The sequence below is a fragment of the Nelumbo nucifera genome, chromosome 2 (genome assembly GCF_055504915.1).
Source record: "Nelumbo nucifera cultivar China Antique chromosome 2, China Antique-T2T, whole genome shotgun sequence".
Classification (NCBI taxonomy): Eukaryota; Viridiplantae; Streptophyta; class Magnoliopsida; order Proteales; family Nelumbonaceae; genus Nelumbo; species Nelumbo nucifera.
Genome location: NC_142650.1, coordinates 39,592,979 through 39,653,926, shown reverse-complemented (window position 1 = coordinate 39,653,926; position 60,948 = coordinate 39,592,979). Strand labels below are relative to the sequence as shown.

The 60,948-nt window shown below is 37.8% G+C and overlaps 2 protein-coding genes across 8 annotated transcripts in view; one reads left to right on the top strand and one right to left on the bottom strand.

Annotated features, from left to right (window-relative positions):
* Positions 1–939: 939 nt before the first annotated feature.
* On the bottom strand, positions 940–46,038 carry LOC104599170 (uncharacterized). The gene is made up of 5 exons (XM_010261590.2): positions 45,869–46,038; positions 44,025–44,279; positions 21,065–21,216; positions 9,420–9,556; positions 940–1,600 (listed from the first exon to the last, which is right to left on the bottom strand). Exons 2-5 carry the CDS (start codon positions 44,270–44,272, stop codon positions 1,433–1,435), a joined length of 705 nt encoding a protein of 234 aa, XP_010259892.1. The 5' UTR covers positions 44,273–44,279; positions 45,869–46,038; the 3' UTR covers positions 940–1,432.
* A 13,703-nt stretch (positions 46,039–59,741) lies between these two features.
* Positions 59,742–60,948, top strand: part of LOC104599168 (golgin family A protein) — a 21,594-nt gene continuing 20,387 nt past the window's right edge. For 2 of the 7 annotated variants that reach the window (XM_088898870.1, XM_088898871.1), the window contains exon 1: positions 59,755–59,900. The gene's annotated coding sequence lies outside the window, so the exon portion shown is untranslated. Of the gene's footprint in view, positions 59,901–60,434; positions 60,585–60,948 lie in introns of all 7 variants that reach the window. The other 5 variants (XM_010261584.3, XM_019198056.2, XM_088898872.1 and 2 more) reach the window with 4 other exon arrangements.

The following is a 60,948-nucleotide window of genomic DNA, read 5'->3' as shown; positions in this document are numbered from 1 at the left end:
GTGTTTTAAGAATGAAATTAAAAAATTCAACTGCCTGACAAGGAGCTTAACAATGAGAATGGGAGATCTACAAACTCTATGGCTGATGGCCTTGCAAAGCAAGGGGTAAACAGTGAACGTTTATATTGGGTTCAATTGTAGATTGAATCTGCTTCCTGTTTTCTGTTATCTGTTTTCCTTTGTCTTTCTTCCTGCTATTAGGAGAGGACGCAACTCGTGCCTCTCCATGGGAAGCTTGTAATTGCATTAATTCTCTATTAATGAATCTTTTCTCTTTACTCGTCAAAAAAAAAATCCATCCTCTTACAAAAAGACTAATGGATTTAAGCATTAATAATTTAACAATGGATATGACACTAAATGGAACAGAATGGCAAACAAGCTTAGAAGATGTTGATGATCCATGCATTTAAGCTGTTTTTAAACTTCAAATCCTTTTACTTCAAGCAAGCAGTTCATTTATCAAATACAACCAATGACATTGACTAAACTGTGACTGGCCTTCTTACATGCATAGGCATCATGTACATAGTTCTTCTTACCTATAATCTGCCTAAAACAGATCTTTTGAATCGAAGGAAAATAATAAAGAATAAACTGGAAATCAGAATAGGAAGAGAGAAGATGAGGCAAAGAAAGAGAGAATAGAGCCTGGAGCGGTAGGAGTGGAGATCTAATCGTACTCTCCTAACTGCGGCCCTGATATTTGTTGTGTCGAGACATTTTATCTCTTGCAGGGTCCAATCATGTTAGTTTCTCTTTTTTTTAGGTCTCTGAATTGTCTTGCGCATACGATGGCGCAAAGGGGTCTAGCATAGTCCGGGCACTTCTTCCCCAGCTTTCCTAGGTGGCTAGAACTAGAAGTCCAGTCTCAAAGGAACTAAGACTCATTAATCCTTGCTTTCTGTGTGTTGTTTCTCTGTGTTTATGTAATTCAAGTTTTTACTGAAAAAAGGTCCAACTTTATTAATAAGATAAAGGAATGTGCATTTACAACCTTACCCCTACTTAAACAATGTAAAAATAAACAATGACATCTTTGTCCTGCCACGTATATGTAACTTCTACCCAACTTCAGTTTTCCATGTAAAAAAAGAAAGGAACTTAACTATATCTTTCATAAACTAATACAATACTGGTTTTCACACGTCTATTTAATGAGAAAAATTCTTTATTGGAATTTACTTGGGAACAAAATTCTCAACGCATATATGCAAATTGTAAAGCATGACCGATACTGGGCCTGAGACCGCATAACCTGCAAACACTTTAAAATATCAACCTTACAATATAAATATATACAATGATTGTCAAGGTACAGGTTTTGAACCCATGTTACTCCTAGTTGAAGGCTTTTCCAGACCTTGCAGTGAAGCTTTATCTAAATATACAGCTCAGGTACATGACTCATGACCTAAGATAACTGAGTTGGTTAGTGTCCTAACCAAGCAGAAGGTATTGGCTGGAACTTGTGTTTGGCGCATGCTAATACGTCATAGTAGTCTACACAATTGAAACAGTCACGGAAATCAGTGAAAAGCTTTTCGAACACCCTCCATTGGACTTTGTATGATCTTGAATATGGATATGGAAGGAAAACCTGCAGAAAATAGACATGGAGTTAAAAGGCAAATTTTATTGTTCTTGCAGGAGAAAAGGTAAGGGAAAAATGATGTTGGCAAGGGCAGTCTGGCCAAATTGAGGAATTTCAAAAGTCAGAACTCAGAAATAAGGTGAACAAACTCGAAACTGGGGATTTGTGTGCAACACATGTCTATAATTATAACTATTTGAGTGCCTCTATCCATATCTCAAGAAAAAAGAAGACAGAAGAATAAAAACATGAAAAAAAAAACGCAGCTTAATCAAAGCCAACTAGATTTGTTTCAATATAAAATTAAAATAAATGAAAGAAAAGAGAAGCAACCAATGATATCATTCCAGCCAACCATATGGCAAAATAAGATATATCTAGAATTAGGATAACTGGATCTTTAGCTAAACAAAAGTATTTCATTTTTTCAATTGGTAACTGAGACTTTCTTTATTACTTGATTGTTAATATAACAATCAAGTAAATTGTATTCAATTATATCATCCCTACCTGTAGTAAGTGTAAAATGGGGAAAAAGATTGATATTGGGGCTTACTATTTGCTGAAAGCAACTGAAAGTGGTGAAACTGACAATGTGAGTTTTGAAGGAACGTAATGCCATCGCAGATGAATCAGAGCTGTTTGGTGCAGATGAATCACTAGCAAGAGTTGCAGAGACGAATGGCGGTGGAGGAAAGTTTTAGGCTGGCGGGGAGGTGGAGAAAAGATCTGAGCATTGAAATGAAGAGATTCATCTTCGAGCAGGGACGAGCAAGGGGTAAAGAGTACTTGAAAGTCGGGGAAGGTAGCAGGGCTACGATCCTTTTACCAAAGGAAGCCTGTTTCTGGCTGAAAGGCTTCGTAGATGGAACAGTTAACTCCATCAAGGCAGAAGGGTGGAAAAATTCTTTCGGCCACTCCGGAAAAAGATACGAAGCGGTTCTGAAGAGGAACGAGAGAGGCTGGTTTTTCACAGTTTCAGAACACTTTGGCATTAATAAAAAGCAGATGATTTGCATGCCTGAAGGTCTGAGGAAACAAGGGTGGGCCTCCTTTGCTGGCAGTCTTCAATCTTTCCTCTTGAAAGTTGAGAATGAGGCAGCAGAAGAATCACAGAAGGGAAGTAACTCCTCCTCCCAGTGGTTACCTAATACCAACCTGGACCAGACCCCTGTCTGTCAAGAAGTAACGGTAGCAAGCTCAACCGTACGTCGGAGATTAACAGTTGAAGAAGGGAGGAAAAATTGGGAGCATAGAATGGTTCTAACGGTTGAAAGGGAAGTAAAGGACTGGACAAAAATCCAAGATGCAGTGGCACAAAAGTTAAAGCTGGAAGGTGATGCTATACTACTGCCTTTCTCTGAGAAGAAAGCTATCCTGGAAGTTGATGTTCAGAAGTGGAGCTTCAACACGATACAGATCGATGGTGGATTGGTACAGATACAAAAATGGGTCCCAATCTGTAATGAAATCGAACCAGAAGAAGGTAGCTTTCGGATTAAGTTGCTAGGACTTCCTTTTCACCTCTGGAACGAAACAACTTTTGAAAAAAATAGCAAAAACCTTGGGTGGAGTAGTGTTGGAGATAAACTAGAGGAGCTTGCGAGCAGTGGAACTTAGAGTTGCAGGATTGAAACCAGAACAAGTGCCCTGTTCAATTTAGATATGCTCGGATGATGCCTGGTACAAAGTTTGGATTGCCTCAGAAGCTGAGGCGTCGCTTTGGGGAAGACGAACAGCTGTAAAGGGAGATGCTGAGGTGGCCAGTTGGAGTACACGTGGCTTTCAGGGGCTGAAGAAGAAGACTGGTACAATGAAAACAGAAGGGGAACAGTCACAGGAGGTTAAACGGTTCCAAAGCACTCCATTTAAAGCAATTAATTCAAATTTGTTTGAACTAAAGACTTTTGGCTATGGTCGACAGTCCTATGCTGATGTGGCAAGAAGGGGTTTGGGTTTGGATGGTAATAACCAGGGCGCACACTCTGAGCCGGTTCGAAGATTGGGTGAGCCGGAGAGCATAAACATTCTTAGAGGCCCACGTGACACTTTAAGTTGTCATGTGGGTCAGGAAAGAAAGAGGGAGATGATAGATGAAAAATCCCATCTATCATCTTCCAAAACAGCGCTGGCCGAACTGAAGCAAAAGGAAAAATGCCGAACAGAGAAAGAAACTCGATCTCTGTGCTGGGTCCCTCGACTGGGTGTTGAGGAACGGGAAAGTAGGGCAGCAGATCGCCCTAATCCGCGCTATTTGAGGGATAAGAAAGAAGAGAGGGATGTAGAAGACCAAGGGTGGAGAAGCTGTGGTTCAGACAGTGACTTTGAGGAGGAGAGTTCAGACGACATTTCAAGTTTTGGAAGCTTAAAAGATGAAGGATCTCAAGAGGATCATAACAGGGAGTCCCTAAACTTGGACTGCCTATTCCATGGAGATTTGGTGGGAGAACAAGAAGGGAACGAGGAGGCAGAGATGCACAACACAGAGGCTGAAAACAAAGAGCTCACAATCAAAGAGGTGGGGGGCAATTCTGGTGCCCAGAACTGGAAAAGCCTCTCTCAAGCGCTATGCTGTACGGAAAACTGAGGTGTTAGCTTACGTTAATCCAGAACTGAGCAAGAATACATCACATAATGGTAAACAATCGGGTAAGGTAGCAGTCGTTGTGAAAACAGAATGACGGGGAATATTTCCCTCCAAAACGAGGAGACAGAAAACTCCCAATTTGACACACAGGGCTTGAAAACCATCTGTCCGCCTACAATCCCAATTCCCTTTGCCCAGCCGAACCCAGGTAACCCTGCTAACCCTGTTCATTTAGCTTTTGCTACTGATGCGGCTTCTGCTTCTCTTGTTCCAGATTCCATTCTCAGTCTAGTCTCAGAAGCCCATGAGAAGGAGACCACACTGAGTCCTCAAGGAAAGAAGGGGGGAGAGGTGAGGATGGAGGGAACTTTAAGGGAAGAAAGAATATGGGGAATCATTGAGAGCATAGTGGGTGAAATTGAGGAAAATGAGCTATAAAGGAGAGTTACAAATGGGTCTGAGCTGGTGTGCAATGAGGAGGAGGCTAGAATGGAGGAGATGACTAGTTATGAAGAGAACAGAAATGAAAGAGCGAAGGAGACTAGGAAGGATGATTTGATAGCTGAATTTGTTGGAAAGCTGGGGTGTAAGTTGAAGAATCTAAATGATCTAAAAGCTTCCCTAATAAAAAGAAAGGAGAACAATATTAAGAAAAGAAAATTGAGTAAAGTGGAGAGATTAAAGAGAGATATCGAGGGGGATAAAAAGTTTGGGGTGAGAGGGGATAGAAGGAAAGGATTCAAATAGATATTTGGTGTTTTTTTAGGGTTAAATTCTAAAGTTGAGATGAGAATTCTAAACTGGAATGTGAGAGGATTGGGTAATGCAAGGAAGAGAGCAACTATCAAAGAAGTAATTAGGAAGTTCAATCTGGATGTGGTGTTAATCCAGGAGTCCAAGAGAATGGACTTCGATAGTAGATGGGCAAGAAGTGTCTGGAGTTCTAAAGGGATAAAGTGGGTGGCTACTCCATCTTGGGGAGCCTCGGGTGGGATCATAACATTGTGGAAGGAAGATGTGGTGGTAGGTTTGGAAGAAATGATAGGGGATCATTCAATTTCTATGAAATTCAGGCAGGTGGAAGATGGTTTTGAATGGATACTAACAAATGTATATGGCCCCAATGACTATAGGAAGAGGAAGAGGTTATGGGAAGAATTGAGTGATATTAGGGACCTATGGGAAGGACCTTGGTGTGTGGGGAGGGACTTTAATGTAGTAAGATTCACAGAGGAAACCAACAATCCCAAACAGAGTGACAACTAGCATGAGAAATTTCAATCAGTTTGTGGATACTTTTGAGCTTAAGGAATTCCCGATCCAAAGCAATATCTACACTTGGTCCAACCTTCAATCTAACTCAATCTACTTTAAGTTAGATAAATTCTTGTTCTCAACAGATTGGGAGGAGCATTGGGGGAACCTAAATTATAGAGCACTCCCTAGACTCACTTCAGGCCATTGGCCTATAGTGTTGTGTAAGGAGGACTTAAGAGGAGGTGGACTTACTCCCTTTAGGTTTGAGAATATGCGGTTGATCCATCCGGGATTCATAGAGAAGATCAAAGAATTGTGGGAACAACACAATCCGTTAGTTGAATGGGAGGGGATGAGATTCCACAAAAAGATTCAATTCCTAAAATCTCAAATAAAGGAGTGGAACTGTCTGGAATTTGGAAGAGTGGAGGGAAGAAAGAAGATTTTAATGGAGCAAATTGAGGAACTGGACTTGAAGGAGGAAAGGGGTTCTTTTGGAGAAGAAGACAGAGAATTGAGATGGAGTGTTGGAAAGCACTTGGAGGATCTCTTATTGCAAGAAGAGATAAGTTGGAGACAAAAGTCTAGATGTAATGGTTAAAGGAGGGAGACAGAAACACTAGATTTTTTCACTCAGTGGCAAACACTAGAAGAAGGAAGAATATCATTTCTAAGCTAGAAGTTGATGGAGTTGTTCTTTCCCAACCAGCAGAAATAGCAGAGGCTTTTGTAACCCATTTTAAATCAATTTTTGGAAGGCCTCTAAATGAGAGGATTTGGGTGGAGGGGCTGGAATGGCCAACTCTTAGTTTAGAAACCAGAGTGGGGTTAGAGAAAAACTTTGACTTAGAGGAGATAAAGGAAGCAGTATTTTCAATGGATAGAACGAAAGCTCCAGGCCCAGATGGATTTATAATGGCATTTTATCAGTATTGTTGGGATATTGTGAAGAAGGACCTAGTGTTGGTTTTTGAGGAGTTCCACAGGAGGGGAATCATTAATCCAGGGTTAAACTCCACATTCATTGCATTGGTCCCTAAGAAGAAAGAGGCATCACATCTAAGGGATTTCAGGCCGATTAGTTTGGTGAATAGTCTGTAGAAGATAATTGCAAAAGTCTTGTCTCTAAGAATTAAGAAAGTTCTTCCAGCCATTATCTCACCCAATCAAGGAGCTTTTGTGAAGGGAAGGTAGATCACTGGTCAAATTTTGATTGCAAATGAGAGCTTAGAGAATTTTAGGAAATCCAAGAAAAAGGGAGTGGTTTGCAAACTAGACTTAGAGAAGGCTTATGACCTAGTTGACTGGTCCTTCTTGGTGGAGGTAATGAAAAGTTTTGGTTTTGGAGACAGATGGTGTAGATGGATCTAGGGTTGTATCAGGAGTTGCCATTACTCAATATTGGTGAATGGAATTGTGGTGGAATTCTTTCCGGCCATGAGAGGAATAAGATAAGGTGATCCGCTCTCCCCCTTTCTCTTTACTCTGATTGCAGATGTCCTGGGGAGACTGATACATAGAGCCGACTCTAGAGACTTAATAAGAGGTTGGAGAGTCGGAGGGGGGAAGTACCACTTACACACTTGCAGTTTGCAAATGACACAATCCTATTTTGTGAGGGTGGGGATATAAGATGGATCAAAAACCTAAAACTGACAATACAACTCTTTGAGCAGATGTCTAATCTTAAAGTGAACTTCGATAAGAGTTGTATGGTGGGTGTGTATTTGGAGGAAAGGGAAGTAAGTGATTGTGCAGGTGTGTTAGGGTGCGCTATCTCGGAGTGTCCTATCACTTATTTGGGCCTCCCCCTAGGAGATAGCCCTAAGAATGAAAGCTTTTGGAAGCCGGTAGTAGAGAGATTTGAGAAAAGACTTGCTTCTTGGAGGAAAAATTATCTTTCTCTTGGGGGGAGAATCACCTTGATTAGGTCTACCTTTTCCAACCTTCCTATTTACTTCATGTTAGTGTTTAAGATTCCTACAAAGGTCTCCAATAGGATAGAAAAATTAATGAGAGATTTTTTATGGGAACCAGGAGTGGAGAAAGACCATAGGGTGAGGTGGGAAGTGGTAAATAGGAGCAAGGAGCTAGGGGGCTTGGGATTGGGAATATTAGGAAAAGGAACATGGCATTATTGGGGAAATGGTTGTGGAGATTCCCGCTGGAAAGGGACAAATTGTGGACGAAGGTTGTGGCTAGCATACATGGGCTGGATGAGAATGACTGGGATCCTGGAATTTTGGCAAGGACTACTGCCGCATCCCCGTGGAAAGCCATTCATGATCTGCTTCCAGTTTTCTCCCCTTGGATCAGGTACGATTTGAACTCCGAAAACCAAATAAAATTATGGGAGCAAATTTGGGTTGGGGACCTACCCCTGAAAGACCAATTTCCATCATTGTTTGCTTTGTCAGATTTGAAAAATGAACCCATTTCCTCCTCCTTGGTTCCTTCTAATTCTTTTTCTGGGTTTGGGTGGAATCTAGGGTTGAGAAGGGCAATAAGGGATACAGATTTGGGGTGTATGCCATCTTTGCTAACCATCCTTGAAAATGTTTTCTTGAACCCTAGTAAGGGAGACACCAGAATCTGGACCCCTTCTTCATCCGACTCTTTCTCTTGTGCTTCGTTTTTTGAGACATTAGTCCAACCTACTACTCCGCTTGGGCTATCATTCCCGGTTAATGATATTTGGAGCAAACCCATTCCTCCTCGGGTTGGTAGTTTTTGTTGGAAAATTTTCCTGGAAAGAGTTAACACAAATGACTTGCTTCAAAGAAAGAGGCCCAACTGCTGTTTACTTCCCAATAGGTGTATTCTTTGCAAAGCTGATGGGGAAACGGGTTATCATATTATGGTTACTTGTCCAGTTACAAAGATTGTTTGGGAGTGGGTGTTTTCCCTTTTTGGGTATACTTGGAATCCCCCCGTGAGTGTGCAATGCTTGTTCTCTCATTTCTTTAGTTGGCCTGAAAGAAAGGGGAAGATTATGTGGAGAAGCATTAGGGCTGCAGTGTGCTGGTCAATATGGGAAGAAAGAAATTCACGAATTTTTTCAGATAAGGAAAGAACCACAGAAAACCTAACAGATTTGATACTTTCAAGGGTTGCTCATTGGCTGAAATCAATGGAGATATTCTCTGAATTCTCTATGGCAGACATGCTGAGAAAGTGGAAAGAGGTTGCTACTGCTATTATGTATAAAAGGAACTGTAGTCCCACTTGGACCCCCCCTTCTGCTGGATTCATAAAACTGAATTTTTATAGATGTAGCTTAAGGAATCCAGGGCCCTCTGGGATAGGGGGTGTTTTCAGGAATGAGGAGGGGTATATTACTGCCATGTTCTCTGGACCAATTGAAGAGGGTGACTCTCTTAGGGCCGAAATTCTAGCAGTTCTTGAAGGAATCCAAAGAGCAAGAGAATTAAGCATTAGATGCTTAGTGATTGAGGGGGACTCGAAGGTGGTGATCAGGTGGCTGAAAGGAGATATCAGTGGCTTATGGAGCTACAGAAATGAGAAGAAAGAATTTAATTGGCTGTGTAAGGACTTAGAGGTGCAATACAGCTGGGTGAAGAGAAGTGCTAACTCAATGGCTGATGGGTTAGCTAAGCAAGGGGTGGCTAAGGACTCTTTGTTTTGGGCACATTTTTAGTATTTTGTTGCCATTTTGATGTTGGGAAGTTAAGATAGTTTACCTCCCCATTTTCTGTAATTAATTTTCGCAAGTATTATTCATTAATAAAGATTTCTGTCATCGATAAAATATATATATATATATAACAATCAAGTAATAAAAATGATGAAGTCAATTGCAACACTGCTGATGGCTATTCCATATCAGACTTATGGGCTCCCAAAATTAACACCAAATATACACTTGTGGTGCTAGAATTTCACACTTATTAGTAACAAAAGTCATCTAGATCCAATAATGAAAACAAAGGCAAGAGCAATCACTTATAAATAGCTTCTTACATCTCCTTCTAATGCGAGACGTTTAAATAACTGAAATGTCTGCTCATTTTCCTCCAAATTGTTGATAACAGCCAACCAAATTTGTGAAGCAAGTTCATAGGCCTTGTCCCGTGATTTGCCACAGGCAATAAACTGATCTGATTAACATTAATAGAATAATAAGTGATCTACCATTACAAATGTTAAAATCTTTTTCATTCTTCCATGAAATAGAATAGTAAGTGATCTACCACTAATGGAAAAGGATTACACAGCTATTTGAAGTTTCAATCAGATAATCATGAGTTTTAAGTCTCATGCATGCAAGGATGGTAGATGCAGTTCCTAAATACCCATTCCTGCAAATCGAATAAAATGGAACTTAGATCTTTTTCATCAGAATGATGATGTTGCAATATACTTTTATCATTCTTCATGAATTTAATACTTATTATTAACAACTAGAAGTTTGGTGTGTTAGAGATATCATTAACATAGCACTATTGACCTTTTTTTAAAAGAATCCTTTTTGTGGTTTCTGCATATGGAAATGAGATATAAAATAGAAAAGGTTTTTCTTCAGTTTTCATTTACTAGTTGCTTCACCTTCAAGCAATTGAACATATATGGATGGTTTCTCTTAAAAAGATTCTCATCTCCTATAGTAGGAAGTTTCACAAACATAATAGACGTATCATGTGCAAGGATGCTGAAGAAGCACCAAAGTTTTCCTCCAGGACATCTAATTAAGGAAATTAGAATTTCGTGTCCTATCTAGGGAGAGAATTATATCCTTTTGCAGATCTTTCCTTGATCTTTCTTGTAAGACAACTTTTTATTGAAAAGAAAGTCCAGAGTGAAGCAAGATTTATAGAGGGAAAATTTTCCCTTTTAAACTTAAAATGATTAAACACCTAGTCAATTAACAGAATATGTGAAGAAAACAGAAAAGAAAGAGAAAGACAAAAGAAGAGAGAAGATCAAAATGAGAAAAAATAGAGTTGACCTCATCGTCAGCCCACCCTCCCCTATTTATGCTTATGGATGGTCTGTCCCTGTCTAGTAATAACAAAAGACAAAAAATAAAAAATAAAAAACAGACATAAAGGTCTAACTTGCTTCACTTGCTTAAAAATAAAAAACAAACATATAGTCACCCTCAAGTGGAGCATAGATATCAAGCATGCTTAACTTGCTTAAAACATAATCCAACTTCTTGGCAGTTCCCTTGCTCAAGAAATCAACCAATTGGTCCTTGATTTTGACATATATGGTAAGAAGATTTCTTTCATGCCAACCTTCTCTCTGATTAAATGCCATCAGCCTCCACATGTTTAGTACAGTCACAGTGAAACTAATTATAGGAAATACCAAGATCGATAACTGCAATCACATTAATTCAGATATACCATTAGGCATAGACCCGAATTCAGCTTCTGCACTAGATCTCACCACCATATTTTGTTTTTTACTTCTTGAGGTCACCAAATTTCCCATAGGTGTAATAACCAAAAGTGTAGTGTCAACCATCAAAAGACCCTGTCCAATCAGCATGGATAAAGCTTCTCTGCAAGTATCCATGTTTAGCAAAATGCAATTCCCTACCAGGTGAGGTCTTCAAGTATCTAAGAATCTATTCATCTGCTTCCATGTGAGAAGTACAAGAATAAATATGCATATTCTAACTTGTCACCCCAACTAAATAAGCAATGACTGGTAATGTTAGAGAGAAGTTATCGGCCCACAAATCTTTTGTTATATTCCTCTTATCTTCTAACAACTCACCATCACTACAATTGAGATTATGATTGGGATCTATTAGTGTATCTGAAGGCTTAACTCCTTAGTTTCCCCGTCTCTTCAAGCAAATCAAGAATATATTCTCTGTGAGATAAATATGCCCTTCTTGGATCTCACCACCTCAATACCTAGAAATATTTGAAATCTCCCAAGTCCTTAGTCTCAAATTATGATGTTAAGAAAGTCTTGAATTGCTGAATTTTTTCATGGTGATCACCTGTAACTACCATACCAACAATATACACAAACAGGGCTGAAGTAAAGCCTCCCTCAGTTTTTTTTTTATCAATCAGCCTCCCTCCTAGTTAACAAAGAAAATATGATTTACATGGCTCTAAGTATATCTAAATCTCTTAACCATTTTTCTGAATCAGTCAAACCAAGCTCTTGGTGATTGTTTCAATCCATAGATGGATTCTTTATTTTTTTTTTATGACTGGCAAATCTTACCAAAAATCACCTTGACACTTGGTGGTGGGGGCAAATACCCAAATATCTTAATCCCTTTGCTAAATCAATCAAAACAAACTAATGGTGATTGTTCAATCCATAGAAACCTCTTCTTTCAAGTCACCATGTAAGAAAGCATTCTTAACATCTAATTGATACAATGACCAGGATTTATTTGAAACTACAACCAACAGAACCCTAATAGAGTTCATCTTAACCAATGGAGCACAAGTTTCAATGTAGTAAAGGCCATAGATTTGTGTATAACCCTTGGCAACAAACTTGGCTTTATATCTTTCCACAGATCTATCTAAATTAAACTTCATTGTAAAAACCCATCTACACCCGATTGGTTCTTTTCCTGTTGGTAGATATACCACTCCCAAGTTTCATTTTTAATAAGGGCCTCTGTCTCATGATCTATGACTGATTTTGCTTTGGTTTAGACAAGGCTTCAGAGGCATTTTTGTGAATAGGAATGAAGAAATGGAAACCAGAAAAGTCTTACAAGATGAAAACAAATGAGAGTAGAAAACGAAATTAGAAATAGGATGTAAAGTAGATTTCCTAATCCTTTCTCTTTGAGAAATACTTAAATCCAAGTCTACAAGCATAGAAGGGTCAACAAGAATAGGAGAAGAATAAAAAATGGGTAGAGGGTTACCAAAATTTGAATCCAAAAGAGGTGATTTTGGTAACCTATCACAAATAGCCTCCACAATCATCTCTTATTCAGCTGTCTTGAGTATACTTGCAAGGGAGGCTTTGAGATAAAGAGAAGGAGACATAGAAGTAGGAAGAGATATGGTGACAAGAAGAGGAAGTTATCTCTCTTCAGGTTGATCATACACATTGTCCTCCTGAAGAGGAGAGACTTGAGTAAAGAACGAGTATTTTCAAATAGTAACATCCAAAACATACTGTTTACTAGTGATAGGATCGTAGCATTTATGACCTTTTTGCGTGGAAGCATACCCTAAAATGACTCCTTTAACCACTTTAGTATCAAACTTAGAAGACTCCTCTAACCACTTTAGTATCAAACTTAGAACAGTGTGGACCTAATACATGAATAAAGCATACATAACCTGAGGAGGGATTAAACAGGAGAATAACCCTCTCTCTTCCAAAAGCATGTTCATATTTTTTCAAGTTATTATGTACCATTATCTGACCTGAAAATTTTCATGGACTGCTCAAATTCAGTTAGAATCATTTATACAAATTCTTAATGATTCCAGAAACTTCATCATGTAATTTAAACATGTATAACCAGTGTATTAAGTACAATCATCAACAAATGTAATGAAATACCAAATGTCATCCATAGCAATAACGAGAAGAGGTCCACGTGCATTGGTATGAATAATATCAAAATGAAATGAACTTTTTTATTGCTTATAAGAAACATTTTTCTACAATGCTTGGGATACTTGCAAACTTCACACATACTAGAAAACATTGACGTTAGAAACTCCGTAAAAGGAATCTCAATGATCAAAAATTAAGATGACAGAATCTAGAATGACACAAATACATTCTAGATTTGTTAGGACACTGACTACTAGATTGCAAAGAAAATGACTGAAATGAAGAATCCAATACGTAGAGACCATTAACTTCAAGTCTACATCCAATCATCTTCCCTATTTCCGGATCCTAGAACACATAGGAAAAAAGTTATTTTACAATTGGAATTTTTGGTAATATGTCTTATAGATAACAAATTAATAGATGATTAAGGTATATCTGTCTTATAGACAACAAATTAGTAGATGATTAGGGTACATAAAGAATTAAGGATATTGTAAGATTAGAATCCAAATGAATATCCACCTTTCCAAAGATAGATGAGGGAGATCCATTAACAATTCCAACTTTATTTCCAGACAAGGGATGATATGATGAAAAGAGTGGACATACTAGTCATGTGGTCAAATGCTCCTGAATCAATGACCAGGAGACATTAAAAGCGTGACTAGATACACTTAGGTTACTTGAATGAAAAAAAGGATGAAGTTATAATACCAACAGAGGGAGAGGCATTGTTATTGTGGGATTCTAGATGAGCAAAGAGGCACCTCATGTGAGTAAATTCTTCCTTAGTAGTATGGAGATCTACTTGAGGAGAATTCTCAGTTATAGTAGTAGAAGGCTTAGCATAAGACATTCACAACATTATGAACACTCGGCTTCTAAGACTACATCCCCTTCATGAACCATGAAGGAAAACCATGTAACTTAAAACAGGTCTCTTCAGTGAACCAAGTACCCTTACAATAGTCACAAGCCAAACGATTCTTATCTTCTTTATTAATTACTTGCTTTTCCCAATGTTTTGCTTCCACTAACCACAGAAACAAGAGCAAAACACTCCAGTTTTCATAGCAACTCCTAGAGGCCTCTTGCTGAATCTCATCAATGGGTAAGATATCTTCCCTTCCCAACAATTGCATCCCAATTATGTCAAATTATGGATTCAGCATTTTCAACATCCCTTCAATGATTAACCTTGTAATAATTAGGGCTATAAGTCAGGCTGCCCAACTTGAATAATTTCAACTACATTAGGCTCGAGTTAGGGTTTGGTTCCATTGAAAATTTAATAAATTCCCAACCCAATCTGACCCAAGTTGCACCCCTAGTAATAATCCAACTTCCCCCCCCACACACGACTTGTAGGGCAGCATAATAAGCAGGCAACATCATCTCCCCTTCTCTAAGATTGGCAGTGTCCTACCTGAGCTAGAAGATCTTGGCCCCATTCCTTCTCTCAAGATAAGTTCTATTGATCCTCTCCCAAATCCCGGTTGCAATCTCAAGAAACATGAGCCCATGACTGATTTGGGAGGTCATGGAGTTAAATAACCATGATGTGATTATCATATTTTCCTGCTCCCAAACCTCATACATAGGATCATATTCAGCCAGTTTCTTTGGTCCTCCTAGTTAAGTTTCAAAGTGCCCCTTCCACTAATATAAACTTTTACAGATTGTTACCATTTAAGGAAATTAGTCCCACGTAATTTAACTGTAGCATTTTGAGACTAGTGTGTTCTCCAAGAGAAGAAATGATTCTCTATTGGTTGATGTAGAGGCTAACCTAGAATTAAAGAATTCATGGGCCATCTCCAATCAACACCAATACTATTTAGACCAAAGAAATCAGGTCCTAAAAAAATATGGAGGACATACTGAAAGACCAGATCTATTCCATCAACATCTGATAATGGCAGCAAAATAGAACCGGGAGAAAAATCCCAAATATTCATATCTCCATCAAAAAAATGTGAAAGAAATTTCTTTCAACAGAAAAAAAAAGGTGCAATCAAGCCCCAATTGATCCAATAGCCTTCTGATCATCACATAAATCTTCCTTAAATCAATCCTCGATGAACCTATATCAATCTTATACACTGTCTTCTCATCACCTGCTGCACCCCTGTATGAACTGCAATTTTCATTGTTCATGTTTTTCTAACACCCAAAAGAACAAGATTCCTGCTTTGTTTTAGGTGTAGTGGGTATTAGAATATTCTAGATTCAAAGAGAAGAAGAAATGACAGGAGAAAAAAAGAATGTTTGGCAAAAGTTGTCAGTGGTGGCGCCTAGACCGACTTATGGGTGTTTAAAAGATGCAAAAAATTACATAATTACCCCTAATGACAATATATTAAAATAAACAGTCCTACCAACACTCCCCCTCAAGTTGGGCTGTATATATCTATCATCCCCAACTTGGTACAAATGTCGACATGCTGGATACTTGCAATTTTGATATGCTTTGTTCTCTCATGCATCACAGAATTGTGGGCTATATATCGCTGCTTTATTGTCGCAATACAATGACATTGGATGCTAAACTTTGACTCCCAACTCCATAAGCATTTCTTCAATCACAACATTTCAGTCACACTATGAGCCATGGGGCCCTATACTCAGCCTCTGCACTTGACCAAGCAACCACGGCTTGCTTCTTACTTCTCCAAATCAGAAAATTACCCCCAACAAAAGTACAATAACCTGTGATAGATCTTCTGTCATTTTTTCGAAAGATCAATAGAAAATTTTCATTGAACTGAAAAAGAGGTACAGTACAAAACTTTTGGTTGTCAAGTTGACAAACCAAGCAAAGGTACATCATTCAAACTGAAAATAAATCTTCATTACAGGGCTGTAACTCAAGAGTACTCCAAAAGTTTTCTAACATATCAGCTTTGTTCACTGTGTCAAACTCTAGAAGCTGTAGCCAATCTAATATCAGATTACTCACTGCAACTACCAAAAGATCAATGGTCTTTGTCTTATCTTCAAAAATCCTTCTGTTCCTCTCATTCCATATAGACCAGCAAACTGCAAATGGAATGCAGCTCCACATGATTCTAGCTTTCTTGCTTCCTCTGAATTTTGGCCATTTGGAGAAGATTTCTGCTGGGGATGAAGGTTGAAAGACATGGACTCCAAACAGAAATGAGAAGAACTTCCAAATGAAATTTGCTGCACTACAAGAAAAGAACAGGTGCAGTACTGTTTCCTCCTCCAAGTTGCATAAGTAACAGAAGCTTTCCATGTAAAACCCTCTGTTCTTCAAATGATCTGTAGTAAGAATGCTGTCATGTGCTACCAACCAAGCAAATGCCCTATCCCAAGCCATTCTCATCTTCCCAAAACCTCTTCTGTCATCAACTGAACCTGCCCAATCAACATCAGTAAATGTCTCCACCCTCAAGTGGCCATGCTTGGAGAAGAGAATGCCTCTACTAGGGAACTTCTTCAGGTACCTAAGAACTAGCTCTGCTGCAGCAAGATGAATGGCCTTGGGTGCATGCATATACTGATTTAACACTCCAACTGCATATGTTATATCAGGCCTAGACATAGACAAGTACAACAATCTCCCAATAAGTCTTTGAAACCATCTCATGTCAGAGAGAGGCCCACTACCTTCTTCCCCAAGTTTGTAATTAACACCAATTGAAGTGTCTGCTAGTTTGGTTCCATGTTTACTGGTGTCCTATAGGATATCTAGGATGTACTTCCTCTGGGAAATAAAGATGCCCTTGTCTGACTTTGCAACTTTAATCCCAAGTATTAGGGGGCCTAAATCTTTAACTTCAAACTAAGTTCCCAAAAACTTCTTCAGATTCTAAATCTCTGACTCCCAATTCCCTGTAATAACAAAGTCGTCCACATAGACAATAAGAATAGCAACCATATCACCTCTCTTAACAAAGAGGGTATGATCACTCTGACACTGTCTAAAGCCAACTTGCTTGATTGCATTATTGAACCTACCAAACCAAGCCCTAGGAGATTGTTTCAGACTATACAAGGACTTCTTGAGACGACAAACTTTTCCTTTTGTTTCCTTTGAAGAAAATCATGGAGGTTTAACCACGTACACTTCCTCCTTAGGATCACCATTTAGGAAGGCATTCTTAACTTCCAATTGATCTAATTTCCAATCAAATATCATAGCAAAGGAGAGAAGTACACAAATAGAGTTCATCTTAGCAAGTGAAACAAACATCTCCGTATAATGAACTTCATGTTTTCCATTGGCCACGAACCTAGCTTTATACCTTTCTATTGAACCATTGATGCGATGCTTAACTGTAAAACCTATTTGCACCCATAGGTTTTTTTTTTTACCCTCAGGAAGGTCAACCAAATCTCACATGTAATTCTTACAAATAGGATCAATTTCCCCTAGCATGACATTCTTCTACTCAGGAGAATTTAGGGCCTCTACAAAGAATAGAAACACTGGAAATAGCAGAAAGGAAAGAACGATACGTAGGAAACAAGTTACTACAAGTGGTGAAATGGCTAATAGGGTGCTTAGTGCATTAACAAGTACAAGTGGTGATGGCATGTGGGTCCCACAACATACAAGGACACCCTCTCACTCATCCCTTGAGAAATTTAGAAACCTACTAGGACTGGTTTGTCCAATTTTGCAAGTTTCATAGTTAGACTAGAAACTTGACTAGTTTTGACTAGTCATAGTTGGACTGAATTAACTAACTAAAACCCAGCCTTTCCCAATTTGATTAGTATCTTTCTAGGGTTTAGAGAATACTTAATAGAAGCCTATTTAAACCCAATAATAGCTGGGAATTAATACCACCAATCAGCTTATGTTCTCACACATATTCAATCCAAAAACCTAGAAAAAACCCTAGGATCAAACTTGTGTTCTTGTTCATCTTTGTTCACCATACTGAACCAGTTTTAGGAAAATGTTTTGGAGGTTTTGTTTCTGGTAAAATCCTCCATTAACAGATGTGATTGAAGCTCCAATTCACTTCTAAAACCTCAAAGGATTGAACTAGGCAATATCCAAGGTTGTGCCATCTTCAACTTGATTCTTGGAGAGAAAAGAGTGTTTTCTCTCATGTGATAGATATAGTGATCTTAATGGCTGATTCATTAGGGTTCTCAAACCCTAATTGAAAAGGTTCTAAAATTGCTTTTCCGCCCCATGTGAATTTCACATCTTTCAATTGGTATCGAGCATTTGGTTTGAATTTTGGAATTTGAAACATGCTCATTCAGACTTGAAATTCTTTGTAGCAGCTTGCACAATTCAGTTCTAGTAATTTCAGCTTGTTTTCTCTAATTCGATTAGAGGTGTGATTAGATCACACCAAGGACTATGTGATCTGATAATTAGGGTTTTTTTTCATGTGATGATTGTTAATTCTTTGTTGTGGTTTGCTGAATTATTTTTTTGTTTAATTGATTATTAAATTTGTATCGTTCAAGGGTTGTAATCATCTTTGGGTGGCTATGTACTTCTAGTCGGTTTTCCGAGATTTTATCTTTTTCATTTTAGAACCAATTTGTATTAGGTCTTTCAGTTGTAAGCACTAGAAATAGGTTCTTTTGTTTTATTTTTGGAAGACCTGAAGGATAATCAAAGCTAGTCTTGAGGGAGATCACGGATCAATGCACAAGATGGAGATCTTGGCTCGATTTGCAAGATGGGATCTTGGTTGAATTGCTCAAAGAAGAAGAAGATTTTGGCCTCACTACAACAGCAGTCTTTTGTGTGCTTTTGTTTGTCATTTGTGGTTGTTTTACTTGCTAATTAGGTCAGATCACACAACTGTAATTTGATTGAACTTGCAACACATCAAACCCTAAATCGATGGTTAGAAATTGTCCACCTTGATAGGCGATTTCAAGCTATAGTGACACATTGCTGTGATTAATTGACATTTAATCAGGGTTTGAGGTGCTGAAACCTCAATGGAATTGGCTCATGTTTACAGCCCAACCCAATAGAGATTAAAGCAAGACAAGCCCAATGATGACAGCAACAGTGTATGGGCCAAATTGCTTCTTGCAACAAGGCCCATAACTTGGACTGTTAAAAGTCACATTTTAGTGACATGGCCAAAAGTTTTAGTGGGCTTGTCGTGTTTTAGTATTAAGTGGGTTGGGCCTCACTTGTTTCTTTAGTAATTTTGTGAAAGGGTTGCTTTATGTGTTTGTGTTTACAAAATAGCATGTACTGAATTGCACATGGCCATAAGAGGTTGGCCATGTTTTAGACTTATTGGTGATTCTAGCTCACTTATATAGAGTCCAACTTCCCAAACTCCATAAAGGATTATTGCATAATCCCCCTTCCATAACTGAGTCCAATTAGATTCCTCCCAAGAGGGATTCTTGCAACCGGTTACCAACTTGGACTCAGTTCTAATTCTAGCTTTATGAAGGCTAGTGGAAGTAACCTTGGTCGAACCTAACCTACACCTTTTGGGATTGCAAATCTGAATGTTCCCTCACTAAATAAAAGTGCATGAGATAGGGATTGGATTTTGGAAGTCATCTCTAAAATCTTTTCATCATTGGTGAGAAAGTGAGCTGAAATAGTAAGTGGAGATGCACCCTAAAATGGGGATATCTACTTGACTATGGATGATAATATATCAATTCATGTGAAGATAGGACATCATAGGCTAGTGGGAGAGGCCTATCTTAAAATGGAAGACTCTTCATAGTACCTTTGGTGTTCCTATGTGATGGATCTACACTTAGCTATTGGAAAAGGTTTAATCTAAAATGCCTATGAACCCTGGTACAATAAAGGCTAGAAAGGAAATTCATCAAATGAATGGCTATAATATACTTCATAGAAAGTGATGAGGTTATGCAGCTGAAACAATTGGCCCCATGCACCTATGTGATTCCTACATTCTCAGAGGTGTGACACACCTCTGTCTTTAAATATGAAGGAATTCTTAGAGATGAATAAATGAGGATGAAACCTTGATAAAATCACTTCTATATGGTAGAGGACGTGGCAATGGCCCTTGGAAGTGCACTTATTGTGTAATGGATGGTCACACAATCAGTTTCTGTTATGATTTAATGGCCCACCATCCATTTGAGCCAATCATGCTATGGCTAGTAGTGATGAGATAAGTGGTAGTTGACAGACTAATTAGACACACACGGCTTCTATAGGTTGGAAAAGTTTGACGGAGGCGGTGAGTATAACATCAAGGAAAAGGAAGAGGTTTTGGAGGGGGAGATTGTTCCGAATAGGGGTCAGAATTCTGACTGGAAGATGGAAGAAGTCGTTGGAACATTAAATACAGTTAGAAGATTCAAAATTCAGAAGATTAAGAGAAGCCAACAGTAAATACCATTTTCAAAGGTTTTCGCAAGGTCAAAGGAGGTTTGTTTGGCCTTGGACTTAACAAGAAAGTAAGGAAACACAAAAGTGCAGCCAGAAGACAACAGGAAGATTGCAATAAAAAAATTAACAAGTAGTTTTGTTGATTCAGAATCCATTGGGGGTTTGGTTTTTCGCTATGGGTCTTGGGTGGGGGTGGTTTTGTTTGCTTTGGGTATCGTACAGGTTTTGGTTTTGGCTTGTTTTCTGTTCATGTGTTGGTTCTTTTCGCTTTGTATGGGGTTTGGATTTTGAGGTTTCAGGTTTGTTGGGAGGGTTTGGCCTATCTGGGTGTTTTAAGCATTAGTCAGGTCCTTTGGGTGTTTTCCTTTCATTCGGGTGATTGCTTATCACCTTTCCTTGTATCCTGTTTTTCTTGTTTTAATATAATTTTTTATCTTAAAAAAAGCATGGAAACACCAAAAATTCAATTCAGATATTGAAAAGTATGTCTATGAAATGTCAATGAGATGGCACATTAATTCTTTAACTGAGGTACATCTCATAAAGATCACGACTAATTCAACTAAGATAAGTAACAAATAGTTTAAGGCTATTTAAAGCAAGCAATGGAAAAGATAGAACCAAAATATCCATTGCATGGAATACAACTAGTATAACAAAACCAATCAAAACAAAGAGTAAAGCATAAAAAATAATTTACTTTTAAATTCAATAATGAACAGTATCATTAGCAACAAGATCTAGGCAAATGCCAGGTGCACACCAATTATGGTTCCATGAAGAATTCCAGAAGGAGGAGCTGTAGTTGAAAGCTCAAGTTGCTCTTTCAGAAACAAATATGTATGGCCCATCATCTCATCAATCTCACCATCAAATTGAAAGATGTGTTTACTAACATATAATGCTGTGTATCTCCTGAAAATAAGATTTCCAACATTACACTATTACATTAATCTCACCATTAGAATAGCACTCATCTTAACCAACTACAGAAAAAATGTTTAAAAAATAAAAAGTTGACTTAAATAATGAGTTACGAAGGAGAACATAAAGAAAATATTAGCTGTCTCATCACCTTGCCTGCCTCTACAATATATAAAGGTTCAGGAAAATCACCAAGAATAAGAAAGATAGGAGAATATATAGGGAAAACTAAACATCCCAACAAGGTTCAGAGTATTGACACACGATACACCCTGTATCGGGCGTATCGTATTGTATTAGCAGGGTGCCGATTGCCTTTTTTAAGGCTAACCCCCAAACTCTTTATTTTATATGTTAATCCATGCTTAAATCTGTTGGGATAAGGCATTGATGATAATGATGATGATGAATCCATGCTTAAACCTACCCATTAGCCCTGTTTTTGAAAAAAAAAAAGTGTGGTACAAAGTACTGATACACCCCTTCTGCTGTGTCAGTGTGTATCAATACTTTGAACGTTGCATCCCAAAAGGGTCACACATGTTTCTCTTTCCACTCTCCATTCATTGAGCAAATTTCAGCAAGAGATCTCCTTCCCACATGTCAAATCTCAAATGTAAACCTTGTTAGAGGGCCTCTGTATGAAGAATACTGATAAGGAGAGATCCCTGAAGGACAATGCCAAATTGCAGAACTCACACTTGATCTGGGCTCCCACTTCTAGAAGAAAGTTAAACGATTGGAAGGTAGACCAATTGGCAAATCTAATGGGCAGGGTATCCTCTATTAGCTTCGATGGTCAATCTAGGGATATGAGAGATTGGATACTGGAAAAATCAGGAAATTTCTCGGTTAGGTCCTGCTATAAAGGCCTTGTTCACCCTTTTACAAAGGTCTCGTGGTCTTGGATTTGGGGTATTCAGATGCCACTGAAGACTGCTTTTTTTCATATGTTCTGCTGGTTGGAGGAGAACCAAGACCACTGATAACTTAGGCTATGTTTGGTTTGAAGGAAAAGGTAGGGAAAGGAAGGGAAAAACAGGGAAACCAATACAAGGTTTCCCTACCTTTCCCTACCTTTCCCTTCCTTTTCCTTCAAGCTAAACATAGCCTTAAGGAGGCATGGATTGGGACCTGGAACCACTCCGTTGCCTTCGTAGACAGTCCTCTGAATCTGTCTCTAACCTGTTAATCCACTGTCCTTTGTTGTTTCAGGTTTGGTGCCACTTTCTTAAGCTGTTGCAGAGACAGTGGGTAATTCCACCTTGTAGCTGACTTGTTATCCAGTTGGAAAGTTAATAGTTTCTAAATTAAAGGGAAAATGCTACAGAAGTTCTTGCCTTTTTTCCATCTGCTGGACTGTGTAGGAGAGAAACAGCAGAATCTTTTCAGGGTAAAGAAGCTTCTTTGGAGATCATCATAGGGAAGATAGAATGGACTCTTGTGAAATGGGCCCAGGTGCTGAGTTTGTACTCTTGTATCTCAGTTAATGAATTGAGGAATAACTGTGCATCCTTCATTTTTTATATGAATGTAAAGAATGACTACATATGGTTATACTTTTTGTTGATTTATCTGTAATTACATTTTTCTACGAATTGAGGGCTCCTTGCCGTCCTTTATATTAATACAAATTCCTTTTTTCACTTACCAAAAAAAAAAAAAAAAGAAAAGATTCATCTTCTGAGAAAATTAATTGTTATGACCTAAAATGTTTAGAATAGAGAACAAGGTATAAATGACTTAGGTGGTAAAAAAACCAAGGATAGAAGTTAGTATTGCTCTTCATGGGTAACTGTGTTTTAGGTATGTTAGGAAAATTATATATGAACATATGCATACATATACACACATCATATGTACATATTTTCCTTTAACAGAGAAAAAAGAAAAAAAGTTCTTGTATAGAAAACTCTTTTTTCCATTAAATCTGCAGAGCTACATTATTCCATTAGTTGCAAATCCTTCATCCCTCATTCTCTTGCAATGCACATACAAGAGAGACCAACCACATGTCAACTTTTTCCAAAAGGTATTAAGTACCAAACAATGTTCAAGAAAACATGACTATACCTCAAGCAACAAACCAAATGTGAAGATATCAAGCTTATCCTAGGATATGGAATATATGCGTATACACACACATACATGCATGCATATATACATACACACACACATGCATGTACATGCATATATGTATACATTAGGTTTTCTAGTCATGTCAAGTAGGAAGTTTCCTACACAAACCCACCTATTTCTGCCATGTTGGAAGAGGGAGGGTGATTCCTCTGGCCAGTCCACACTGCCATCAAATGGATAGGCCACATGTAGAATCCTTGAGTCTATGCCATCCCCATATCCTACCTCATATTGGTAGTTTTCATATTATCATAGACGATCAGTTAATATGAAACTTACCTAAAGGCTTGCTTTGCACATGCGGCAAGGCCTTTTTTGACTGAAACTTTTCTATGAATAGATGGTGGGGACAGGAATTTGGAGACTCCTCTTGAGCTCCAAACTACTTTGCCACATGAATGATTCCATGGTTGTATAGAAGTTCACTAACCAACTAGCAAATCCACTCTGTATATATGTACACTTTGCCACATGTGCAAAATAAGCCCTCCTTTAGTCTATGTCATCCCTATATCCTACCTCTTATTGGTATTTTATATATTTATTCCTTGAAGTTTGTAATACATTTAGTATCTACCACTATATATTTATTCCTTGAAGTTTGTAATACTTTTAGTCCACATGATTTCCTTAATGCTGAAGTACCCAGCCCCTTGTCCATCAAACCGGAAAAAAAAAGTAGCAACGCCCTCCTTTGCATAAAAAGATAAAAGATAGATACATAATTCTAGCTTAATCGAAGTCCTTTTTTTATCAGCAACACAGAAAAAGATGGCTGGTTGCCACATCTTTCACTCTTTCTGGCTGCAATGATCTTCTCAGGTGAGTCTCTCGGCTCCGGTAGATTGGTTTGAGGCACTCTTTCCAGCCATTGAGCTTTCTTTACCTTTTTTCCTCTCACTCCCTAACCCAAAACCTTCTTCTTCCTCTTTCTTCCCTGCCCAAAACCTTCTTCCTTTTCTTTCCTGACTTGTCTTTCCTTTGCAACTGTTTGCTCTCCTCTAAGCGTTTTTCCTTTGCTCACGACTCCACTCTTCTTTCCACTCTTCCAAGCGCTTTTTCTTCAAACCATTTTCTTTGGCTGGAGATGAGACACTCAGAATCATGGAGTCTCATAGAGGTCTTGGTTACCTCGCAAGAGATTCTGAGTTGGTTTTGTTCTTTCATTGAAAATGCACTTAGTAGCAGTTCAAATAGGCTTTGGAACAAATTCTCAGATCAAGGACGTTCTTTCTTTACAAAAACAAGGCAAAAGGATGAAGGACATTACTTGGTTTTGATTGATTTTTTCGGCAATAGAAAGTCGAAATCTGTTTGCATTCCTTTTGGCAAACAGGGGAATGATGGTTATGCTTTCTCAAGGAGCTACGAAAATACAAGGGGGGATTGCTATGTGGAGATCTGGGATGAAACCTTGGTGTGCAAAGTTAAAGAGAAGGCTAACTGAATTGTTGAGACAGAATTTGATTGTCGTATTCAAAATTAGTGGCCAGTTTACTTTGCTACCAGTGGGAGAAAGGGTAGCAATGGTGTTATGCCTGAGGTTGAAACAAAAGACTTTCCAGTACCTCAAACAATGGGGTTTTACTATGCAAGGCCAGTTCAAACTAAGTCCTTGGAAAAAGGAGGTTAATTTGGCAAAGGGAAACATTGAAATCAGGGTAAGGGGTCTATCATTCCACCTCTGGAATTTACCAATTTTTAAAGCAATATGAGATTGTTGTGGTGTTTTCATGGAACTCTGCCATGAAACCAGCATCCTACAAAATTTACGATGGGCGGATTTAAGAGTTAGAACAGATACCCCCCAACTAATCCTTAGATTGATTGAAGTTACATGAGGTGGCAATTGAGATTTTTGGGGGAGTAGTAGCAGAGGAGCCACCTTGTCAAGCTTTGGTGACTCTTCTTGCATCTGCATTGGCAAAGCTTATCATGACTGAGTTTGGCAATGACCTTTATAGCGTTCACCTTTTATTTTTTTGATCAGAAAGAAAATTGGATTATATTAAACTGATAATCTGGCTATTACAAAGACATGGTGTATCCACCTATAACAATTCATTCCAGTCCCATTTCGGAAATATGAGTTACAATGGTGCCCAAAACATCTGTTGCCTATATACCCCTTGCTTTGCTAGAGTGCCAGCCATCCCATTTGCCGTCCTTCTGACCCACTTGAAGGCTATATTCAGCTCCTGTGTGATGTTCTCTATTTCCCTAAATTCATGCATGCATATCCATGGTACAAGCTGCTTGTTTTTAGCCCAAGAAATTAACAGTTTTGAATCTCCCTCTACTTCCAAAGACAGAAATATTGATTGTTTGCTATTCTTAACCCCTGTAGTAATGTCATTAGCTCAGCCTTTAGTGAATATCCTAACCCCAAAGGTTCAGAAGATACCCAACACTTTTCCGTTGCAATCCCTAAATACTCCTCCAATACCAGCCACCCCCGTGATTCCCATGGAGCTTCCATCAAAGTTTAGTTTAATTTTATTAGCCTCCGGGGGTAACCACTCCATAAATGCCTTTTCCTTTTCTTTGGATAGGAGGCCACTTCAGTCCATGCCCTTAAGACATCATTCACTAAGAATTGTTTGAATAGATCAAGTGTCTTTATCCAATGTGCAGTTCTGATTTTGATGGCCCTCAAACAATTCCTCTTTCGATCTACTCTTTTCATTGAAACCCCCCCCCATTCCTTTCCTCCCAAATAGTCCATACTGCTGTAGCCCTAGTTGCTTTCCACATAATTCTTCCTCTCTTCTTCAGTTGCCTTAATAAAGATGTTAGTTACAACGTTCACCTTAGACCTCCAAAAGACAGAGCGGGTGTCAAGGTAGGAAACCAGAATGGGTGTCACTGTTCCAACCGGTGTTTGATTGTCTGTGCTTTCCCGAAGAAGGAAAGATGCATAGAATAGAAGAAAAAGGTTTGGTCAAGGGTGCCCAAGAGAGAAGAGACATGTCTCTGTCTTTCTCAAAGGGGCCAGAAGGTGGGGGTCAGGAGTTTGGGGCCCACCATGGAGAATAGATTTTTAAGAGTTGCACCAAGTGGCCCGGGTAGTATTGGTTCGGGTAAGGAGCAGATCAGGGTAGCTAATTGGTTGAACCAGTGTAAAGAGACTGGGCCAAATGGGTCCTAGTATCTTCTCTTGTAATATCTTTTCTTTTCTTGTAGGCTAATGGGCCTGTTATTTCTTTTTGTTTAATCTCTTTATGTTACTGCCTAGCTGGCTGCCCACTTAAGGGCATACTTGTCATTACTCTAACATTAATCCTTAATAAAAAAGGATTAGAGGAGAAAGGGAAGATAATTCGAACCTTTCTTCTTCTTCCTTCTCTTTTCGACATCTTCTTCTCTTGTACTACTGCTCTTACTTCTCTTCCTTTTTTCCCTCTAATCTTCAAATTTACACCTAATATTTGAGGACTGATTTACATCTTGGTATCAGAGCAGGTTTATTTCTTTCTTTTTTCTTCTTCCTCTTTTCCCATACACCCTTAGATTAAGAGAGTGTATGGAGAGATAGGTTCTCTATAGTTCAGAGGATCTCTGGCCTAGTTGGTAGAGGGTTTGGAGAGTTTAAATCTGGCTGGATATTGCCAAAAAGTGGTGTTGTTCTGTTGCTGCCCAAAACCCTAGCCAATTAGAGATTTTCGAAGGTACAGGTAAAGGTGAAGCTTTGGGTGATCTTGGGAGGTGTCTTTTGACTCCTAAAGGAGGGCAGTTCAGGCTTGGAAGAGATTGGGAAGCTCTGGTAGGAGCGGCTGCATCTTCTCTCTTCCTCCCCAACAGTTGGACGGAGTAAAACCCTAGTTTTCAAGCATCTGGGTTCTGGTTTGACTTCAAGTAAGTTTATATAGACAAAATTTCTGGTTCTTTGATTTTCGTTTGATTAATGGAGCCATACGGAAGTGAGTTCAAGCAAGTGTCGGTTTCCGGCCTTGGCTCGGTAGATTCCATTTTGATTGGTGTGACCACAATCAAGCTAGATGGGACAAATTATCTTGCTTGGGCACAGTTTATAAGAATTTATGTCTGTAGTAGAGGAAAACTCGGGTATCTCACAAGTAGTAAAGTGAAACCCGAAGAGACAGACCCTGAATTTGAGAGATGGATGCAAGAGAACTATACTATCATAGGATGGTTGGTCAATTCTATGCAACCTCATATAAGTCAACATTATCTCTGGATGTCTTCAGCTAAGGAGATATGGGACAGTGTAAATGAGACCTATTCACAAAAGTTGAATGTAACCAGAGTCTATAAGTTGAAAAGTGATGTGAAGAACCTAAGACAGGGGGAGAGGAGTGTAACAATCTACTACTCTATACTGAAATCCCTATGGCAAGAAATTGATGTTATGGAGACAATTGTATGGGGGAGTAAGAATGATGCTGAAATGTATAGGAAGTTGGTGGAGAGAAATAGGGTGTTTGAATTTCTCACTAGACTCAACCCTGAGTTTGACATCATTAGGCAAAATATCCTGACCAGAGATGAGGTTACTCTTTCCTAGGCATACGCTATGATAAGTAGTGAGGAGAGTAAGCGGCAAGTTCAGTTGCAGAGTCCACCTACAAAACACTTTGCACATGTTGGAATAAAGCTAAAGGGTCCTACTGAGAAAAAGGAGCAGATATGTGAATATTGCAAGAAACCGAGGCATACAAAGGACACTTGCTAGAAGCTTCATCCTGAGCTTCTTCCTGATAGGTTTAAGAATAACAACAGCTGTAAGAAGGGCAGTCAGGTAGGAAAGCCTAAGACAGCTAATGTTGCTACAGTACCTGAAGGAGGAAATAAGGAGAGTGAAGAAAAATCAACCATTGAGTAGTTGGCAGCAATGAAGGTGGATTTTGAAAAGTATGGGAGGCTACTAAATCACTTGGAAGCTAATGTTTCTTCATCTCACTATTCCAACAACAACACATCATCTTCATCTGCATTTGCTCACTCAGTATTCATGCTTCAATTTCAGGTAATCATAAAATCCCATGGATTATTGATTCCGGTGCATCAGGCCACATGACCAGCCTGTCTAATCTCTTCTGCTCATACCTTCTCTCTGGCAAAGAGAAAATATCCCTTGCTGATGGGTCTCTTGCTCCCATCTCTGGTAAAGGGGATATAAAGACCTCTGACACCCTTTATTTATCCTTTGTCCTTCATGTCCCTAAACTTAACACAAACCTTTTATCAATTGGCAGCTTAACTAAATCTATGAATTGTAGCATAACCTTTTTTCCCACTCATTGTGTTTTCCAGGACCAGCAATCTCAGAGAATGATTGGGAGTAGCCATGAGGCAAACGGAATATACTTTCTGGACACACCGGATAGAGCTTTTGGACCACCTCATGGAGTTCCCTTAGAGTCAGTTTTGCCAGTCTGTTAACAAAGTCTTGTTATGTCACTTTTGGTTTGGTCATTTGTCATTTTCTGCTTTGAGTCATTTGTTTCCAGATATGTTTAAGGGAGTGTCTTTATCGAGTCTTCATTGTGAGTCGTGTGAACTGGCAAAGCATTGTAGACATTTTTATTCAGTAAGCAATAAAAGATCTCTTTCTCCTTTTCATATTGTTCACTCTGACGTGTGGGAGCCATATCATTTGCCAACTATGGGGGGTTACAGGTACTTTATCCTTTTTATTGATGACTACTCTCGTTACACTTGGATTTATCTCATGAAATCCAGGGATGAAGTACCAGCTATTGTGCAAAAATTTCATGAACTCATCCTCACCTAGTTTAACACTCGGATCAAAATATTCCGTTCTGATAATGCTAAGGAGTATTTTGAGAAAACCCTCTCCGCCTATCTTGAAACTTTTGGGGTTATTCATCAAAGTTCTTGTTCCTACACTCCACAACAGAACGGGGTGGCGGAAAGGAAGAACAGACATGTAGTTGAAGTTGCCAGACCCCTCCTGTTTGAATCCCGTGTTCCTATAAAATTTTGGGGAGATGTTGTTCTTACTGCCACTTTTTTGATCAATCGTATGCCCACCCAGGTCCTTAACTTCAAAGCCCCCTTTAGCCTTCTCTTCTCGGATGAGGATATTTTTTCTCTTCCTCTCCATGTTTTTGGGTGCACTTGCTATGTGCATGTTCATAGTCATCAAAGGCACAAGTTTGAACCTAAGGCTTGTAAATGTGTTTTTTTTGGGATATTTTTTTTTTTATCAATAACACTTTCATTAAATCATTAGTAGAAAATTTACAGGAGGAAGACAAACACACTTATCTTCCAAGAGCCACTAAGAGCCTCATAAAAGGAAGAAAAAAGAAGAAAAAGAGAAAAGAGAAAAGGATATACTAAAGTTATAGCTTAGCCCAAAACAGTGAATCCCTTTCTACCCCTTGTTTAGCTAAACCGTCAGCTAGGGAATTAGCCGATCTTTTAACCCAACATGTCTTAACTTCCATCTCCCGCACCAGCCACATGAATTTCCTCCTCTCATTGTTCTGAATCCCCTTCAATTATGAGTTTCTTGATGTTCAACTCCTTAGCTTTCCGGACTCCTTGCATAACTGCAAAGATCTCAGCTCTAAGGGAGTCACCCACTCCAATTGGGCCTGAGAACATGGCAGAGATGACCCCATTTTCGTCCCTAAAAACACCTCCAATCCTCGATTTCCCCTACTGCATCCATCAAAGTTTAATTTCAAGAATCCACTAGGTGGGGGAGTCCAAGCCACATTCATTACTGACTTGGTCTGTGTGCAGTTTGCAATTTCACCCCACTTCCTCAACATGTCATCCACAGTGTAATCTGTGAATAGTGCCAAATATTTCAGCCACTGTACCGCCCTAATATGTATGATAGCCCTCAGATCTGCTGCTCCTCTTTGGGTTTCTGAGAATATCCTGGAGTTTCTTTCCTCCCACAATGTCCAACATACTGCAGCCCTTAGTCCTCTCCACATTATCCTTCCCCTTTTTATCCGCCACCTGAAAAAGGTAAGGGAGAAAAGGCCCTGCAAGTCTGATGGGGGATTCCAACTGCATCCAAATAAGGAGGAAGCCCAATCCCAAATTGACCTCGCAAAGTGGCAAGACACCAGTAGGTGAAAACCAGTCTCCCCATCCGCTTTACATAAAACACACCACTGAGGTGACAAGCAAATATTGGGTATCTTCTTTTGGAGTAGATCACTAGTGTTGATTCTTCCCAGATAGGCTTCCCAACAAAAACTACCAACCCTAGGAGGTATTGCTCTGCACCAAACCTCACCAACAGGGAAAGGGGGGAAGGTAGGACTGGTGGACTGACTTAAGACTTTGAAGAACGAGGCACAAGAGAAGATGCCATTGGGGGTAGATGTCCAAATTCTAGAATCCACCCTAGTGGGGTCTAAGACAACGTTATCAAGAAGTGCAATAAGGCTCGAAATACTGTCGAAGTCTGAGTCCCTCAAATCCCTTCTTAAACCCAAGTTCCACCCAATCCCAGAAGTGGAAGAGGACGGAGTGATGAAAGACAAAATCGGCTCATTTTTCAAATCAGAAAGAGCATACAAAGAAGGAAATTGATCCTTTAAAGGGGCGTTCCCCACCCAGGTTTGTTCCCAAAATTTTATGGAATTACCAGAATTCAAGTCATACCTGATATTAGGGGAGAAAACTGGTAGCAGGTCATGAATGGCTTTCCAAGGAGAGTTGCTTGTGGTCCTAGCTCTGATTCCAGCGTCGCATCCATTGTCCTCCAGCCCATGTATACTTGTCACTATTCTAGCCCATAGCTTCTCCTTCTCCATAGGGAACCTCCACAACAACTTCCCCAACAGAGTCATATTCCTTCTCCTGATACTCCCAAGCCCCACGCCACCACAAGACTTACTCCTACACACTATCTCCCAACTAACTCTGTGATCCCTCTTCTCCTCTCCTGGCTCCCATAGGAAATCTCTCATGAACTTCTCTAATTTGTTAGCAACCTTCACTGGGATTTTAAACACCGATAGGAAAAAGATAGGGAAAGTTAGCAAGTGTGGCCTTAATTAGTGTAATTCTCCCACCGAGAGAGAGGTAGTTCTTTTTCCAGGATACCAGTCTTTTTTCAAACCTTTCCACCACCGGGTTCCAAAAGCTCTTTCGCATGGGATTATCACCTAATGGCAACCCTAAGTAGTTCAAAGGCCACCCCGAAACTTCACACCCCAACATTTCAGCACTCTCCCTGAGCTCTCCCTCCTCCAAGTTCACCCCCACTATACAACTTTTCCCAAGATTAACTTTCAAGTTAGACATTTGCTCAAACAGTTGTATCACCAACTTCAAGTTCCTGATAGAGCTCACATTACCGCCTTCACAAAATAGAATCGTGTCATCAGCAAACTGTAAGTGAGTGAGGGGGGTTTCCACCCTCCCAACTCTCCAGCCTCTAATGAGCCCCCTAGAATCTGCTCTGTGAATCAGTTTCCCCAAAACCTCCGCAATTAGAATGAACAAGAAAGGAGACAGGGGGTCTCCTTGTCTTATACCCCTACTGGCTGGAAAGAAATCTACCACCATCCCATTCACTAGTATTGAATAATGACAATTCCTGACACAACCCATGATCCACTTGCACCATCTAGACCCATGACACAACCCATGATCCACTGACACAACCGATGACACAACCCATGGAAAGAAATACCCCATGTTTTTTTGGGATATGCTTCCACACAGAAGGGATATTGCTGTTTTGATCCAGTTAGTGGCACCCGCTTTGTATCTCGAGATGTCACATTTGCTAAGTTGACTCCTTTCTTTAGCATTTCTCCCGAGGGGGAGAAATCTGAAGAGCCCTTTGCTATGTCTCCAACTGTTCCTCTTCCCATTCCTCTTGGACCTATCATGAGGTGTCTACTTCTCCCACCGGACCTACCTCCGATATTCCTATTCCTCCTCCTCCACTTCATTCTCCTATAATTCCTCCTCATCCTGTTCTCCAAAGGTGGTACCAAAGGCACAGATTCAGACATGGGCAGGTTGTTTCCACTCCTACAGAAGAGCCTCTTGCTCCTCCCATCATTACTGAGGTAACAGGTCAGCCTTCTTCTAACCCATCTACGTTTTTCCCAAACCTTGACCTTCCTATTGCTCTCCGCAAGGGCAAGCAGAAGTGTACAACCCATTGTATCTCCAAACACCTATCTTACAGCCTTCTCTCTCCTTCCTACTACTCTTTTCTTGCTTTTGTTTCTTTCCATGTGATACCCTGGTCCATACCAGAAGCCTTATCTAAACCTGAATAGAGGGATGCTATGATGGTTGAACTAGATGCTTTGCATAAGAACCATACCTAGGATATTATTGACTTGCTTGAAGGGAAGGAACCAGTGGGTTTTTAAATGGGTGTTTACCATTAAATATCACTCTGATGGATCTATTGAGAGGTTTAAGGCTAGGCTGGTTGCTAAGGGCTACACTCAGATGTATGGTATTGACTATCTTGAGACATTTGCTCCTGTAACTAAGATGACCTCAGTCAAGGTCTTGTTATCTCTAGCTGCTACTTTTGATTGGCCCCTACACCAGTTTGATGTTAAAAATGCCTTCTTGAATGGAGACCTACATGAAGAGGTCTATATGTCTTTGCCTCCAGGGGTGTATGGGAAGGAAATGCAAGGCAAGGTGTGTAAACTGCAGAAATCTATTTATGGTCTCAAACAGTCTCCTCGGGCTTGGTTAGAGAGGTTCAGGGCTGCTCTTGTCTCCTTTGGTTACACACAAACTCAATCTGATCATACCCTGTTCTTGAAGAGAAATGGCTCTCTAGTGACCTTATTGATAGTTTATGTTGATGATATTGTGGTCACAGGTAATGACACTCAAGAGGTCAGTAAACTAAAAAGATTTCTCAACTCTGAATTTGAGATCAAGGATTTGGGAGATCTTCGGTATTTTTTGGGCATTGAAGTTGCTAGATCTAAGGATGGTATCTTCATTTCTCAGCGTAAATATGTCCTTGACCTCCTTGTTGAGACTGGTAAACTTGGAGCTAAACCAATCTCCACTCCTATTGATCCCAATCATAAGCTTTCTGCTACAGATGGTGAGCTTTTATCTGATAAGGGGGTGTTTCAGAGACTGCTTAGGAAGTTGTTATATCTTTGCTTGACTCGGCCAGATATTTCCTATGCAGTAAGTGTTATCTTTACGGGAGTACCCTTTGTAAAGAGACTGGGCCGAATGGGTCCTAGTATCTCCTCTTGTAATATCTTTTCTTTTCTTGTAGGCTAATGGGTCTGTTATTTCTTTTTGTTTAATCTCTTTATGTTATTGCCTAGCTGGCTGCCCACTTAAGGGCATACTTGTCATTACTCTAACATTAATCCTTAATAAAAAAGGATTAGAGGAGAAAGGGAAGATAATTCGAACATTTCTTCTTCTTCCTTCTCTTTTCGCCATCTTCTTCTCTTGTACTGTTGCTCTTACTTCTCTTCTTCCTTTTTTTCCTCTAATCTTCAAATTTACACCTAATATTTGAGGACTGATTTACATCTACCAGGGGCTTTCTTAACCGGCTAAAACAGAAAAGGGGGAGAGAAGATTGATCTTCGATGGTGCAGATGAAAATGATTCACAAGGGGAGTTGCCTTCTGAAAATCATGCTCAAAGGGGGCGGGGGGGGGGAGAGAGAGTGATGTAGGACCAACTCGGTTCTAGTCCTTAGAGAATGTGAATGGTCTCCTTGGATCAGAATTTTATGGTTGTTGATGGGTGTAATGGTTTCTTGAAGGAATAAGAGAGAAAATAGGGGGAAAAAGAAGAGAGAAAATACCTGGAATCACTCACAGGGTGCCTAGAATCACTCTAGGGCATGAGAATCACTCACCATAGCTAGCATAAGCTGAAGAAAACTCAATAAACTTCATTGCCTTTGTGTAAAACGTCCATATATATTTATAGACTCTAAGCTCATAATAATCCTAGGAGTCAATTTGTTAGACTCATAATAGTCTTAGGAGTCAAACTGTTAGACTCAATAATCCTAGTAGGTCTCAAACTAAGTTGTCATATCCTATTTCAATTCAAAGAAGACTCTATTAACTCTAATCCTACTTATGCAATGACTGAAATTTTAAACATAAACAAACTATAACTATACAAATTAAACCCTATCAATGGGCCCCATAGAAATTGCAAAATGACAAAAATACCCCTACTGTCCAAAAAGACTTAAAATTCCAGTTTTGACTCTTCAGCCCCTACATCATTCTCCCCCGATTCAAAAAAACTTGTCCTTGAGTTTTGAGGAACTTGAGGATGAAAAGTTGATATGCCCCAATTACAAAAGGAGTAGGACTTCCCATAGCTACATGCTTGGATTATAGAGTAGAGGCCACACACAGAACTAGAAAAGGATCTTGGAAGAAATGTATTTCTAAAACACTACCTTCCATAACCATCTTTGCTAAATAATGAATAGCATTAGTTTCTTGAACACTTAATTCATCAACCAGCCTTTGTGATGAATCTTCCCCTTGCTTATCCAAATTCTCAACTGCAACATTTGGAACTTTTCCTTCAACTTCTAGCTTAGGAATCACCATCTCTATGTGTTTTGCTATCCTTGGTTCTTCAACAAACTCTACGACTCCTTCCATTGTTGATGTTGGTGGAACTTGTGCTATGTCAGGTTGTAATTCTTGAATTAGTTCTAGTTGAATTTGTAATTACTTCCGTACTAGGATCTACTATAATCAACACATTTGTATCTTGCACATTGTTACAGACTGTATAATTAAAATAGGAAGCAAATACTAGGGAGATATGATTTACCTTGATTGTAGGACTGATTTGTAGGAATTTGATTAGTCTTCTTTCTTAACATATTCTTTCTTAACATAGAATTTGTAACTTGTATATACACATACGAGATTGATGAATAATATAACAATTTTTTCTTCCTCTGTTTACTCTTGCATTACATGGTATCAGAGCATCTGGTCTCTGCCTGCCCTTTCGTTTTTGTCCTAAGTAAACAGTAGGTAGAGGAAAACTTTTGGGTATTTCGGGTCACCTCCTTGGAGTAGTCTTTTTTTACTCTCACCGCCCATCCAGGAAAAAGCGTCGCCTGCCGATCGGAGGTTCTGCAAAGTCCGGCAGTCAGCAGCCCGGCACGTGCCTGAAGATTCTGCCACAGTCACATGCGCCGACGCGTGAAGGCGTCGTCGCCTGAAAAAAAAAAAAAAATCGGTCGCTGTCTTTTGGCTCGCCTCGTCCTGTATAGCACATATTTGTGCTTTGTTACGTGCATATCCATTCCGGTGTGACTTTTGTTTTCAACAAGTGTGCTCTGTTGATTTTCGGTGTTCAAAATATTCTGTTTATTTGAATTTTGAGATTATGGCAGACAAGAAACCAATAGTTATGTCGGATGTTGTTCTGATGATGTCAAAAATAACTGAGCATAAGCTTAATGGCTCTAATTATCTGGATTGGAGTAAAACTGTTCAACTATATTTACTGAGTATTGCTATGGATAACCATTTGACTGATGACCCTCCTAGTGATGACTCGAGAAAATCTTGGTTAAGGGAGGATGCTCGTTTGTTCTTGCAGATACGCAACTCCATTGAAAGTGAGGTGGTTGGTTTAGTCACTCACTGTGGATTTGTTAAGGAATTAATGAACTATCTAGAGTTCTTGTACTCCGAAAAGGGGAATATTTCCCGCATTTATCATGTCTGCAAAGCCTTTTACAGGGCAGACAAAGGCGATAGATCTCTTACAAGCTATTTCATGGATTTCAAGAAAACATAAGAAGAACTTAATATGTTGCTTCCGTTTAGTACTTATGTGACTGTTCAACAAGCTCAGCAAGAAAAGATGGTTGTTATGAGTTTTTTAGCTGACCTCCCTTCTGAATTTGAGACTGCTAAATCTCAAATTCTTTCCAGTTCAGAGATCTCTTCTCTACAAGATGCTTTCAGTAGGGTCCTTCGTACAGAAAGTTCTCCACCTGTTCAGCCTAGTGGTGCCCTTGTCAGCCGCAATAATACATCTGAATCAGGGAGACAACAATACAGGAGTGGTAGTGGTAGTAAAGGGATAGGATCCAGCAATTATGACGGGTCAAGTAACTATGACAGGAATACTAATACTCGTGGACAGGAGTCAGGAAGTGTGTCATTACTGTCATAAGCCAGGACATATGAAGCGGGATTGCAGGAAGTTGCAGAATAAGAAAACTCAGTCTGCCCATATTGCATCCACCACGGATACTTCTGAGAAGTCTGTCATGATATCTGCAGATGAATATGCCAAATTTGCTCAGTACCAAGAATCATTGAAACCTCAATCTACTCCTGTTACTGCCATCGTCGAGTCAGGTAAACCCAATACATGTCTTGTTTCCTCCTCTTCAAAATGGGTCATTGATTCTGGAGCTACAGATCATATGACAGGTAATTCAAGTCTGTTTTCTACCTTTCTGTCTCATAAATCTACCTCTCCTGTTACTTTAGCAGATGGGTCAACATCTTGTGTTATTGGGTCTGGCACAATCAGTCCAACACCATCACTTCCTTTGTCATCTGTTCTTAGTTTACCTCAGTTATCATTTAATTTAATTTCTGTTAGCAAACTCACTCGTACCCTTAATTGTTGTGTCTCATTTTTTCCTTATTATTGTTTATTTTAGGATCTTACGACGAAGAAGATTATTGGTAAAGGACACAAGTCTGGAGGTCTCTACATCCTTGATAGACAAGTTCCAAGATCCATAGCCTGTTCTGGAGTTGTAACCCCTTTTGAAGCACATTGTCGGTTGGGCCACCCCTCTCTCCATGTGTTAAAGAAAATTTGTCCTCAATTTCAGAGTTTGTCGTCATTAAATTGTGAGTCTTGTCAGTTTGCTAAACACCATCGTCTTAGTTCGAGTCCTAGAGTCAATAAACGAGCTAGTGCTCCTTTTGAGTTAGTCCATTCAGATGTTTGGGGTCCGTGTCCAGTTGAGTCCAAAACTGGGTTTAAGTATTTTATTACTTTTGTTGATGATTACTCTCGTATGACATGGTTATATTTAATGAAAAATCGTTCTGAGGTGTTTTCTCATTTTTCTGCTTTTTGTGCTGAAGTTAAAACTCAATTTAATGTTTCTGTACAAATATTGAGAAGTGATCATGCTAAGGAGTACTTGCCAGAATCCTTTCAAACTTACATGCTTCAGCATGGCATTCTTCATCAAACTTCTTGTGTAGATACGCCATCTCAAAATGGGGTTGTTGAACGGAAAAATAGACACCTTCTGGAAACTGCAAGAGCTTTGTTATTTCAAATGATGGTTCCTAAACCTTTCTGGGCTGATCAGTTTCCACAGCATGTTTCTTGATTAACCGTATGTCTTCGTCTGTCCTTCAGGGTAAGACTCCTTATCATGTTCTGTTTCCAAATAAAACATTGTTTCCTATTGAGCCTAGGGTATTTGGGTGTACATGCTTTGTTCAGGATGTTCGTCCTCAGGTTACCAAACTAGATCCAAAATCTTTGAAGTGTGTTTTTCTTGGGTATTCTCGTGTTCAAAAAGGGTATAGATGTTATTGTCCTACTCTTCACAGATATCTTGTGTCAGCTGATGTTAATTTTCTAGAAGATACACCTTTCTTTCCATCTACTCCTCATTCAAGTCAGGGGGAGGATGATGATTTGTTAATCTATATTGTCACATCATCTGTTTCACATCCTATTGAATCTGCTCCTGCTAGGCCTAAGCCACCTGTAGTACAAGCTTATTCTCGGCGACCAACCCCTCCGAATCCATGTCCTGCACCAGCTCCTTCGTCGTCGGATCCAGTCTCAAATGATCCTATTCCTTCGTCATCAGAACCAGTCTCTAATGATGATCTTCCTATTGCTCTTCGTAAAGGTAAGCGTAAGTGTACTTATCCAGTGTCTTCATTTGTGTCTTATAATCATTTGTCGTCCTCTTCTTGTTCTTTTATTGCATCTCTTGATTCTATCTTTGTTCCTAAGACTGTTAAAGAAGCCCTTTCTCACCCTGGATGGCGTAATGCTATGATTGAGGAGATGAATGCTTTAAAGGACAATGGTACCTGGACCTTGGTAAATTTACCTGTAGATAAGAAGGCTATTAAGTGTAAATGGGTGTTTACAGTTAAAGTCAATCCTAATGGGTCCATTGCTCAATTGAAAGCCCGTCTCGTTGCTAAAGGATATGCTCAGACTTATGGAGTGGATTATTCTGATACCTTTTCTCCTGTTGCTAAAGGATTTACTTCTATCAGGTTGTTTATTTCTATGGCAGCTACTTATAACTGGCCTCTTCATCAGTTAGACATCAAGAATGCTTTTCTTCATGGGGATCTTCAAGAGGAAGTTTATATGGAGCAACTGCCTAACTTTGTTGCTCAGGGGGAGTATGGGAAAGTTTGCTATCTTCATAAGTCTCTGTACGGGTTGAAGCAGAGTCCTCGCGCCTAGTTTGGAAAGTTTAGTCAGGCAATCGAGAATTTTGGTATGAAGAAAAGTAAGTCTGATCATTCTGTTTTCTTCAAGCACTCTGTTGCCGGCATCATTTTGTTAGTTGTGTATGTGGATGATATTGTCATTACTGAGAGTGATACTACAGGGATTTCATCCCTTAAATCCTTTCTCCACACTCAGTTTCACACCAAAGATTTGGGAATGTTGAAATACTTCTTGGGTGTTGAGGTAACAAGAAGCAAGAAGGGAATATACTTATCTCAAAGGAAATATGTACTTGACTTGTTGTCTGAGACGGGAAAGTTGGGAGCTAAGCCATGTAGCACTCCAATGGTTCCTAACTTGCAGCTCACAAAAGATGGTGAATTATTTGAAGATCCTGAGAGATATAGAAGATTGGTTGGAAAGTTGAATTATATTACTGTAACTCGTCCAGATATTGTGTATTCAGTTAGTGTGGTGAGTCAGTACATGTCCTCTCCAACAGTGATGGACAGCTGTAGAACAAATTTTGTGCTACTTAAAAGGAGCACCTGGGCGAGGAATTTTGTATGGCAATCATGGTCATAATAGAATTGAATGTTTCTTAGATGCTGACTAGGCAGGATCCAAGGAAGACCGAAGGTCTACTTCAGGCTATTATGTATTTGTTGGAAGGAATCTAATTTCATGGAAAAGCAAGAAGCAGAATGTTGTCTCACGTTCGAGTGCAGAATTGGAACATAGAGCTATGGCCAAGTCTGTGTGTGAAATAATGTGGATATATCAGCTTCTGACTGAAGTAGGTCTTAAAACTTCAGTAACAGCCAAGTTGTGGTGTGATAACCAAGCTGCTCTTCACATTGCATCTAATCCTGTTTTTCATGAACGAACTAAGCATATCGAGATTGATTGCCATTTCGTTTGTGAAAAGATTCAGCAAGGTTTGATTTCCACAGGTTATGTGAAAACAGGAGAACAACTGGGAGATATCTTCACGAAGGCTCTTAATGGGGTTAGGGTTGATTATCTTTGTAACAAGCTGGGCATGATTAATATCTATGCTCCAGCTTGAGGGGGAGTGTTACTAACTGTATAATTAAAATAGGAAGTAAATACTAGGGAGATATGATTTACCTTGATTGTAGGACTGATTTGTAGGAATTTGATTAGTCTTCTTTCTTAACATATTCTTTCCTAACATAGAATTTGTAACTTGTATATATACATACGAGATGAATAATATAACAAATTCTTCTTCCTCTGTTTACTCTTGCATTACACACATGAATTTCTTTAACTTGCTCCACTTTTATTTCTTCTTGATCATTAACCTCAAGCAAATCATGGGTGTTGGAAACTCCAGCAATTTCTGTTTTTTCTTGGACTACACCCTCTTGATTTTTAATATCTACAACTTCTTTAGCTTCATCCTCAACTTCAACTCTAGGATAAGCATCAACATGCAAGGAATCATTTACTTTCTTTTCAACTTTGTACCTTCTTCCAATTGACTTCAAGTTCTTTGTTGTAACCTGTTGCTTCCTCTTTTGCTCGAAATTAGTCAACTCCATATATAGATCATCATGGAAGTCTAGTGGAATGTACTTCTCTTGCAAACACCTCTTCATCTCTGCCCATGTGCCAATTGGATCATCACCTCTATTTTCTAGCCGTTGCTCAAGAGTTCTCTACCATACTTTAGTATGACCCGTCAGCTTCATGCATGCAAATCTAATCCTTAGTTTGTCAAACATATCATGCCAATCAAAATATTCTTCTAGTTCAACAACCCAATAAAAGAATTCTTGTGGGTCATCATCTCCTTTGAAATTTGGTATTTCCCTTTCTCTTCTAACATGTTTGAAAACCTTACTCCATAGCTAACATTATCAGATCTGTTTTCTTCCACCATCTTCTCAATTAAGTCAACCAAAGACCCTAGAAGATACTCTAGGCCTATAGAATCGGTCACTTTGTGAGAACATAGTCAATAAACCATTAGCTCTGATACCAACTAATGTAGGACCAGCTCAGTTCTAGTCCTTGGAAAATGTGGATGGTCTTCTTGGATCAGAATTTTATGGCTATTGATGGCTGTAATGGTTTCTTGAAGGAATAGGAGAGAAAGAAGAGAGAAAATACCTGGAATCACTCACAGGGTGCCTAGAATCACTGTAGGACATGGAAATCACTCACCATAGCTAGCATAAACTGAAGAAAACTCAATAAAATTCATTGCCTTTGTGTAAAACGTCCATACATATTTATAGACTAAAATCATAATAATCCTAGGAGTTAAACTATTAGACTCATAGTCTTGGGAGTCAAACTGTTAGACTCAATAATCCTAGGGTGTGGCTTAAAGGAGTGGCCCCTAAAGTATCTAAGCTTACCCTTTTGGGAAGGAATAATTGAGAGGGTTGAGAAGAAATTGGCTACTTGGAAAAGGAATTACTTGTCGAAGGGGGGAGGGTACCTTTTATTAGGTCCACTTTGTCCAACCTACCAATTTACTTTTTGTCAATTTTTAGAACCCTAGGGAAGGTAGTGTCAAAGAGAACTTAATGTGAAATTTCTTGTGGGATGCGGGGGAGATAAAAAGGAGTACCTAGTGAATTGGGAGGTGGTTTGTAGACCTAAGTGGGCTGAAGGGTTGGGAAAAGGGAGGTTGTAGGAGAAAAATAAGGTGCTACTAGGGAAATGGCTTTGGGGGTTCCCCAAGGAACAGGAGGCTTTGTGGCACTTGTTGATCAAAAGTAGTTATTGTTTTCATCAAAATGGGTGGGACTTGGGTCCAGCCTGAAATCAGTCTTCAAGAAGCCCTTGGGATCAATTTTGACTTTACTCCCCACTTTCCTGCAGTATATAAGGTATGATGCCAAATCAGGTAATAGGATAAAATTTTGGGAAGACACTTAGTGGAGAGATGCTCCTCTTTCCCAAACCTTTCCTAGAATTTATAATCTATCCACTTTCAGAAACAAATCAATTGTGGAACTTGCTACTTTGGATGCTTTCAAGTGTGGGGTAGGATCTTGGTTTGCGGAGAGTTGTGAGGGATCAAGAGCTGGGCGAACTAATTTCTTTACTTGAAACCTTTAAGTGATGAGTTTGTTACCCTCGGAAGGGGATGAGAGAGTTTGGGCACCTACTGTTATTGGTCTGCTCTCTTTTTCTTCCTTTTTCCATTCCTTTGTCCAACCCTCTATTGATAGCTCTTTCCCTGCCAAAGAAATTTGGAGTGGTTCCATTCCCCCTAAGGTTAAGGTTTTCAGTTAGGAAGCGGCTATTCAGGTCATCAATACCCATGAAAGACTCCAAAGAAAGAGGAAGAATTGGTTCATTTCACCTCATGTTTGTATCCTTTGCTTGAAGAGTGGAGAGAGTACCAATCACCTTTTGCTTCACTGTTGCTTTGCTTCCTTTGCATGGCAGCATTTTTTGTCCTTGGAAAGTAGAAGTTGGAAGGCCCTGGCTGAGATTGGAGTCCTTTTCAACCCATTCTCTGGGGTTTGTGGAGTGAGAGGAATGCAGAATTTTTGGAGAAAAATATAAGAAACTGGAGGAGGTATGTGAACTTCTATCTATTAGGGTGGCTCATTGGGTTTCAGTTTGTGATGAATTCATAGGTGTTTCAGTGAATGACTTGCTAAGAGATTGGCAGGCAGTTGTGAGTTCTTATACCTTGAGACCAACAAGACTAGCTGAGTGGTTTCCACCAACAGCTGGAAGGATGAAATTGAACTGCGATGGGTGCTGTCTGGGAAATCCAGGAGAGTCAGGAGTTGGGGGTGTTGTGAGAGATGAAAGTGGTAGTATTCTTCTTAGTTTCTCAGGTCCAGTTGGACATGGGATCTCTCTCAGGGCTGAAATGTTGGCAGTAATTCAAGGGTTGGAATTGATAAAGATAAAGGGGTGGAAAGAAGTGGACATTGAAGGAGATTGCCAAACAGTTGTTTCATGGCTAAAGAACACAGAAGAAATCCTTTGGAAGATGAGGCCTTTGGTAAGACAGGCACTGTCCTTGGGGGATCTTGAATACCTCATTCACTTGGATTTCCAAAGTGCCAATTCTTTAGCTGACACGTTAGCTAGAGTGGGAGTGTCTAAGGATCATCTTGAGTAGGGTTGTTCAGGACCGGGATGTAATTTGTAACTTGTTATCTTTTGTCATTCTTTTTCTCTTTCTCAGCTCTAGCTGTATTCTTGGCACTTGCCTTTTGAGGCCAGTCTGATGTATTATGGATTTTCTTAGATTCTATTTAATGAATTTCATCTGTTACTTATCAAAAACCTTAAGAGTTAAAAAATTCAATGGAAAATATTAGTTGTAAAAACCAGAATACAAGGTGAGATATAGAGATAATATGGGATGTCGATCCAACATGTAGCAAAACAGGACTCACGTAGCCAACCTTTTATAGCTGAGACAAGGCATTGTAGTTGAAATGGACAGTAGATTGAACATGTTGCCAATCAAATGGGTCCTTTGTATGATGAATGATCTGGATTGACCACAAGACCCTTACATGTGGCAGAAATATGTGGATTCGCGTAAGCTGCAGGGAAGCTCCCAAATTGACCCAAGTGAAACTCATTCTATTGTGAGTCTGTTAGTCAGGTTGTTCAGTGAGCTTCCCTAAATGACCAAGAAATCTCACACATGGAAAAACTGTTTAGATCTCAAAAGGAGTCTCTCAGCTCCTCTCCCCACTACGTATTCATGAAAAGTTTCAGCCCAAAATGTTTTGTTGTATATGCAAAAATAAGCCCACCCTTACAGGTAAGTTTTACATTAAAAAGTTGGAACTTTGAATGGATAATATTAGTTGTAAAAATAACCAATACAAGGTGGGGCATATGGCTGACATGGATTGTGGGATTGAACCTGCCATGAATCCAGTAGGTCCCCTATCTGATGGACAGTCTGGACTCTGGATCAGCCACAAGATCTCTCCATGTGGCAGAAATAGATGTGTTTGGTAGAGAAGCTCCCTCCTTCACCCAACTAGTGAACCATTTTATGGTGAACTCTCAGGCAGACAAACATGAGAACACATGTTCAAGTCTGATGGCAGCCACTTTTTACAAAAATAAAATAAAATAAAATAATAAAAAAAAAACAGAAATTAGGCTCATATCAGTCCTACTATCCCAACACCCTAGATAGAAAGGACCAGCATTGTGCAACAACCTTTTTTATGATAAAAAGAGTAATTATGGATCCTCACCTTCTACCTAAGCCTTGAGGGATAGGCCCTGGCCAGCGCTTTGCCTGGCCAGCTAAAGGCCATGTCCTGACAAGAGCAGTTTGCCACAAGCATTCTCCTCGAAACAAAGAAGCCCATTGCTTCTTAACGCAAGATATCTGGCTCCACTCTGTTACAGGAACTCGGATGAAAATTTCTATCAGAAGATGATCAGGAAGCTTCCCAAATGCATTATCAAATAAAGCTACAGTATCAGTATTGCCCGTCATTGAGATTCTGCAGATCAAAAGGGTAGAGATCAGAATTTCCTTTTTCTTTTCTTTTTTTATTTCCTATTTGTAAATGGATGAGAGAGAGAGAGAGAGGTTTTATTTTCCTTATTTCAATTAACAGATTCAACTCTACTTAAAACATAAAATTTTATAATGTGCCACTTAAATTATTAAAACATGATTTGATAAATAAATCAAGAAAGATACAGAATGCTGTTAACAAAATGAGGATAACAAGGACATAACAATAACAACAAAAGAAACTGTAATTAGGCAGTTGCAATAAAATGTCCAAAAAAATGAACAGAAAGCAAAACAAAAAAGATATTCTACTACCTATTCCAAGATATTTAATACAAAAGTCCAGAAAAGCATTAGAAAATATTTTAAGTTAGATAGTTGCCCGCAAAAATTCAAGAAAACAAGGTAAAGGGAAAAAGCAAAATAAGAAAGAAAATGCAATATCCACTCCCTGATACTTGGCCAAAAGAAATTTGGAATTTTAGTATGCAGAATACACTAAAATACTTAAAATTAGGGATCATTGCTTGGTACAATGGTTAAATCTCAGGCTGACAGCATGAAAACGTGGGTTTTAGTCTAAGAGTAGCTACTTCTTGCAAGAAAATTCTAAGTTCAGGCATGCATCCAACCCACCACCACTCCAAGAATCTGATATAACCATGACCAAAATTGGGTAATGACCCTTATAGTAAAACACGCAAAAGTAAAGCTAAACCTAAAACAGCACTATAAGGAATCAAGGTAACCAAAAACTGCATCTGTAATAAAATACTCAATAAGCACCCTAGCAATTGCATTCTTAAACAAGGTGAACCCAAATCACATGTATCCGATTTGAATACTTCAACTTTATAACATTAAAAACATCAAACTCTCATTATGGAAACCCAAATATGCTTGCACAACCAAAATAGTATTTTTAATAAGAAATAATACAAATAAGATCACCTAGATGTGTACTAATTGCATCGCCCCATTCTGCTTCAAAAAGGAAACCTCACCCAAGCAATTCAAAAAACAAAAATTTGAGAAGGAAAATATAAATTAGATCTGAATTACCTCTTAAAATAACATGAAATCTACTTTCACTAAAATTACCGGTCAATCAAATCCGACGTGTTTTTTCCACACAAAACAACATAGAACGATCAATCCGACCTCAACCATATATACAATTTCTTTTTTTTTTGTCGCATTCAATTCAATCCAGAAACTCCTATAAAAATGAAATATTACATATACACCGATCAGCTTAGCTGATTAAAAAAAAAATCTATGCGTAAATTCTCACAAGTTAGACCGAAAATATGCATATAAGAAAAGAAGATTAAATGAAGAAAAAGAAGAAACCCAAAATTTTTGAAGCCATTGGTACTAATAATTAAGTAATTAAAAAAAAAAAGAATTTCAAAATGATATGAAGCGATTCGAGCCTCATAACAACAAACACAAGTGTTCATCAAACCTTATCAATTCAATACACTGAAGTTAATTACCAAGGAAACAGTTAATGGAAAATAACGCGAATGAACGATAAATAAGATCAAAGTTCAGTGGAAAATCAAATACCTGAATGAAGAGAAAGGGCTTTGAGTGCAGCTAGCAAAATGAAGAGATGGGACATGGGAACTCTCTGGTCGGTGGTCATTTAGAGGGAAGAACACACGTAAGCAATTAGATTTAGAAAATGTAGAAATAAAGATATGTTGTATCTTCGCTCCATCATTCTCAGTAGTCAGTACGCTCAATCAATTTAATCAAAGTTTTAAATTCAGATGCAAGGGTTACGATTTCAAGATCATCTTGAAATCTTTTATCTTTATATTATTTGTGTGACTATTAACGTCATCCTGGTCCATAGAGCGCTCACACCGACCTTACAGCTACTTCCCACCGTATACTGGGAACATCTCACATACACGATGGTGAATGCTATGAATTTGGTGTGAGGAGCGCTCTGTGAAGAGCATATCTCGACCCGATTTGCACCCATTAGTTAGGAAGCGGGATCTCCTCCTCATAAATGGGCGCTCACGAATACATCCACCGTGAATTGAGAACATCTCCCGTAAATTAAGTATGAGAGATGTTCTTAATGCATGGTAGGATGTGCGTATGAAGGTGTTAAGAGTAGATCCGATCTCATTAATTAGGGATGGAGGTTAGATTATCAATTCAGATCTATTCCAACAGCCATTGCAACTGTACGTTGAAAACATCCAACGAAGGACAAAAGAAATATTATTCCCAATGCACGGCTGCAAAGGCCGTTGGGATATGTCATTGAGACCTTGTTTTGGGATCTGATCCGAATTCATCAATCTCAGAGGTGTTGAGTGTGGGTCCCAATAGAAAGAGACATTCTCTCCTCTCCATATTGTGTGGTGCCCTGGTGCTTCCCATGATGGTTTCCAATGATAAAGTTTCGGTACGGTACCTTTCCTCTAATAACGATTCTTTGTTGTATCTGTATATAAGATTCCACTTACCTCGTTGTCCGGTGATTGATTTAATACATTTCATGAATGGAGGAGGTATAATTTGGATATGTATCAAGTTAGAGAAAAGGGAGCAATGGACAGCCGGGCAAATCAATTTTGTGGGTGTGGTGCCCCGTCCGGTGATTGATTGGATACATTTCATGCTTGAGGTGCCTCGTCCAAATCAATTTTCTCATAAATTAATGTAAATTTAACACGTGGAATTGATGATCACACCCATGGCTTAACTTCGACTTGTATATGGGTTGGTTGTATAATGGTCTATATTATATTAGTATGGTAGATACCAATCCACACCACAATTCGTAGTTATTTTGAATTATGGACAAATTTTATAGATTGGTCAAGTTCATACTTACAGTGGTGTTTTGTGGGTGTGGTGTCATACTTTTCGATTCCAAGTATCTCATATACAGTTTAAGAAGTAATGTATACAGTCGACCATAAATGTTTAATTTTTATAATTTATATGATAAATAAATTAAAAAAAGCATTGATAATTGAATATTAACCAATAAATGTTAATTATAATAAAAAATGTAATAAAATAATTAAAAATAAAAAATATATTATTTTATTGATAAAACATTAAAAATCAACATTTAAGCAAATGAAATAAATTATTGCAAGACATGCATCAAATTATTTATGCAAACTAATCAAAATAACAAAGGCACTACTATAAGACAAAATAGCATCAAAATATTAGTCCATTGGATCTCGTAATGGTTTGTAGAAAAAACCACTTATATTACAACTAATATTTAAATAGAAATAGCAAAAACCAATATTGTAAGACAAATATAGCATCAAAATATTGGTCCACTAGTTTACCAAATTGGTGTGTGGATAAAACCACCAATATTACAATTAGTACTTCAATATAAATAACAAGACCGCTATTATAAGAGAGATAAGAAGAATGCAAAGTATGGTACACCCACAACATGCAATCAACATAATATCCAACTTGTGTAATCCGGTATGCCTTCGTACTGCATGATGCCATATATGTTGATGATGGGCCATATAATCCTATGCTGTTCTGCAGGGATACCTAAGCATCTTGTTCAATAAATTCATCTACACATTGAAATGAATTTGGGTGGTTGTTCCATTTTGGGCAATGGAAAAACCATTGTCCATAATCGGTATTAGCTTTTCATAACTAGCTCCACTAGTCCCTTACCTGGTGTGTGCGTGTATGTCTGGCCATAATTATATCAATTTATCAATATAAATACAAGAATAATATATGATTAATTCACGCAAGCAAGGAAATCAAAATGTATTGTACCCCAAGTAAGTCCAAAACGTTTCAAACATATCCAATATGTTAATCATATTATCCAAAACTATAATTAAAACTAAAACTAAAACTATTCAATTTGGGATTGCTCCCACATTATATTTGCTATATTATCCCCAATATTAGTTATTTGTATATTCGTTTGTTCATTATCCTTATCATAATCACTTTCACTTGTTTCATTTGAATCCATGATATTCATGTCTTTTGCTACCCATCAATCAATGTATTTATCATAAATAGCTTATTGCTTAATAAAATTGTAGGTGATGAGGCATGCCATTATAAAAATGCAAATAGATTATATCAGATTCGAATCAGGGTTATTCGAATCCGGTCCAACATCATTAATTGTATATCCAATCCAATATGAAGATTCAATCGGATCTAATAAAACATGGATCTAAATTTGAATCCGATTGGGAAGTCGGGTATTCGGATATGATCCAATATAATTTGTTTTCTTTAAAAATTAATAAATAATTAAAAGAAAAGTAAAATATATCGATTTAAATAAAGAAAAGACAAAAAATACAAGTATTTTTTAATTACTTTCATCATATATGTACATGTTTTTATAAAAATACAAAATAAATAATATAACAAATTTACAAAAATACAATATAAATAATATATTTATAAATAAACAAATAACATATACATATATGTATTATATATAGCATATATATCGGATCATATATTCTCAGTTTGGATAGGGGTGATTCGAATCCGATCCAATCTTATCCAAATTCGACCAAATAGGATTATATCTCAGATCAGATCATGATTCGATCCATTTGCACCCCTATGCCATCACAATGTATCGTTGCATTCGTAAATTAAATGATGGCATATTTTGTAGGATAGGAAATTTTCCCTTAAATATCCCAAATAACATATCTATAACATTCCTTAGTAATAAGTGCTTGTAATTAAATAATTCCCTTTTAACTAAAATATTCTTATTTGCCCTTTAAAGTCATTTAGATGATACCACTCATCAGAATAAGGTATTAAATATCCAAGCCCATTGGAAAATTCAAATCACAAGATAATATTTCCCTACAAAAACCATATGCCATCAAATGCATTAGACATGATAAATAGACTTGTACTAACTAAAAATGTTAAAATCTAGGGACATGGGCAGATCCTTCCCAATCCACATAAATGAAGGTACATTTCATGTCAAACGATCATACAACCAACATGTTTATGGTGCAATGCAACTTCATCCCCCTATATGAGATTTTCTCATCCAAACGAACCCACACACTTATATGGGTATCATTAATTGCCCCAATACAATCCTATGTAGTCATATACATAGTCAATATATAAATAATACATGAAAAATATATAGGCACCAATGAAATACCTAAAACCACATCTCCAACTGTCTGATACGCAGTTGCACTTCTTCAAATGATAATGGTTGAATCAACTATCTCCCAAACCTACAAATTGCTTTGCAAATCCTCCTAAAGTGATTACTAATAATACTCTTGGAGTGTTGGAACCTACTTGCAATTATTCAATATCTTTCATTGTGACCAACAATCAAAAGAAAGATAGCAAGTAATTCATCCACTATGATATTTTGGTTGTCGGTAAAAAGCTACAAATTCTCAAGAGACTATCAAAATTTTTAAATACATGTTTCTCCATCCTAAATGTGTCGTACACTTTAGCCATTCAAACAATCTATGACAAATGCATGCCCACTCATTCTCGATGTGCAATATGGCTGTTTAAAAAAGTATGTGTTGTAGTATCTTACTACTCAAGTAAAAAAGACAAGTTCAAAAAATTCATCATCATCTTCATCCCATTTATTATTGAAAGGGATGTCGTTTATTTCATTAATGTCTATAGAATTCTTGAGAACATACACACATCAATTCTAATTAGGGGATGAAATATAATAGAACATAAGAAAACATAATGAATATGTAAAAATTAAACATAATAAATGTATAAAAAAAGGTTAACATAATAAAAAATGTCTAACATAAGAAAAAGTCACAATGTTATCCAATCACTCAAAAAAAGTTTGACAACAAAAACAAAAAAGACTTATAAAAGCAACATACAAATAACTCGAAGTTTTCCATGTATAAAGTTTCTTCAACTACTGAAGTTGACATTCAGATGTAATTGACATAAACATTTGTCTCCAATACTTTGTAGAGAGATTGGGCCAATGGGCCCTAGCCCATTATTATCTTATTGATTAGTTATTTATTGTTATTTTGTTCTTAATGAGACTTTAATTATTTGTATGTTTTCTAAGCATGCTGATGAGGTGGATGCCCACTTAAGGGCATACTAGTAATTTATGTAATATCAGTAAGATTAATGAAAGATTAGAGTGGAGAAAGAGGGGATTATTAAACTCCTCCTTCTTATTCCCTTATTCGCCATTCTTCATTCTTATTCTTATCTTCCTCTTTTGCTATAATCTGAAATATTTTACTTTTTTCTTATTTGTTTAAATCACATATTGGTATCAGAGCAGGTCTTCCTTCTCTTTTTATCTTTTCTTTTCTTTTCTCATACACTCCTCTAATTGAAAGGTGCATGGAGAAATAAGTTGCTAATTGTTTAGAAAACTTGTATGCCTAGTTGGTATATAGTTTAGAGAGTTAGAATTTGGCTATAGATTGCCAAGAAAGTGGGGTTGTTGATTTTTTGCCCAAAACCCTAATCGACTAGAGAGTTTCCAGTTACAGGTTAAAGAGATTGTTTGGGTGTGACGCTCAAGGCTTGGAGGGTTCATTTTGATCTCCAAAAGTGTGCAGTTGCAGTTGAAAGAGGTTTGGGAAGCTTTGATTGGAGTGGCTACTTTTTCTTTCTTTTTTCGTGGAGGCCAAGTATAGTGAAAACCTAGCTTTGGGACTTTTAAGTGTTGGATTGATCTCAGCTAGGTCTATAAAGCTTGAAAACCTTGTTTTTTTGATAGGAATGACTACAATTTAGAAGTGAGATGAAGCAAATACCGATGTCGGGGATTGGTCCCGTAGATTCCATTTCGATAGGAATGACTACAATCAAACTTGATGGAACAAATTATTTAGCTTGGGCACAATCTATAAAAATTCATGTATATAGTTGAGGTAAACTAGAGTTTCTCACGAACAGTAAGGAAAAACCGGAAGAGACTAATCTTGCATTTAAGAAATGGATGCATAATAACTACACGGTTATTGGATGGTTGGTAAATTCTATGCACATAAGTCAACATCATCTTTGGCATACTCCAACTAAGGAGATTTGGGATAGTGTTACAGAAACATATTCTCAGCAATTTAATGTTGCCAGGGCTTACAGACTGAAAAATGATGTGAAAAATCTGAAACATGAGGAGATGAGTATAGTTGTCTACTACTCAATGTTGAAGTCACCATGGCAAGAGATTTATGTTATGGAAGCAGTTGTATAGGAAAGCACCAAGGATGCAGAGACAATTAGGAAATTTGTGGAAAGAAACAGTGTGTGTAAGTTTCTTATAGGAGTTAACCCTAAATTTGATATTATGAGACAAAATACTCTAGCCAAGGGTGAAGTAACACTTGCTCAGGCATATTCTATGACGAGCAACGAAGAGAGTAGGCGACAGGTATAGTTATAGGGTCAACCACCTTCAGAACATTTTGCACATACTGGAATAAAACCAAAGGATTAAACTGAGAAAAAATAGGTGATATGTGAATACTGCAAGAAGCGAAAACATATTAAGGATACTTATTGGAAACTTCATCCAAATCTTCTTCTGTATAGGTTTCAGAACAACAACTTTAAGAAATGTGGTTAGTTTGGAAAGCCCAAGATTGCAAATGTTGCTACAACATATGAAGGTGATCAGTCTGAAAAATCTATTGTGGAGCAGCTGGCAGTAGTAAAGGCAGAATTTGAGAGATATGGGAGGTTAAATAATCATTTGGAAACTACCGTTGTATCTTCCTCCTTAGGCAACACCTCTTCATCTGCATTTGCCCATCTAAATATTCATGCTTTTGCAAATCATGCTACAGCCTTAGGTAATCGTATAATTCCTTGGATTATAGATTATGGTGCATCACACCATATGACCAGCATATCTAACATTTTCTTTTCATAACAGCTCCTTTCTGGTAGAGAGAAGATTACACTTGCCGATGGGTCTCTTGCTCTCATTGCTGGCAATGGGAATATTAGAGTCTCCGACTCCCTTGTTTGTCCTTTGTCCTTTATGTTCCCAAACTTAGCACTAACCTTTTATCTGTTAGTAACTTAACAAAATCAATGAATTGTAGTGCAACCTTCTTTCCTACTCATTGTGTTTTTCAGAACCTGAAAACTCAGAGGACGATTAAGAATGGCCATGAGGTGAATGGAATATATTTGTTGGATATCTCTAATCGAAGTCTTGGACCACCTAGTGGAGTAGCTTTGGAGTCTATCTCATCATAGCTAGTTGATAAAGTCATGTTATTTCATTTGAGATTTGGTCATTTACCTTTATCAACTTCGAGTCATTTTGTTTCTAGATATGTTTAAGGGAATATCTGTATCGATTATTTGTTGTGAGTCATGTGAACTTGAAAAACATTATAGATAATCTTTTTCAGTGAGCAATAAAATATTAGTTTATCATTTCCGTATTGTACACTCTAATGTGTGGGGGCCATATCATTTACCTGCTATGGGGAGTTACAAGGATTTCATAATTTTCATTAATAATTTATGTCATTACACCTGGATTTACTGATAACTACATTTTGATGCCTTAAGGGCATCATTTCAGGGTATTTTCAACCTTTGAATAATCAAAGTATGCCCTTTTCCCAGTTAAATTCAATGTCGTGACCTCTGAGGGCCTCTGTGCAAAATTGGGAAGTTTTCATGACTGAAATGCAGTTTTTGGGAAACTGGGGTAAAGTCCAGTTGAGAGAGGGAGTATTTTTGTGAAAAACTGAGATCAAGAGGGCACCTCCTATCTACTAAACCCAATTTGGCGCCCCTCCTACTGTATTAGCATGTTCCCTATGCCTTAGCAAACCTTAGGGCGCCTTTTAACCCATTCTTTTCACTCTTAGCAAACCCTAACCGCTCCTAGGTGTTTAATCTCCACCCTCCACATCTTTTAATCTCAACCACTCATTATAGGGCACTATTTTTGCAGCTTTTAAACCCTAGGGCGCCACCTAACTATTAATCCTCACCATTCAGCCCCTCACCACTAGATCTCAGCCCTCTACTCCTTCTTATATCTTAGCCATCCACTCTAGGGCGCCACCCACATCTCCACCTTTCAACCCTACGCACCTCAATCTCCTCCATTCATTTATAGGTGCCCAAATCTCAGCCCTACATAATATTGGGCACCCTCTTCTTATCTTCTCAGCCCTATGATCACCCTAGAATCATCCAAACCCTCCATTAGAAATCCTAAGGCACCCATATCTTTGCTAAAACCCAGCTGCCGCCCCCTCTCTCTAATCCCAGTTGTGTCCACCATTCTTTATAAAAATGACCCAAGAGCTCATGAGGAAGGGTTGGATTCTGCCCTCAAGTAAGACGAAAGGTTGATCTTGAGAAGTTCAAGGGTAAAGGAAGAGGAGGACGCCCAGGCAAGAGGAGGGGTTCCTACTTGTAGTTCGCCAACACAACTACTGCCACTTCTGGATTCGAATCCTAATCATTAGTCTTATATTTAATTTCTATTCTTTTATTTTTAGTTCCGTTTTTCTTTTTTGCAATTTACTTTCATTCCGTTTAAAATTTGTTTTCTTTTCTACAGATCTGGAATTCAGCCAGGTAAGACGGAAGGCCTAGCTCGAGAAGTTCGAGGGTCAAAGGAGAAATCCAGAGACTGCTACCTCTGATTGGATTACAAACATTTTAATTAGTTTATTTTATTTATTTATTTTTATGCACTTTTAATTTTCACCAATGTTCAAATTCTATTTTTTCAGTTTAATTAATTAATTTCTGTAACTCTCACTTGTGTTCTCTTGTCCGAATTTGAGTGTATTAATTTTTCCTTCATTTCCCTGTGGATACGACCCGTTCTCACCATTTTATTGCATTTGTAATTGTTTGATAATCGAAAAAAGAAATATAAATATTAAACTGGTGTTCCGAAGTGGTTAACGACACGCTTCCGAACACACCATTTACCTTATGAGATCCCAAAATAAAGTGTCAAATATTGTACAAAAATTGCATGAACTTATCCTTACCTAGTTTAATAATTGGATCAAAATATTCTAATATAATAATGCAAAGGAATATTTTGATAAGAGTCATTCCTCCTACTTTAATACCTTTGGATTTATTCATTTTAGTTCTTATTCCTACACTCCACAACAAAATAGAGTGGTGGAAAGGAAGAACCAACATGTGGTTAAGGTTGCAAGGAGCCTCATTCCCGAGTTATGGGTTTTAAAACCCCTTTTACCCTCCTATTTTCAAATGAGGATCTCTTATCTCTTCCTCTCCGAGTGTTTGGGTGCACTTGTTATGTTCATGTTCATAGTCATCAGAGACATAAGTTTGAGCCTAAAGTACACAAGTGTGTCTTCTTGGGATATGCCTCCACACAAAAGGGGTATTGTTGTTTTGATTCGGTTTGTGGCATTCGCTTTGTTTCTAGATATGTCACATTTGTTGAGCATGTTCCTTTCTTTGGTGCTTCTCCTGAGGAGGAGTATTCAGAGGAGTTGTTTGTGATGTCACTATCTGTTTCTCTTCCAATTCCAATTGAGTTTCCTTTCATTAATTCTTCTTGTGGGCCTCCTTCTCATGTTCCTACTCTCCCTCCTCCTCCTACTCATCCTAGTGTCCAAAGGTGGTACCAGATACAAAGATTCATGGACGTGCAAGTTGTTTCCATACCTTCAAATGAGCCCCTTTCACCTCCCATCATTACTAAGGTAACAAGTTAGCCCTCTTCTACCACTTCAAATACCTTCTCTGACCTTAATCTCCCTATTGCTCTTCGCAAAGGCAAACGGAAATGTAAAAATCATTGCATTTCCAAACACCTGTCTTATATCTTCTTTCCCCTTCCTACCATTCATTTCTTGCCTTTGTTTCTACACATGTGACTCTTAGATGTGTCCCATAAGCCTTATCCAAACCAGAATAAAGAGATGCTATGATGACTGAATTAGATGTTTTGCATAAAAACAATACCTGGGAAATTGCGGTTTTGCTTGAGGTAAATGAACCAATTGGTTGTAAGTGGGTGTTCACTATCAAATATCATTCAAATGGTATTATTGAAAGATTTAAGGCCCGTTTGGTTGCTAAAAGATACACTCGGATGTATGGTATTGATTACCTAGAGTTTTTTATCATAGTTGCCAAAATGACTTCAGTTTGAGTTTTGGTATCTTTAATTGTTGCCTTTGATTGACCACTTCATCAATTCGATATTAAAAATGCTTTTTTGAATAGAGGCCTACATGAAGAGGTCTATATGTCTTTACCTCTAGGAGTGTATAGGAAGGTAATGCAAGGGAATGTTTGTAAACTAAAGAAGTCTCTTTATGGCCTTAAGCAACCCCTTAAAGCCTAGTTTAACAGATTTTGGGTTGCCCTTGTTACTTTTGGGGTACACGCAGACTCAGTCAGATCATACCATGTTTATTAAGAGGAGAGATTCCTTAGTGATCATTCTGATTGTCTACGTTGATGATATTGTGGTTATTGGTAATGATACTCAATAAGTTATTGATCTCAAAATATTTCTTAACACTGAGTTTGAGATTAAAGACTTGGGTGAATTCAGATATTTCTTAGGAATTGAAGTTCCCAGGTCTACGGATGGTATTTTCATTAGCCGAAGATCATAAGCTTGAAAATTTTTTGTAACAATCTATAAATCCTCAATTTAAAAAAGTTTCTAAAAATACTACAAGTATACACTTCAATTTTTTCATATAAACAATATTTAATTTCTACTCTATTAAATCATTTTTTGGTAAAGTACTCTATCAAATCTTAATTCTATAATTTTTCTTACTTTTGACATTTGGAGTTCCAAATATAATATTAGTTATATTTGTGTCACGGGGCATTTTATTGATGACTTAAGGCTTTTGTAAAAAAGAATTTTAAGTTTTACAATACTTAAATAGCCACATATTGGCATAACAATTTCTATAAGTATTTTAAATAATGTACATATGTATGGTATTAAAAATAAAGTTTTTTCTATAAGTTTTGATAATGCTAGTAATAATGACTTTGGTATAAATATCTTAAGTGATAGCCCAAGTAGCCTAACCTAAGATGGGTGTGCATTGAATTCTATAAGATCATTTTCTCTCAAAACATATATATTCAAAATTTATTGTGCTAAACAAAAATAAATAGAGAGCAATATAATGTGAAGTATTTTATGTAATAAACAAAAGTAATATAAAGTGAGTATCTATAAAAACAATCAATAAAAGCATACACAAGGTTTTATAGAGGTTTGACCATATGTAACCTGACATCCTCTCTCCAGGCACACCACTTGAGAATTTCCACCACTTTATAACAAGGTTCAAAGTATTAGAAATACAAGATGTATCGGTAAGGCAATTTTAAGAGGCATATCAAGATACTCTTTGGATACGCATGGAAGGATGAAAAATTAAGATACACATGGATATGTTAGAAATTTTAAATAAATCACAAAAATATAATAATAATAATAATAAATATAAGTTTTATGTGACTATAAATGAGTTATTTAAACATAAAAAAAGCATACTTTAATGATTTATATACATTGTAACACATCAGAATACATTTGATAACTATTGAAAAATGATGAAGGAATTAAAATTTTAATTTGTTATTTTTCATAAATCAATATAATTTGTATTTATTTTTATTAGTATATAATTTTTAATAATCAATTTTAGCATTTATTACCAAACATTCCTGATGTAGAGGCAAAAACTATTCAGCCTCAAAATGGAATTTCTTGGGCTTGGAGGGGAGTTCTAAATTTCAGAGACTTACTCAAAAGGGGTATGGGTTGAATTGTTGGAAATGGAAAGAATATTAAGTTTTTGAAATATAACTGGTTGGACTCGACTCCAATTGAAGGAATATTGAATAGAGACCCTTTGGGGGTTGAAATTGAGCAAGTGGAATTGATAGTGAGTGATGTTATTAACCATGACAGACATATTTGGGAGGAGAATATGATTCGTAACTTAGTTCCCCTCAATATTTGGAATGACATTAGAGCTATCTTTATCCCCTCTAGCTTAAATGAGGATATGTTAATTTGGAGGTTGAATCCCAAAGGACAATTTATTGTTAAATCGGCCTACAAAGAAGCTATTATCATGCATAGGGGTCAGGATGATCTTAATCTTCAGGTCAACAAGATATGGGAGCTTAAAATTTATCCTAAAATCAAAACCTTTTTATACCTGCTACTTAATTATAGGCTGCCTTCTAAGACCTTCTTGAGGTCTTTAGGTCTCTCCATTGATGTTGGTTGCAGTTTTTGTGATGGAATTGAAGACACAAATCATATTTTTAAAAACTGTACTATTGCTAAACAAATCTATAGTATCTTAAACCTAAATATTAAGGGGCCTAGTGGAAACGACTCCTCATTTAGGGAGTGGTGGGATGGCTTACTTTCCAATCAAACCGATTCTATGATCCCTGTGAAATCCTGCTTTATCTTGTGGCAAATTTGGAAGAATAGAAACGAAAAAACCTTCCTTAACTGTTGTTGCCACCCTTCGGTCATTATTGATAGAGCTTTGTCTCTATATTTTAATCACAATGTTGAGAATTTTCTAACTTAAGTCCTATACAGACTAAAGAATGGAAGCCAATCAAATGGAAAGCTCTAAAAGGGGGTTCTATCAAAATAAATTTTGACGCGTCTAGAAATGATAAAGGTGATTGCGCAATTGGTTGTGTTGCAAGAAATCAATGGGGAATGTTCTTGATACCAAAGCTTATTTTATTGAGAATTCCTCAATTAATGTAATGGACGCTTGGGCTGCGTGGGAGGCCCATAACATTGCCCTTAACTATAGGGGTCTCCCCATCTTCATTGAGGGAGACTCTCTTATTGTGATTTCGTGTTTAAAGAATAAAGTGGACTGCTTGTGGAGATTGAAGACCATCATTGAGGAGTGTTTGAAGCTAGTTGGAGATTTGAAATGTGGAGTCACCTACAACCACATTTATAGAGCGGCTAATCAAGCTACGGACTGGATGGCAAACCAAGCTCTTTCTTTTCCTCTTAGTATTCTCAGTTTTTGCTCTTCCTCTATCCATAGGGACTTAAGTTCTATTTGTTTTTGTGATGCTTGGGGCCGAGCTACCCCTCATCTTGTGTAGCTCCTCCTATTTCTACCATAAAAAAATAATGTTTTTAAAATGCAACAATTCTTTACTCTATACTTTGGGCTTAGTGCCCGTTTGACCCTTGACGAACTTTAAAATGCAACAATTCAATACCCAAACCTTCAAAACGTGCTAATCCAATTGTTGTCATTATTTATGTGTATTATGTGATGACATGTGTGATTTAATTTTTTTGAAAATGCCAAAATTACCCTTCAAAACATTATTCATCATATTGTTTCTCAAGAATTAAGATTGAACCAAAGCAATGGTGAACAACCCCAAACCCATCGGGGTTTCAACACTTGTCACATTCGTTAGCTAGGGATTTGAGGGAGTCATTTGGTTTTTGTACGAGTTGGATCAATACCATTCCCTTGAAAAATTGTACCAAAAACTTATGCCTATGTTTCATCTTCTTAAGGTAGAAGATGATGAATAGTGTTTTAGTTTTGAGAATGGAATTTGGATGGTTGATAAAGAAAATTACATGACACCCAAAGGGCACTTATGTCTTTTCATATGCCATTTAGCGATTGGTTAACAAAAGGTACTGGATTGACATATTTTGAAAGTTTAGGTACTACATTGTTGCGTTTTAAAGTTTAGGGACCAAAATGACACTATGCCCAAAGTACAAAATTTCCCAAAATTTAACTTGTTTAGCTTAATAATATATCATTTAATATTTACATTTCAATATAATTGATCTTTATTAATAATTACAATTTAATGTAAATATATCTAATATGTATTAATTTATAATTAATTGAAATGGATATAGATATGTATAAATTTAATGAATTTTAAGCAATTTAATGGAGTAATGGAGAGAATAAAGAATTAATGGCATTGAGTGAAGAGAGTTATTGGCAAAATTAATAAATAAATATAATTAAAAGAGTTAATGGAAAAGAGGAGAGAGAATTAATGATGAATTAAAAGTCTTAAAGATAATTGATGACTTGAATTATTTTGTTCAATTTTAAAATAAAAAATTAAAAATTACAAAAATAGATAATTGCTTTTAAGAAAAAAATGCCAGCATAGCACATTCCAACATATAGATTAAGGTGTGGCCACCATACATCCATCCATGCCCGTGATTTCACGGTTTTAGCCAATGGCGTAGCGGATTTCTTCTGTTCTCGATCTTTTACCAAAAAAGAATTCTAATCTATGCGATCCTCAAAATAATAGATTCCAATCCAATGATATATGGGTGTCCCATTCTGGCCTCTGTTTCTCTCTCCACAAAATATGGAAAAAAATCAGAAAAGACAAAAGTTTGTCTGTCGACTACATCCCACAACTGCCTCCTCAGTTCCTCACCTCTTAAGTTCGACTGGAATCTCTTTTTCTTCTTTATTCTTTGTTGGTAAACCGCCAATTCATTTGAAATAAAAACAGAAGTCAAACACCATTCTTTCAGGTATTATACTCTTATCATTTTCGTATTTTCTTGGTTCATTTCCGTCATTTAGTTCCTTTTTTTTTACATTTTTTCTGATGAGCGGTGAAGATGTTGAATTACGAAGCTCTTTTGAAGATTGTGTTTATTCATATTCGTTCTGTTTGTGGATTTGACATTCTCGTTGTACACCAATTCGTTTTTCTAATTTCCATGTGCTTCGAAATAGATTATTAGTTGAGAAGTTCTGGGTTTCTAATATATTTTCATTTGAGATGATTTTTGTTCCTTTTTAATGTTGCTGGGTGTAGTGGAGAATTTAGGTACAGATTGATTGACAAGAAAAGGAAAAAATATATTTCTGTTTCATATACTAGTTTCTCTTCTGGTTTGAGTTTCTCGGTAAACTTGTTTGTTTGAATGAAATGAATTATTTGAGTGGCTTGATTTTAGTTCACCTTTTTTCATCTCGAAATTTGATTCGAGTAGTAAGAAATCTGTCAAATGAGCTTATATTTACGTTCGAAATGAAATAATTCATGGTATTGGAATCAGCACTAGGCATGCTGTCAATATTTGGAAAACAAATGGAAAATGGTATACTTGTTGACATTGGCGTCCAGGGGAAGGATGGTGACTAGAGCTACCAGTGCGTGATTTTGATTAGGTTTATATTTGAAGTGGTGATGCGTTTCCCTTCTAAAGGTTTTTCTCAATTCATTTGAATATTTTGTAACCTGGCTTACTTCATGCTGATTCAGAGCACGGTGAATTATGGTCATGGAATCTGTTTGTTGAGTTTTGATTGCATTATCCATGCCAAACGATTCAGGACAAGAAAGAAGGAATTTCCCTTTGATTTTTTTCAAATTAATAAGTTAAATTCCAATATAATTAAATTATTTAAAGAGAAAGTGGATAGGATATGATTAGGGTTTTGAAGCAACACCTGTCAGTTTCTCCCTTTGAAGATTGAAGATAGAGGCCTTTTACTGTTGATGGTTAGAACGCATATATTTCATGATCTAAAATGGAGGCATCACATGCAAGTGGTAATAAAAGCATTTAT

Bases quoted from the DNA above. Each gene is read 5' to 3' on its own strand.
- LOC104599170 (XM_010261590.2), bottom strand. From the start codon at position 44,272: ATGACGGGCAATACTGATACTGTAGCTTTATTTGATAATGCATTTGGG. The intron at 21,217-44,024 runs GTGAGGATCCAT...TCTTATTTTCAG, and splicing joins CCTCAAGGCTTAGGTAGAAG to GAGATACACAGCATTATATG. The intron at 1,601-9,419 runs GTAAGAAGCTAT...TATTTTCTGCAG, and splicing joins GTCTCGCATTAGAAGGAGAT to GTTTTCCTTCCATATCCATA.